General features: G+C 43.5%; 2 protein-coding genes across 6 annotated transcripts in view; one reads left to right on the top strand and one right to left on the bottom strand.

Moving 5' to 3' along the window:
- The window catches only part of ANXA2 (annexin A2), a 17,540-nt gene extending 830 nt beyond the window's left edge, over positions 1-16,710 (top strand). The window contains exons 2-13 of the mRNA XM_069981411.1: positions 3,932-3,990; positions 4,543-4,645; positions 7,173-7,267; positions 8,263-8,376; positions 8,948-9,038; positions 10,822-10,901; positions 11,495-11,554; positions 12,171-12,264; positions 12,575-12,670; positions 14,582-14,640; positions 15,283-15,405; positions 16,493-16,710. Coding sequence (XP_069837512.1) covers positions 3,943-3,990; positions 4,543-4,645; positions 7,173-7,267; positions 8,263-8,376; positions 8,948-9,038; positions 10,822-10,901; positions 11,495-11,554; positions 12,171-12,264; positions 12,575-12,670; positions 14,582-14,640; positions 15,283-15,405; positions 16,493-16,552 — 1,023 coding nt within the window. The 5' untranslated portion in view covers positions 3,932-3,942 and the 3' untranslated portion in view covers positions 16,553-16,710. The remainder of the gene's footprint in view (positions 1-3,931; positions 3,991-4,542; positions 4,646-7,172; positions 7,268-8,262; positions 8,377-8,947; positions 9,039-10,821; positions 10,902-11,494; positions 11,555-12,170; positions 12,265-12,574; positions 12,671-14,581; positions 14,641-15,282; positions 15,406-16,492) is intronic.
- A 7,359-nt stretch (positions 16,711-24,069) lies between these two features.
- SIN3A (SIN3 transcription regulator family member A) lies at positions 24,070-71,195 on the bottom strand. 5 transcript variants are annotated; one of them, XM_069981361.1, is made up of 21 exons: positions 71,075-71,195; positions 56,422-56,633; positions 56,135-56,311; positions 55,891-55,997; positions 50,547-50,826; positions 49,201-49,467; positions 47,511-47,663; positions 47,130-47,288; positions 46,598-46,687; positions 46,183-46,301; positions 45,808-46,018; positions 44,472-44,588; positions 44,048-44,286; positions 43,761-43,944; positions 42,815-43,397; positions 41,721-41,890; positions 38,029-38,202; positions 37,262-37,354; positions 26,498-26,592; positions 25,993-26,191; positions 24,070-24,917 (listed from the first exon to the last, which is right to left on the bottom strand). In XM_069981361.1, the coding sequence occupies exons 2-21, from the start codon at positions 56,599-56,601 to the stop codon at positions 24,687-24,689; spliced, it is 3,828 nt and encodes a 1,275-aa protein (XP_069837462.1). In that variant the 5' UTR covers positions 56,602-56,633; positions 71,075-71,195; the 3' UTR covers positions 24,070-24,686. The 5 variants fall into 5 exon arrangements, with proteins under 5 accessions (XP_069837462.1, XP_069837481.1, XP_069837472.1 ...); XM_069981380.1 differs by having other exon boundaries at positions 46,598-46,684; XM_069981371.1 differs by lacking the exon at positions 71,075-71,195 and adding an exon at positions 69,915-70,019.
- Between the last annotated feature and the right edge of the window lie 894 nt (positions 71,196-72,089).

Here is a 72,089-nt window from a genome sequence, read left to right as displayed (position 1 = left end):
CTGCAGTATACAATGACGCATTAATTGTTACTGGAGACATTTATTGTATCCATTCCTATGAAGATCAGTAAGCTGCAGGATTGTATTAATCATAAGAGTCTTATTTCCATGTATAAAGACACAAGGAAATTTATTGTTTGTCTTGAAAAGTTTTTATTGCCAGTTTTCAAAAGAAAAATTGGTCCAGGGCCAGTACATCCTGGTATGTAACTCATTCTCCTGCATGTAAAACTGTGCACTGGTTCTCTAGACTGGCATACCTTCAGAGGTACCCTGCTGGCAGTGACTATATACATAAATGTATACGTATGCCCTATAGCATATACATCACTCTCTATATGGTAGAATAATAGAAAGTCCTTGTACAGTTCTTCTGTCGATAGTCTTATGTCTATAGGAGATAGCATTGCTCTCCAGATACTTTGTCAGTAGTAGTGAGTGGATACTCTTTTATGTATACATTATATATATATATATATATATACTTTTCTATAATTGTTAGGTTTCCTGCTCCTTTGTCAGAACTGTACAGCGAGCAGAAATTTCCAGGCCCTGCAGAATAGGAGAAGGCACTGTGGATTAGGAAGATAGGTGTGGCAGCGTGATTTATGATTTGGGTGGAGTAAAAACTGGCACAGAGCCTGGTGCAGGCTCTGACTTCTCTGGAGTGGGAGGATTTTACCAAAAGCCAAATAACTCTGCATTACTGAGGCTGTGGGACCCTCCTATGTAGTCTGCTGGGGAGAGAAGCTGTGCAGAATGCAGAGTCATAAGACGCTTCAGTGTCTCGTGGAGACGTCTCAGGATAATGCACAAGGCCCTGGGCAGTTATAGAAGTGCTGAATCTACAGATCACACAAAAATGGAAAAAAGAAAAAAATTCTGAAGAATTTAAGAATATTACAGCTATCCCAAGTCTAAAATGGTGGAAAAAGCTGATGACCTTAGGTGTGGTCTCTCTTTAACAAAAAGTCCCTTTAAGAACATTAGATACATAGCATTAGATACAGATTTTGTTGTTTTTTTTTTACTATCTTGAGCTACTATGAGGGCTCTATGGTGCTAGTATGCATGACTTTTAAAGGGGTATTCTGGCTCCAGAATAAAAATGAGACACTCAGGATAATATAGGATTTATGGTCCTCATCTGCCCCTGTTTTCCCTCAGCTGCCAATCATATGTCTCCGAAACGCTCACCACTGCTTCTTGGTTTATATGACACATTGACCCTTCAGGAATTGCCTTTTCAGACAATCACTGTGACTGGCTAAGCAGGCAATACCTAGGACCTAGGTGGTCAGTGATGCACAGAAACCAGGATGCAGTGGTGAGTAGCAGGGATCAGGGCAAGTGAGTATCATTTCTTTTCTTTCTTTTTTTTTATCAGTCTGATTCAATGTGTAAATATTTTGGGGGGTTCTGGAAAACTCCTTTAGTTATTGGTACCTTTGTTGTTCTTTCAGTTTACAGTTATTGGGTGCTGGGAACCCATTCAATTTTGTTTTAGGGCCCAATGAATTGTCATTATGCCCCAGCTAGTGAAGCGTCCCTGTAGTCATCACTTTATGTAAAGTTCTGGCCTCACATCTGTGCATTTGTTCAGCCAGGATGTGGTAGGGCAGGCTATAGTGATAACTCCTGACCACACCCAAGGTAAGACTTGGCGGTGGCAAATTGCAGCTAGCTGTCTAAAGGCTTGTTCACACACATGATCACACACCATTCACAAACAATAACCTTGCCAGTAACATGCCTGAACACAGCGCAGTTCACACACGCTGGTATTGTGGAAGGATTTGATTTATTTCCGGTACTATTAAGGATCATAAGATGCAAATGACATTATTATGAATAGTGATTCTGTATGTTACTTCATAGATTTATTCTATTAAGATGGAAGTGTGGACCCAGGTTGTGTTTACTCAGCGGAGGGGTGGGGACATATTGCCAGGGGCTTGTATTGTACCTGCAAGATGCTATCCCACAGTTCTATGCTAATGAATCCTCTTGTGTAGAACATCTGTGTTTACTGCAGCCACACAGAATATTCTATCCAGCTTCAGCATTTGGTAGAAAAATCTCAGTTGAAATGCAGCCATTACTTGTGTGTGTGGGAGGAAATGAGGGATCGATAGTGATGCAGGGATAAGATGAACTGATGTCTGCGCTAATGGTAAAGGGGCTGTCCAGGCTTGGAAAAACATGGCTACTTTCTTCCAGCACCACCCTGTCCTGTTTGGGTGTGGTTCTACAAGTTAGCTCCATTGAAGAACATGGAGCTAAACTGTAATATCACTAACAACCCAGGGACTGGGATGGCAAAGAGCATAGCGAGAAAGTAGCTGTGCTTTGTCTAATCCTGAATAACCCCTTTAGGGTAGCTTCACACGTACAGGATCTGCAGTGGACTTTATGCTCCGTGTTCCACAGCGAAACCTGCTGCGATCCTGTGTACTCTCATCTCCTATGGGTATACATGCTTGGGGTGGGTTCATACTGAGGAATTCTCGCGGATAAACTCCGCGGAATTCCGTCGGCTGTCCGCGCGCCTTTCCGCCGGCTCCATAGACACCATTCTATGGGCCATCATATACCGCTATCCGCCGAAAGAAGTGACATGTCACTTCTTTCGGCGGATAGCGGAATATGCCGGCCCATAGAATGGTGTCTATGGAGCCGGCTGAAAGGTGCGCGGACATACTGTGGAATTCCGCGGACATAATCTGCGAGAATTCCTCAGTATGAACCCACCCTTGCAGTGGATTTTTCATTCCGCTGCTAGTATGTAAAGCCCTTTCCCACTAAACCCAGATCTCCTGTGGCTCCCTGACGTTTTGCTCAGCTTATCATTGGCTGCAGCGGGACAGCGCACTGGAAAGGACAGCAGGGAGCTGGGAGCCTGAGAAGCAAGCAGGAGTACGGGAAGGTAATGTATTAGCCGGGCAGAGCCAGGTTGAGTGGGAAGTGGCCTAACGTACTTGAAGTGGAATGATAAATCTGCATATATAGCTAGTTCTAAATGCCTCGTCTGGGACTTATTGGGGGTAAAATTACAATAAAAATGCTAAAATTGGCGCATGGGGTTGCGGAAAGATGTTAGCTGAGAGACAATATGAGGAAATATGAAGAGCCATACCCACATGACATTTTTGTGCTGAACATTTTGGTATTTTTCTGCTCTTTGGCTGTTTTGCAAAATCACAGCCGGCTGTACATTTGACGCCATGCAAACGTTTTCTCTGAGGGAAGCCTTAAAGGGGGTTATCCTGGATTAGAAAAACATAGCTGCATTCCTGTAAAACGGCACCACCCCTGCCCTTAGATTGTATGTGCTAATAAAACTTGGCTCCATTCACATTAATAAAAATATGCTGCAATACCACACACAAACTGAGGACAAAAGCTGCGCTGTTTCTGGAATAAAGAAGCAATTTTTTTTTAGTAGTTTGAGCCGGGTCCTTATGCTGCAGCTGTAACATGTTGAGGGAACCGCGCCCACTGGCTGCACCATTTTGATGGTAATACCAAATCACGTGGCTGTTAGTAACTACATGTGGGGGCATGGTGTTAGTCACAGAATGTATCAACCACAACCTATTGCCATACTGGGCTATTCATACCGTGTGCAGCTCAGCCTATTTATACCTATATATTGATGACAAGTGTTAGCCTGCTTTTATGGTATTTATATTTCACAAAGTAAAAATTAATAGACAAATAGGTGAAACCGCAAACAAAAATTTCTTTGAAAATACTAGACTACATAGCAAGCATGGTGCTTTATAATCCATGACTATAGATTACATCTACAGATTAATGATTTCCAAGTATAGGTTACCTATTTAATGTACTTTGTGGTGTATGAGCTCATTGTACTTTTCTTAAAGGTTTTTTTGCTAACTGTTTGCATGGCTTTGTTTCTGTGTTTTAGAGTCCATAGTGATGGCTTGTATCCATGAAATTCTAGGCAAGCTGAAATTGGAAGGAAATGTAAGTAAAATTATATGGGATGAGCTAATGTGGGACATGGAGTTAGATAAAGCACTGTGAATTCCACTTTAATGAAAATTTAAAGAGAATCTGTTAGTTTTCCAGCTCAGTGTTTATTATAAAATTTACAGTGAATGACATTGCTGTTATGTTATTTTTATTATACATAAGGGGGATTTGGAATTGTTCTACACAAGCCATGCATATATCTCTCACACTTGTTTTGCTCAAAAATATGCAATATTTTGACTTTTACAAAACACACAACCTAGACAGCTGAAAACTTACTTAGGTTTCAGTGTTTGTGGTTCCATATTCTTTACGTCCAATTCATGGCTCTTATTTACGAAGCCACGTTCAACTTCATGATTACTAGGATGCAACTTCTTCGTGGAAAAGTATGGTGTAAATAAAATATAACTTGTGGGAGAAATGCTGCAGATGATAAATCCTCCCCTATAATGTTTATATATACTTACTGTATATTGATTTAAATGGTATTATTTGCAAATCTGCTATCTGTACTTTAAATTTCTACTTTATCTATTACAGCAAACCAGTTCCACTCAGTCAACGTGTGGTACTGTGAGACCTTCCACAAACTTTGATGCAGAGAAAGATGCTGCAGCCCTTGAAACTGCCATTAAAACAAAAGGTTGGTACCTTTACTTAGAGACGCAAAAAAAAAAGATAAAAGCTCTGGTATGAATCTGGTAACAAGAGCCTGTCTACTCCTAGGGGGACATGTATTAAGGTGCGTATCGGCGGAAATTGCCGATTTGCGTATTATTTTATTCGCAAATGGCCGATTTGCGAATAAAATATTCGCGCATCGGCACTTTCCGCCGGGGGGAGGGGCGGGGGAGGGGTGTGGAGGGGGCGGGACGGGGGGGGCGCGGACTCAGAGTCTGCGCGATTTATCTTTTGCTCCGCCAAAAGATACACCGAAAACCTACTCCACCTTTCAGGTGGCGTAGGTTTTCTGCCGTGCGCACAGAAGCGCACGGGATTTATGTAGAGGCAGTACGCCTCTACATAAATCTCCGTAGCGCCGGAGATGCGGGGACATTTTTAAATCCGGCGTAAAAAACGTCGGACTTAATAAATGTTCCCCCTAGTCTTTTCCGTCCTTAATGCAAGATAATAAGAAGGGAGAGTATTTCTGCTGCATCACAGAGACAAGGCATCTAAGCCCTAACAATACTATTACATATACTAGCACTGTGGGGAAGGCTGGATGGTCGACATCTGGGGCATGTGTGTGTGTTTTTTTTTTTTGTTGTTGTTTTTTTTAACATCTTAAAGTGATAAATATCCCCTTTAGCATTGCCACAAGGAAACCTTAGTATCCACAGTCCTCATCGACACCTTGGTGTTACTTTTAGGAAAGCAACAGCTCTGGTAAGATGTAGTATGAAGGAATACTGGCTTTAGAGTGATTGCCTTTGTAGTAATGGGGGTTCTTGTTTGACCTGCGCATATAGGCAAGAGTGTACTAGGCCTGTACAACCGAAAAAGTGGAGTTTAGACTAAAGAGATGGTTTTATAAAACATTGTGTAGCTATACAGCCTAGACTCAGTTGAAGGACAATTTATTTATTGAGAAAAAATAAATTGGTAGAGCACAACTATTCATATTTTAGATAATAGGTTAGGGGTGACCTTATTAAATTGATAACATTGTGTCCTCTCTCCAACCAATTTTTCAACCATTTTAATGATTTATTTTGCCATTTAATGAATGAGAAGAGTGTAACATCCTTATGATGTGATTGCCCTCAGGTTGTATGCTGAGGTTCTCCCTCTGTTTGTCTCCTCAGAATATGCTGGCACTTTATATGGGTTATTATGTCCAATATTCTTCAGTATTACTGATAGATCTTCAGCCTGTGGAATTTCCTTTATACCTTTCCCTCGCTTATTTCCATTCCATTTAGCTGCCACTACATTATTTCCCTTCTTCCTGTGGATACCAGGTGCTCCTGATAATTGGAAAAAATAGCAATTTTTAGAATCCGCAAGAGATTCACACCAAACCAATTGTCTTCCAAATATATTACACCCAAATCTTGTACCTGTGCCAGGAATAACCTTAGCGGTTCCAAACAAGCTTCAGGAATGGAGGAAGCAGGATAGATTTCCTCTTGGCTGGGCTTTTTACTTTTACTATTTTTTTTCATCATGGAACATTCCTGAATAGAAGAGGTGTGTAGCAGTTGTAGGCTATAAAATCCTTTTCTTTCCTCCCCTCCTTGGAGCACTCCTTGCAGACGTCTTCGTCCTTGCCTGGCTTTTAAGACTATGTTAAAGTGGATTAGGAGCAGTTCCTGTATCTGCAGCAATCAATACTCCTTATGCTTCAGGATAATTGTGTTTATTTGCTTTGTTGGAGACATGTGAGCGCAGAGTGCTCTGACTATGCATAATTTACATACACTCTTACCAGCTAAAAATAAAATGCATTATTGTTTGTCCTGTGAGCTCTGTGGGCTGACCTGTTATTTTCATTTCCGTCCTTACAAAAGAATCAGTAATGTCCCGTCTATTTCCAGATGAGGTAATGGCTAGTGCAGATGTTTTGTTTTTCTCAGACACCTACTTTGTATGCATCTTAAAGGGAGCCTGTCGTGACATTCATGCTCCCTAAACCATGAGTCCTATGGTGGATTTGATGTTCCCCACTGGCCTTGATTTATAGCTCTCCCCCAATACCTAAGCAGGGAGAGATCTATTAGTCAAGGCTGGTGTGACGGGGACAAGCTGCTGGGGACCGCCTGATACTATGTGGTTTAGACACCATGAAAATCACAACAGGTTCCTTTTTAAAAGATTAAAGTAACACACAAGTTGACAAAAACCTGTTGCTAAATGCTGATGGTTTTACAAGCAAAGGGAGAAGTAGTTAATGATGCAGAGGGTGTGTGTGAACATACCCTTATTAACTAGTTACCCTAGTCTGGTTTACTTCAGGCTTTTGCAGAATGCCTCTTAGCCTATAAGTGGGAAGATCCTGTCAGCTTAGCGGAGGGGTGGTTATAAAGACACTTTGTACCCCTGTTTTTTTTCTTAGGTGTGGTGAATATTTTAAGAGGTAGTAGGTGGTGATTCAGGTTTTGAATCATGTCTCATCCATATAAATACTGTATGTACTTCATATATTTATCACATTTCATATTTTTTAGGTGTCGATGAACTAACAATCATCAACATTTTAACAAACCGCAGCAATGAACAGAGGCAGGACATAGCATTTGCCTATCAGAGGAGAACCAAAAAGGTAATTGCTGAGCAAATCTTATTGTAAACTTTGGTCATTCAATCCCTAAACTAAAGCCTTTAAAGCGACTCTGTACCCACAATCTGACCCCCCAAACCCCTTGTACCTTCGGATAGCTGCTTTTAATCCAAGCTCTGTCCTGGGGTTCGTTCGGTAGGGAATGCAGTTATTGTTTGAAAAACAACTTTTAATCCTGCAGCGCTGTGTCTAATGGCCGGGGCTTACATTTGTATATGCATTAGGCTGGCACCACCTCTCCATCCTTCCTCCCCACCCTCCTCAGCATTAGGAATGATCCAAGAACATTTACTGCTGTTTGAGCTTTGCACAGGTGTATTAACAATCCAGCCCATGTTCATTATGCACACAGGTGGGGAATAGGAAGCAATCTGCTTGGAGCATTCCTAATCATGAGGAGGGTGGGGAGGAGGGAAGGAGAGGGTGTGCCAGCCTAATGCATATACAAATGTAAGCCCCGGCCGTTAGACACAGCGCTGCAAGTTTAAAAGTTGTTTTTAAAACAATAACTGCATCCCCTGCCGAACGGACCCCAGGGCAGATCTTGGATTAAAAGCAGCTATCCGAAGGTAAAAGTGGTTTGGGGGGGACAGATTGTGGGTACAGAGTCACTTTAAGGTGGTCTTCTATCTGTCTCATTTCAGTCATGAATCTTTCCAGTGTTTAGAGAGGAATCTCCAGATTGTCTTGGGGTCTAACATGAGCGTTATGTGACTGCTGTGTATATTCTTCCACAGCTTGGGGGCGCTGTTAGCAGTAGTCTAACAAATGACTCAGACTAGCTAGCTTAGGTTGTCCACTTTGCCAGCAGGGTTGCAGGCCACTTAATAAATAAGTTGTGATTTAATCCCATTCATTTGATGTCACTCTTAAATGTTATTTTCATTCCAAGTTGGATTTACAATATGAATTAATACAAGAATAACTTGATCTTGTAATTTTCTAGCAGTAATGCCTTTCTTTTTCATTATCTTTAGGATCTCCCATCAGCATTGAAAGGGGCACTTTCTGGTCATCTTGAGACTTTGATGCTTGGTCTTATGAAGACACCACCTCAATATGATGCTTCAGAATTGAAATCAGCAATGAAGGCAAGTCATGTACATGTTATTAGAGCTAGATCCTCCTCCTAAATACTTCCAAACAAGTTTGCCAATATGTATAAGACTTGTTGGAACATGGTAATATATTGGGATACCCCTCTGAGATGTTGGGCTGTGGAGATTTTTGCAATTTATGCAGAAAAGCATTTTTGAGGTCAGATGCAGATGTTGGACAAGAGGACTTGGTTTATAACCCCTGGAAAATAACCTCATAGCATTATCCTTCCTCCACCAAACTCTAGAGTTGGCACAATGAAGTCAGGCATGTAATAGTCTCCTGGTATTCACTAAACTAAGACTTGTTAGACTGCTGGATATAGAGGTGAGATCTGTCACTCGACAGAAAAAAAATGTTTCCACTACTCCAGAGTCCAGTGGCACTGTGCTTTAAACCCTCCAATACTTGGCATTGCGCTTGGTGATGTAAGGATTGCGTGGAGCTAGAAAGCCATGCCATCTGGGATCTTTCCAGAAAAGGGGAAGCTGGCAATAATGTAGTCATTTCATGGTAAAGCAATGGCTACTCTAGCACTTTGGCTAAATTCACGTCTTATTGCAGGGCCTTGGTACAGATGAAGACACGCTTATTGAAATAATTTGTTCTCGAGATAATCAGGAATTACAAGCAATTCAAGCAGCATACAGAGAATGTGAGTACTTGTGGAATCAATGTAAAATCTGTATATATTTTACCCAGCCAGACAAATGAACACAATTCCATTTTACATCTTACAAGCTGCATTCATACAAGCTCTCATTACCACACATGGCTGCTTGATAATACTTTCCTGAAAAGTAGGGTTATTGTAGCCCCCTAGTGGCATGATGGTGTCATTACACACTGCTGGTCCTTTTCTGTATGTTCCATCAAAATATGCCATTTTCTTATCCATAATTCAGTTTAATAATAGATCTTAAAGGGAACCTGTCACCCCCCGTACCGGGGTGACAGGTTCCCGACCCCCCGTTAGAGACCCCTATACTTACCTCATCCCGCCGGGTCCCGCTTCTGGATTCGGTCGGGTCCCGGAGATCTCAGCCGCTGCAGCCCGGCGCGCGCGCTGACAGATGAGTCCAACGCTCATAGAGAATGACGGAGCGCTGGACTCTCCCGTCATTCTCTATGGGTGTTGGACTCATCTCTCAGCGCGCGCGCCGGGCTGCAGCGGCTGAGATCTCCGTGACCCGACCATCTTCAGAAGCGGGACCCGGCGGGATGAGGTAAGTATAGGGGTCTCTAACGGGGGGTCGGGAACCTGTCACCCCGGTACGGGGGGTGACAGGTTCCCTTTAACATTGCACCTGTAATGTTAATTTTAAGTACACACTTGAACTGAAGTTATAAACTCTTCTAAATTAGACTGGAAGTATATTTGTAACTATAGTAAATCATTTACATAATTTAAGAAGTTTCTATAAAAAAAGCAGAAAATGTTTTTTTGCATGTTTGAACCTCATTGTAAGTTGGATTGCATTAAAATGACAATGCAGCAGTTATTTGCACCACTGCTACATGAGCACTCAGAAACATTGCTCCGCAGTCCCTTTAATCAGTTGATCGGTTGGCATGCTAGATATTGGACCCCCGCTAGCCCAATTTTGATGGCCTATTTTGCCTTCAGCTTTAAAAGACTGGATTTAAAGCATAATTCCAGAACTGCTTTCCCCTCCTTTCTGCAATGTTTGCCATGTAGAGATGCTGCACATGATGGATACTCGGGTTGTTGAGGCCACCGTAGGACATCCCACTGGTCCTTTCATAATTGATAGGACTTGTCTCTAGGTATCTGCTTTCTTGGGGTACAGTGTCTGGCGAGGTCGCTGTACCTCAGCTTTGCAATCATCCACAGTATATTAAAGCACAGACAAAGCACTGTTTGTAGCAAAAAATTAATTTTTTTTATATCAAATAAAGTATGCATTACAATTATTTCAAATATTTTGCAGTTTTGTGTAATGCCCATGAACGCTGCAGTTCTCATGGACTCAGTCTTAATGTCCAGCATAGACACTCATAAGTTCACATAGGGTCATGCTACATTTTGGGGGCATGTCCCCTCCCTTTGTCAAGTGCTTGACAAGTTTGTGCTACAAACAGCACTTAGTGTGTCTTTAATATACTGTGGATGACTGATAGGTCTTGTGCATTGAGTTTGCTGGGCATCATTTGGGTGCCTTGGCAACCTGCCCATCCATCTTGTGCAGCATCTCTCCATGCTGAAATTTGAAGAATGGGCAGAAGATTAAAGCTGGGGTTACTTTGCACTGGCTACTGAGACATAGATATAGCCAGTCAGCCCATGAGAATATATGATGAACACTAGTATGGATGGAGACCTATAAACTGTCAGAGGAAATTTGTATCAAATGCTTCTTAAGCTTATGTTACTAAGGAAATTACATAGATTTTTTTTTTCCTTTTTGTTTTTGTAGTGTTCAAGACAGAATTAGAAAAAGACATAGTGTCAGACACATCAGGAGACTTCAGAAAGCTAATGGTCGCTCTTGCTAAGGTAATAATAATTTTATAAGAAAAAAATCAACTTGTGGTCAGTAGTGGATTACATAACTACTAGAGATGAGCGAAGCGGGTTCGGGTTCGAGTCGATCCAAACCCGAACGTTCGCTATTTGATTAGCTGGGGCTGCTGAACTTGGATAAAGCTCTTAGGTTGTCTGGAAAACATGGATACAGCCAATGACTATATCCATGTTTTCCACATAGCTTTAGGGCTTTATTCAAGTTCAGCAGCCACCGCTAATCAAATGCCGAAAGTTCGGGTTCGGATCGACTCAAGCATGCTCGAGGTTCGCTCATCTCTAATAACTACCGAATGTATCAAAAGATATCTCAATCTATTGGTTGTTTTTCACTAAATAAAGTGATCTATTCAGCACTGCTACATCTAATGAGGATTTTCTTTCTAAAAACAGATGTTAGATTAAAAAAAAAAAAAAAACATTGCAAGCTGGTTTCATAGTATTTCACCAATACATCCTTGTTTTTTAGTATTAGATATTGTGTGCTGCTTGTGTAAGAGCGTAGGTAGTTGCTTTACTATTTTCCTGATAAAGTCCCAATTGATCTTCACTTTTTATGTCTGTAGGGGAAAAGACAAGAGGAGAGTTCTGTAGTAGATTATGAAAAGATTGACCAGGACGCTAGAGTAAGTAGATGTATGCCTAACCATCAATGTCTGATTTCACTGTGCTCATTATAGAGTATAGAATAGAGTGAACACAGCCTATACACACTGCGCAGTAATTGTCATAGAGATAACATTGTTTCTGGGGTCAAGTGCCCATTGTGGACATTCTACAGCACTATCACTGGGTATTGATTTCTTCTTACAACTACAAGTATTTTACATCATGACCTGCAGGTTTTACAGTACACGTAAAGATATAACAAGTGTTTGTTGTCATAGGCATGTCATAGCCTTATCCAGTCTGTTGGCAGCTTCTATTATTATTTATTGAGCTTTTTTTTTTTTTTAATTCCTTTGTTTCTTTTTTTCAAACCATGAAAACAACATTTTTATTGTACCGTAATTTCCATTAAAACGTGTGTGTGTGTGTGTATATATATAACACAATTTCCATTGTACACTGTAGTTGCTTCATTTTGCAATTACAATAACATACAAGCTTTTTGAAGGGAAACGATCAGCAGGTTTGTGCAACTGAAATTCTTTTACCACAACCTAATGCATAAATGGCAAAGCAGGCTAGAAACAGTATGTGTATACACTAGAAACGAAAACCACACTTCATGTACCATAGGAACTGTATGAGGCCGGAGTAAAGAGGAAGGGAACAGATATCAGCAAATGGATTTCCATTATGACCGAAAGAAGCATTCCACACCTACAGAAAGGTATGAGCCTCATATTTGGTTATGTGTTACATGGTAATATTATACTCTAGAACAGGAATGGGAAATCTTCAGTCCTCTATTGGCAAAAATTATTAATTGCGATAATGCCTGGGCAGCCAAACCTTTGGCTGTCAAGGCATGATGGGGTTTATAGTTTTGAAACATCTTGGGCGCCAACGTTTGCCCATTGCTTCCCCTAGAAGAACCCTGTTCTTGACAACAAGAGCATTTTGTAAAACTGTCTATAGCAAGGCCCATAACAAGGTCTGAAGTTCAGGTTGCTAAATGGGCATTGTTTTTCATGTTTCAGTCTTTGAAAGGTACAAGAGCTACAGTCCATATGACATGCAGGAGAGCATCAAGAAGGAAGTGAAAGGTGACCTGGAGAATGCTTTCCTGAATCTGGGTAAGTGTATTTCATGGTTTACATGTCTGATGCCTCCCAAGTAAATCTTATGTTTATTTAAAGCACATCTGTGATTTCAAATGATTTCTAAAAAACGGCCTGGATTTGTTAGATCATGGGTCTCCAAACTGCGGCCCTCTAGCTGTTGTAAAACTACATTTCCCATCATGCCTGGACAGCTAATGCTTTGGATTTGGCTGTCCAGGCATGATGGGAAATGTAGTTTAGTAACAGCTGGAGGGCCGCAGTTTGGGGACCCATGTGTTAGGTTAACTTCATAATGGTGGTTTTTGGGTTATGAAACTTGTTATTGAACCCTAGAGAGTCTCCTCAATGGTGCACAGCTATTTGTTAGACTCTCCATTTTGGAGGAAGGGGTGCAGGGCTAAGCTGTTTACCAACAGTACACACACAGGACTTCATCCCTTAGTTGCCTAGCTAATCAAAGCACAGCACAACACTCAGTCCTTATGGCAAAGCACTGGTGAAAGTGCGCTGAACAGGCTGGGGGTAATTTAAGAAGTGTAGCACTGTAGATGGCATGTGGGGGTAAAAGGGGTTACTGAGGTGCCTGGAGTGCAGAATTGCTAGAGACAGCAGAAACAATGAAGGGGCCACACTAGCTGCTGAGAGAGTAAAGGGAAATTACATTTCATCACTGTGGACATACAACAGTAGGCACATGTATTTACATAAGGACAGCTGCCGTCAGCTTAGTGGGTGGTCAGAGATGAGAGGGAAGCTTTGATCTATTGCTTCTGTTGATCATCTTCAGCAGGCCGACACGGCCCAGGCACTCTCAAGCTCTCTTCCCTATCCTGCACCGAAAACTTGATTTTTGGTTAATAAGGTGGTTTACACATATCTAAATATGTAATCACATGGGCTATCTAATGGAGGAAAGTTGTTTGAAACAACAGTAATCATTTAAGGTACAGGCTCTTAGTTTGCCTAACAGAACCATGACATTTATTTTTCCCATTTGCTGTATTGCTGAAGCTTGTTTGAAATTTACATTCATTGATGTTTTTTTTTATTACCTGCTTTATAACAAAGCTATACTTACTTGTATCCAGGCCCAGTCTCCTAAAGGTAGGTTTTTAGTCTTGTTCTAGTTAAAAAAAACAAAAAACAAACAAACTCAGGAAGTCCCGGCCAGTACAGAGAGTCATGGCTCAAAGTGTCGATCAATGAAATGGCTGCCTTCTTTGTGTGCAGATCACTGGGACTTTGTGTTTAGTGTCTTTTTTCCCCCCTAAAACACAGGAAGTAAATTGTAAAATTGCTTTATATCACATCCCCTGCAGATTTCGATTTAGAAAGTTATAAGGACAGTGACACTTTGACAAATCGAGTTTACTTTCTTAATATCTGCTTTCTTTAAGAAACAACACCTCTTCTGTCATCAGTTTGGGTGCATTTCTGCAGCTCAATTTTATTCATGTGAATAGAGGTGAACTGTAATACACGCACACACAACCCGAGGACAGGGGTAGTGCTGTTTTTGCAAGAAAGTAGCCGTGTTTTTCAAGTCCTGGAAAACAGATCCAGGATTAGATCTTCATCAAGAGATGAGCAAATTTACAGTAATAACAAAGCTTAGTTATCTCAGAAATCCACTCATCAGCCTGCTAAACTTCTCCCAGTTCCCCAGGACTAGATCCAGCTTTTCCCAGCACTTGTGGAGGAGCGGCAGTGAGTTATAAGGCAGCAGGCTGATGAGCAGATTGCAGAGATAACTAAGCACTTTGCTCCGTTATTTCTGTAAATTTGCTCATCTTAAATGAAAACTAAAATTTGACTCATTGGTCCTCTGCTTATCCTAACCCCTTCCTGACCGGTCACTGTGTAGCTGTGTGTAAAAGTATTGCATCACAATTTAACATACTCCTTGATGTGTTCCTATTTCAGTGCAGTGCATCCAGAACAAGCCCCTCTACTTTGCGGAGAGGTTGTACGATTCAATGAAGGTAAAATATATCATTTTTCCCATCACAAACATTAAACATTTTAAGATATGTAAAGACTTGCATTTATTTTATTAATGTCAATACTGGAAGCTGTAGAGCATGAGCTTAGAATAATTTATTGCTGGGCACTCAGAGATGGCTAGGTTTCCATATGTCCAAAAGCCAATAAATACCAGATGGGAAGAAGTGATTGTAAAATTTGTTTTATTTGAATGATTAGCAGCCCATAGAGCATTATGTCACTTTTTACAATGCAATAAACAATAGGTGTTACAGACTGCTGTGGTGGCATGCTGGCTATGTAGTCATGCCAGGGTTTCCTGGTGCCATTAGTGTCTCCAGCTACTCCCAGGTTAGTTCCTAAGTTAGGTCTTTGAGCATTTCTGCAAATTCATATATAAATTTTTATTATTGTATATACTGTATATGAAATGCTACAAGGTTTTATCTGAATCTATCATCGTTCACATTGTACATGTTGCACATGTACTTTCTTTTTAACTTCTCATATATATTTTTTTTTTATTTCTGATAACGTTTTCTATTCGGCCACATATTGGGTGGTATTCAGTTTTTATATTTATAGTTTAAAATTTTTCACATTAAATGATTTCTTTTTTTTTTTTTTTTATTTTGTATCAGGGCAAAGGAACAAAGGATAAAGTGTTGATCCGAAATATGGTTTCACGAAGTGAAGTGGACATGCTCAAAATAAGAGCAGAGTTCAAAAAGAAATATGGCAAATCTCTGTCCTACTTCATTAGCGTAAGTATGATGGCACATCTGGAAAGGGGAACGCATTTCTATGTAGTCAGGTTTTGCAATAAAGGGGTTAAGATTAAAAACATATACCTGCTTTCTTCCAAAAACAGCACCGCACCCGTCCTTAGGTTGTGTGTGGTATTACAACTCTAGCTCTATTCACTTCAGTGGAACTAAACTGCAATACCGCACACAATCCGAGAACAAGAGTGGTGCTATTTTCTTTAGGAATCAGGTCTGTATTTTGAATTCTTTATTAATTCCTTTGATGGGATACTCATGAGAAAAACAGTAGCTCACAACCTTGTTCAACGTGCTGCATTTATGCTGCTCTTCATACATATAGATCCTTTGTTGGCACCATACAAGCCCTGTAATTACCACTGCTAATCAAAGAGAGACACACAGGAGAAAGAATAAATGAAGAGGGGGGTGGCAGACATCCTAGTATCCTTAGACGTCTCTTGAAGACTAGGAAATTTACTAATCTGAGTGCAGAGATACACACTCTTTATTACAACTTAAAGGGGTACTCTGGGGATAAAAAAGTGTTGCACATTGGACTAAGAGTTCTTTAAACCTAAAAAGCTACCATTCTGCTACTGCTGCCTCTGACACTTTATCCCTGCAGGAAATGCCCTCTTAGCCAGTCAGTTTCTGAGGCAGGTCAGTGTGGTGACTGGTGATTGACTGAGCAGACATTTCCTGTAGGGAGAACGTTAGGGGAAACAGCTATCAGAATGCAAGCTGCAGCAAGGCAGGTGAGTAAGGGTGCCTTTACACACACCGATTTATCTGGCAGATTTTTAAAGCCAAAGCCAGGAATGGATTTGAAAAGAGGGGAAATCTCAATCTTTCCTTTATGACCTGTTCCTTGTTTATAGTCTGTTCCTGGCTTTGGCTTCAAAAATCTGTCAGATGAATCTCTCTGTGTAAAGGCACCCTATGGCTTTTGTATGTTGAAATAAACCAGGTCCACTGTTTTCCATCCCTGGATTTGTATAGGAGTTACTTTATTAGGAAATGGTCTTTTAAACAAAGAATATATATTCTTGAAACTCAGATTTGTCCCTTTTTTTTAATGTTACAGCAAGACACAAAAGGAGACTATCAGCGTGCCCTGCTAAACCTATGTGGTGGTGATGACTGAGCTCCTAAATATGCATCCTTTTGCCTTAATGCTTGTCCAGAAACAGAAGTCCGCACAGAGCTTCCAATGGTCTGTAATCTCCGAGTCGCTTCCTGTTCCTTTCCAGTGTAATGACCAATACAACTTCTGCCATCCTAAATATATATTTTTTTTCTGTACTTTGTGTCCGGGGTTTTTTATTTCTCTACGGCATACAAATGCCATATCATTACATGGAATGTATGAATGAATGGAGTAAATTGTAGGTAAATGTGTAAAACACAATGGGGGAGATTTATCAAACATGATGTAAAGTAAAACTGGCTCAGTTGAACCAATCAGATTCCACTTTTCATTCCTCACAGACTCTCTGGAAAATGAAAGGTGGAATCTGATTGGTTGCTAGGGGCAACTGAGCCAGTTTCACTTTACACCATGTTTGATAAATCTCCCACAATATGTATTGTTCCCCTAATATTTTTCATTAAAGTGCCCTTCATTCCAGAGCGCTATTAAAATATGGTAGCAGGCCGTGAGACGCAGTTCCCCTTAATTGACAAAGCCGCACATGCGGTAAAACAGCAGGTGCCCCATCTGCCTTGCAACTGCGTCTCCTGACCTGCTATATTTTGTTCAAACAGTAAAGATTGCATTTAACTCCATGAAAGCTAAGCTGTAATTGGGCGCTATTTGTCTGAGACAGATTGAAACGGTCATGGGTGGGGACTGTATGTTGCCATCACACAGAATAGATTGTGTAGTACTGGTTATGATGGAAAGGAGTCAGAGCACATAATGGATCCCAGCACATTGTATATGGAGCTGTATGGCTGTAGAATGGTCAGGGAGCCCTTGTTCAGTAGCGCCTAAAATGGGCAGATGGTTTTCAGATCTGGACCTGAAGCATCAGAAACGAGTAACCTAGCCTGTATGAATCACATTTCTTTTACATCCTATAGGAAGCCAGGTGTGTGTGTGCGCTGCTTACTTAAGAAAGTGACGGTACCAAGATGCACCAAGGTCATGTAATGCTGGGAAGTAGTATTGCAAGAAAAAATAAAACAATTTCACTAATTTATTCCTATTCAGAGGATCCACTGGTCTGATGAATTTCCGCAATATTTTGCTGTTCTGTATTGGCTCTCCAATGAGTTAACATGGCGTGCACAAATCTATTGTAATTATAGATGAAACCTGGGCAACGTACGGCCCGCAGGTCGCATCCAGCCTGCTAACAGCTTCTGCCTGGCCTGTCCCCCTTTCAGGATCCCTAGAAGCTGCAGCCCCACTGCTGTTATAGCCAGAATGCTCAACTGCAGAGTGAGAGTGCTAAACACACAGCTGGACCTGTCAGCGTCGGGCTGCTCTATTCCTCCTCATAGGCTGTGGGCACCTCATGCCCTATAAGCAGCCGGGACGTGATCTCTCTTGCAGGCACGATGATATGACATCATCACGTCTGCTGGAGGATCTGTCAGGCTCATAGACACTGGAGCCAGAGTCCTGCAATATGTGAGTATTCTGTTTGTTGTTTTTCTGTTTGAGCACTACAGGGGGCATTATTACTGTGGGTGGTGAGGGGGTGCATAGCAGGGGCATTATTACTATGGGTGGTGAGTAAAGATAAGCAAACCTTGAGCATGCTCAAGTTCATCCGAACCCGAGTGTTCGGCATTTGATTAGTGGTGGTTGCTGAAGTTGGATAAAGCTCTAAGGTTGTCTGGAAAACATTGATACAGCCAATGACTATATCCATGATTTCCACATAGCCTTAGGGCTTTATCCAACTTCAGCAGCCCTTGCTAATCAAATGCCAAGCGCTCGGGTTCGGGTGAACTTGAGCATGCTGGTTGTTCGCTCATCTCTAGTGATGAGGGGTGCATAGCAGGGTTATTACTATGGGGGGGTACATAGCAACGGGCATTATTACTATATGGAGGATCCTACATACGGGGGCAAACCACATACCTACTCACTTTACTGTGCCATGACACCAAACAGCAGAATTACTACTGTATGGGACCCTATAGGTAGAAAAAAGGGAAGGAAGTTGGAGGAAAAGTGCAAAAGTATGTATTGCCCCCCAGAGGTTATACAAATCACAAATATACACTTACGGGAAATGCACATAAAGTGTTTTTTTTTTTCCCCCTGCACTTACTACTGTATCAAGGCTTCACTTCCTGGATAACATGGTGATGTCACGACCCGACTCCCAGAGCTGTGCAGGCTGTGGCTGCTGGAGAGGATGATGGCAGGGCACTGGATGGACACTGAGCATCCCTCTGCCATCATCCTCTCCAGCAGCCACAGCCCGCACAGCTCTGGTCATGGCATCACCATTTTATCCAGGAAGTGAAGCCTTGATGCAGTAGTAAGTGCAGGGAAGAAAAGCTCTGTGCATTTCCCGTAGTAAGTGTACATTGGTTATTTGTATAACTTTTGGGGGTGATACAATACTTTAGTAAAGTTTTGGCCGGACTTCTTTTTTAACTGTTTTCAGTAAGTTATATAGATTTGTGATTTACATCTTTTTAAATATCTCTCAAGTCTTCCCAATTTGAAAGATAAATATTTTCGCTGCATAACCCCTTTAACTCCCAGCATATCCTGAGGATTGGCAGTAAATGGTGGTAAATGTGTGTGTGTGTGTATTTTTATTATCAATTATGCCCAACTCTGTGCTCCATATTGTATTAAGTCTCCTTTTATGCCCTATTAAGTACTAGGTGCTTCTCTGTGCAGCTCCTATAAAGTATCAGGCTTTTCTGTGCATTTTCCATATAGTATTAGGCCCCCTCAGTGCAGCTTCCGTGTAATATTAGGCCTATCGGTACAGCCCCTATATAGTATTGGCCCCCTGTGTGCAGACCCCATACAGTAGATAGGCCCATCTGTGCAGTCCCCATATAGTAGACACCCCCTCCCCCTGGCATGGCTCTCCTCTTTTACCTTACAGGACAGACTTTGGGTTTGAGAAGCTGCCCGGTGGTGGAAATCACTGGCATCTGCATCTTAAGGATGCGCACACACAATTGAATGATGTGCTTACCCAGGAATCTGGGATAGGTTTCTGCCCACTTGAGTAATATCAGCACTCACACAGGTCCCACCCCTGGGGCCCTGTGCAGTTTTTTTTTTTTTTTTTTAAAGATGAACCCATTTAGCGTGTCTACATTTCGCATTGTTTGTGACACCTGTGTGTGTGTGTGTGTGTGTAATACACACCAAATAAAATTCAGGCCCAGAGCAGGCCCTTTAAACAGACAATCTTCACATGCAGCAGATTTATCAAGTGTATGATGCGGATTGAAAAATGTAGTGTGTCTAAGGTCAGACAATCTATTAGTTGGTTTATGTCAAACCAGAATTGTGTTTTCGGTGCAAGTCACATAAGAGGTTTTTTTTGTGCATACGACACCTGAAATTTTACACATTTGCAATAGTAAATCTGGGTATCTGATCTATGTGTACACAGAATGATTCTCACAATCAGTCAAGTGCTTGCTAAGGCTGGTAGATCTAAGATCACGGCCTGCCACAGGCTATAAGTGGTGGATTGCTGATTTTACAGTTCAGTGCCATAAAGCAGTATTGAACTGAATAAGCAAAAGATTGGGGTGCAAAGATTAAGGTTACATGGCAACTTTATCACACATTGCTCTGCCTACATGACAGCTCATAAAGCTGAAATCAGCCATGTGGTTGTGACCAAAAGTCAACAAAAAACCAGCAAGTTTGGATTTCTAGCAACTGTCAGGCAAATCCCCTGCAGTGGCGGGAGGGAACGCTCGCTTACAGTAGAAGTAATCAGCACATGTTCTCTCCCAATGATAGGACAGACTACAGTACAGCAGAGGGTGGAGCAGCTGGAGTTCCTGGAGTCAGTCAGGTATTATATAATAAAACTAAACCAAATAATATCACTATATCATAAAACAAAAACTATCATCTAGTGTTTAAATAAGTAATACACTGCAACAAAATAATATTTATGTAAATAATACTTTCAACACCATGATCACATATTTCCTCCACAGTATCTTTCTGGCAGCTTGTAGGCTAAAGACTGTGAAAGTACATGGTGGGGCAGAAAGCAAACTGTTAAAATCAGCTGAAAACCCCCATAGTAAACCTCTCCTACTCTGCACAGGTCCTGACACAGACAGAGCTAGCAGAGAGAGGTGTCAGACTTGGGGGGAAGCCACTTTCTGCCAGGCATACAGCAGCTGATAAATACTGGATAACAAGATTTTTAAAAAGTAAACTACAAATCCGTATAATACTCAAACACCACTTGATTTAAAAAAAAATATATTTCTACAGAGTACCCCTTTAAGCAGGGCTGAGTCCTGCGAATACTTGAAAATATTTGCAGACTTTTGCAGAGAGCAGCTTCTCCGCACAAAAATCTTCAATTATTTTAAAGTATACCGCAGGGATGATAAATCTTTTTCCTGCTTTGTATTGTATCCTCTCACCTGGACAAACTATCTCATTATTATAGGATTTGTTTTAAGAGTCTCTGATTAGACTTTGTACTTGCCTTGTTTCCATCCTATGACCCTACGTATTAGAGATGTCAGTCTTGTAGGGGGTACTATGCATCATGTCTAGTGGTCTTACCACATACTCCAACTCTTTTCGCCTTGTACTATAAGATATGCTCAACAACAATCCACCCTTGTATAAAAGTGGTCTTTTGGCTGCTTCAAGGGGTTTTTTTTTCTACGTGCCTCTTCTACCTACCGTTTTTCTTCCCTTTTCACCCTATTTCTTTTTTCTGGTTAACTAGCTTATGTCACTCTGCTATCATGCATTTATTGAATGCTGTAGTTTCCTGTGCACTAAACCTATACCCATTATAGTATCTTTTTTATGTCATGCAATTGTTTACTCTTCATGGTCTCTTTTATACCACATGACATGTATCTTGCTTTTCTTTTAATAAAATTTCATTTAAAAAAAAAAACAAAAAAAAACATATAAAATCTATATTTGTTTTAGGAGGTGTGTGGTCAGACCTGACAGTTTCAAAAGGGAATGATTGTGACTCGAGTTACTAACTAACAGACGCCAGATGCAGAGTGTGTTGAAGTCTGTTTGCCTTGGCCTCTGTGAGCAGTGTATACATTCAGAAGGCAGCTATGATTTACCTTTCAGATACAATGTGGTTCATCCAGAAGTGGCACACAGGCTGTATGCACATATTCCAGGTTCTCTCATTCACATAACAACATTAAAGCGTAACTGTCATTTCAGGGTCATTTTTCTGAAAACATTAAATATCTATAGTACAAGCGATTTTAAGAAACTCTGTAATAGGTTTTATGTACTAAAAGAGTTTCCTTCTGTACTGAAAAAGCAATCTCCCAGCCTCCCCCCTCACATCAAATGAAGCAGGATTTCTGTCTCCATTATGTGGCTATGGAGAGGGGAGGGGCTGTTAGGAGTGACTGAGCACGGAGCAGTCCTGCAAAGCACAACACCCTGCAATCTTCTCTCAGTAAGTTCATAGATCAGCACTGACCTTTCTGACACCTGAATTTAGCGTTTTAGGTGCCCAGAGAGTCTACAGACAGCTGACCTTCATGTCACCTCTTCCTGCTCCCTCATCTCCCTCAGCCCCTCCCCCCTTCATAGGCTTACAATGGAGAGCGCAGAGCCCGTCTTCACTGGCTTCTCTGTAATGAAGACGTGTTTGCCTGATAATGCACAGATAAGAAGTCAGGGGGGAGGCTGGGAGATTGCTTCTTGAGTACAGAAGGAGGCTTTTTTGGCTGATGAAACCTATTACAGAGTTTCTTAAAATCGCTTATACTACTGATTTCTGCAATAAAAAAAACATGACAGTTACGCTTTAAGCCCCAAACCTAGTCCCTGTGTTGCATCCTGGTTTCTCTGTTAGGCTAGGTTCACACTGCGTTTTTGCAATCTGTTTTTTTTCCTTCAAAAAAACGGATGCATTTGTGTGCATCGGTTTTGATCCGTTTTTCCATTGACTTCCATTGTAAAAAAAAAAACAAAAAAAAAAAAAAAACACAGATTGCAAAAACGCAGTGTGAACCCAGCCTTAGGGAAATTGCACCTCTAGCATCAGGAAGTAGACAGTAATTTGCATAGAAGTGAGACACCTAGTGGCCAAGACATGAGCTCTTTTTTTCAGGGCAAGAAGTTTTTGTTGATAAATGAACATACAAATATATTCACTGCATTTCTCCTTCTGTTTCAGTACATTGAATTTTATCATACAGAAAAACGTGGTCAATCACATTTTTGTGTTTGTAAAATAAATTTAAAAAAAAGTAATCTGCAATATTTTTTCCTTTTTAACATTTCCATTAAATGGAATCAAGAAAAAGGGGTAAGAAAAAACACAGCTACCAAGGTGGTGCTGTATCTGAAAGAAAGTGGCTAAGTCTTTCTAAGCATGGATAATCCCTTTAAGATAGCAATACACAACAGATTAGTACCAAATACACCAATTTTGGTGGGATCAGCTGGCCATTAAATGTGTATGGTGGCCCCCTAATGGTCATTAAAAGGGGGAAGTAAGGGTTGGGCAGTTGGAAATGTAACTATCCATTCCTTGTTTTCAGGGAGAGCTGTCTGCGAACCAAAGTTCAACCAGCTTTGGTAGTACCAGTATACAGTGGTCCCTCAACATAAAATATTAATGTTGAGACCAAAATTCTATGCAGTACAGGACATGTAATATACTCAGAGAATTACTACTAGATAGCCAACCAGTGCATGCACCTCACTAATATTGGGTTTTTACCAGGGTTTTTATCTAGTTATTCACATGTGCCGCAGATCCTTCTGTAGCATTGTATGTTGAGTCTGGTCACAAGTTACGATGGTTCAAAAAGGACCATTTTATGTTGAAAATATTGTATCTTGAGGCCATTGTAAGTTGAGGGATCAATGTATTTTACACGACCCAACTTGTGCCTGTAAATAAATGCCAATCAGCCTACATTTGGTTGACCTATACAAGGCTCAATCATGTGGGCCATTTTATCTTCTTTACATAATTGTATAAGCAAATGATTTCAAAGGCTGCACAAAAGATGCTATCAGCTGATGAACTAGCAACTAATTTTTTTTTTTTTTTGCATTGGCAATGAGCATTATTGCCAGCTAATAAATGGCCCTTGTAAAAGATTCTGATATGGCCTTAGGAAGCACAATAGATCTATATATTCTATCTACTATTTAAAATGAGAACACTGCATATGCACATGGTCTGTAAAATTAAATGGCTTTCTTTAGGACTCTTATGTAGTTTCTTATACTGACATCTGCTGGCCAATATAACAAATGCAACATTTTATAATCCATTTTATATAGACAGGAAAGACAAAAATAAAAATTAATGCATAAAAATATTTTTTTTTAAAATATGCAACTTTCTGATGTTTAGTGTTCCTAACAAAACAGTGGTCCACTATATGGATCTTCACCTGTCTCGTAAGTACAAACCAGTAAGAATAGAAAAAACACCTGAATTATTGCATCTTCTTTCATCAAAAACATAGTCATACCAAACCTTTTCTTTATTTACACAGTGTTTAAAAAAAAGGGGGCAGAAGAAAGGACAGAAGAGTAAAAGATAAATTTAACACTCACACGGACGAGATACAGCAGAGAGGGGCTCGGGGCAATTTTTCTGACAGATATACTGTAGTTCTATATATAAACCACACTCTCAATAGACTCCCTTTGGTAGAAACAGTAATAAAGGAGGTTGTGGCTTCCAGATGTTCCCCCCCAATCACTATGTTACAAAGATAGGTAACAGAAAGTTAAACTAAGATGGCGCTTGCTATAAAATAATTGATGGGACAGGAAATGAATGGGAAAACCTTGGTTAACAGTATTTACACACTTGTATTTACATACCACTGGTGAGCGTAGGTCTGCTAAGACTAACTGGTAGGGAAATTGGCAGGAGATTCTCGGTAACACTAAACCCCATTTTCTACCAGAGGGGCTTGCGGCAACTCTTCTGGCAACAGGAGAGCTTAACTAACCCTCCAAGTGAGGGCAAAAGGTCCACCCATGCTTTTGTAAAGGATCCTGCTGGTATAGACAAAAGATCTTAAGCTTCGAACAAGTCACTCCAAAAAGGAATGGCTGCATGTCCCATCTTTTAAGGGGTTTTAAAGGCTGGTCCATATTTTACTCGGTATTTGTTTATATCCACAAAATGGAGAATCTCAGAGTCCCGGGTGGTGGCACAGGGCACCATACCATCTACACCCTCTCCCATCAGCCACTTTCTGGTATCTGCTGCCATCTCCCGGCTCACATGTTCCAGATTCCACTTGCTCAGCCATGTTTGGAAGCGCTGGTGCAGTCGTTTGCTGACTCGCTCATGGGACTAAAAGAAACATGATGCAACAGATTAAATTGGTTAAATCTTAAGATGTTCAAATGAGAACTAAGTACAGACAATACACAAAGCTTTGTGTTTCATTTTCCTCTGCTACTTTCAATCCTGCCTCCCTACAAGACAGTTATCTGGAGCTGGAGTCTGCAATAGGACACAAAAACATTAGGCTCTACCGTCATCCCTAGTGAAAAGTAGGAGTAGGGTAACCCATGGTTAGGATGTCTAACACTTTCAGGAACAGTGGGGGGCAAGGTTACCTCAGCTTTACTTGTATCACTGATTTTTAATGTAGCGTTTCTTTAAAGCGACTCTGTACCCACAATCTGTCCCCCCCAAACCACTTGTACCTTCAGATAGCTGCTTTTAATCAAAGATCTGTCCTGGGGTCCGTTCGGCAGGGGATGCAGTTATTGTCCTAAAAACAACTTTTAATCCTACAGTGCTGTGTCTAACGGCCGGGGCTTACATTTGTATATGCATTAGGCTGGCACCACCTCTATGTCCTTCCTCCCCACCCTCCTCATCATTAGGAATGATCCAGGAACATTTACTGCTGTTTGAGCTTTGCACAGGTGTATTAACGATCCAGCCCATGTTCATTATACACACAGCTGGGGAATAGGAAGCAATCTGCCTGGAGCATTCCTAATGATGAGGAGGGTGGGGAGGAGGGACGGAGAGGTGGTGCCAGCCTAATGCATATACAAATGTAAGCCCCGGCTGTTAGACACATCGCTGCCGGATTAAAAATTGTTTTTATGACAATAACTGCATCCCCTGCCGAACGGACCCCAGGACAGATCTTGGAATAAAAGCAGCTATCCGAAGGTACAAGTAGTTTTGGGGGGGGGGGGGGGGGGGGTACAAAGTCGCCCTAAGTCTGCGCTCTTAATTTGCACGTGCTTTTAAATGGAACATGATGATTATTACATGTTTCCAATGCTATGCCAGAGTCATAAGTGTCAATTTCAAAGTGATACAGTCCAACTGATAAGAACTTTCCTTTCATCATGTCAGGACATATTCCTAAAAACTCCTGTTCTGGTTACACCTACATACATACCTGCTGTGCCCTCAATAAGGCGGTGCGACGGTACATGTAGTCCTCAGATTTGATGACGTATACCATCTTGTAAGAGTTCAGCTTGAATTTGCACTGCAGCTTGTCCAGACTTTCTAGATTCTCCAGCGTCCTCTTTCCATTCCCTTCCTTCTCCTGTTGTTCGCGGCCTCGTTGGCACTTCCGGATTCTGCGCAGGTTCCTGTGTAACAATAAAGGACTGGTAACATTGACATTACATGTTCGGGTTTAACACTTATAAATCCCCTTTTGATCTGTGGAGAAAAAAAACATCCTTAAAAGTTATGTAAAAATAACACATTCAAAATGCAGCTCAAGAGTGGAGCGGTCAGACTAAATGTGAAGATAAGAATACTGGAATAGCTTCCCAACAGAGGTGGTAGAGACTAAAAACAAGGAAAAAACCCTACAGGAATAAAGGCAGATGTGGTTACGGAGTAAAACCAGGTATAGTGTCGTTGGCACAGGAATCAGATGATGAGCTCACCTGGGTAAGAAAACAGGTTTCTGTGCGAGATGCTCTCTCAGCTCTGGGGAAGTAGAGTCACAGTTCATGTATCTTTCCACATAGTCCGACCAGCGCTTAAAGAAAGAAGACAATTTGTGCAGAATTAGTCCCAGAGCCCAGAATGCCAAGATCCACAACAGGAAAGCAGACAACAAGAGAAGGACTGCACAGCGAGGCAGCAGCAGGAAGGCTACGATGCTTACAATTAGGCCCAGTTCAGAGGTTGCTGACTATTTCAAAAGGTGTTTTTGTGCAGCTTGGAAAAACAAACTAAAACACCATTTTTTGCGGTTTAACAAAAAAACTGTGTACGGTATTACAGTTAGGCTCCATTCACTTCAATGGAAATGAGCTGCAAAACCACACACAAACTAAGGACATGAGTTGTGCTGTTTCTGGAAAAAGGTGGTCATGTTTTTCTAAGTATGGATAACACCTTAAGGGTATAAACCCACACACCATATACGCAGCAGATTAGATCTTAATAACTGAACACAGCAACAAATCTAAACCATCAAATCTGCTGCGTATTTGTTACGTATCTGCTGCGTATACGGTGTGTGGGTTTGTACCCTAAATGGGTTATCCATCGCTACAAAAACATGGTCACTTTCTTCCAGAGACAGCTCCACTCTTGTCTCCAGCTTGGGCAGGGTTTTGCTGCTCAGTTACATTTAAGTGAATGGAGCTTAATTGCAAACCACACCTAACCGGGAGACAAGCGTCATGTTGTCTCTGAAAGAAAGTGGCCATGTTTTTGGAGCACTGGATAACCCCTTTAAGAACCTGTCACCACTTCTGGACTATTTTTTTTTTGACCAAATACATGCAGATGAAATTATTTGGGATCACATATTATAGCTCTTTGATGTGCTGTTCCTCTTATTCCATATGCAACCATAAGGGTGTTTCCAATTAGTTACAAGCCTCCGATTGGTAGTAGTGCACATCAATCTTTGGTGAATGTCTGCACACTTCAGCCATATTCAGAACAGCACATCACAGAAGAATTTCTTCATGGGCAATACAAGTATATACTAAAACAGAGAGGCCAAAAGTGGTGTCAGCTTACTTTTAGGACAAAAAAAAAAAAAATATGTGTCAAAAGGTGACAATTTTTATTGAGTGTTGCATTCTGTGGTTTTTTTTTTCACTTTCCACTAAGCTATTCCCCTTGTTGATTGTGGTCTATTCTTTTTGTCTGGTTTGCTGAAAACTGCACCAAAATTCTGGCACACACTTTTATTTCTCTCCCAGTGTTTAAACTTGGCCTGAAAGACACTGTACAGTAAGGGCGGTACATGACAGAATCAAAAGGTGGCTAAGACGTACAGCTCTTCACTGTGTCATTACATCCACAGTATGCCATGGTACAAGTATGTTTCTATTACATTTGTATGAAACCAACCTAAGGATCACTACAATAACAAGAATTACACCTAAATAATCTACCCACTAGCTGCCATTCCAATGATATCTTAAGCCTATGTTACACCATATAAAATCTTATATGGTTATTTACTTGACAAGCACGGTATTCACAAAGACAGAAATATTTGGTCAGCACCCTAAATCAAACAATGGTCCATGCCTCGGGTTGGTAACTTTTAGAAAGACAAGAGATTCTTTTCAGCTCTAAAACAATTCCAATGATTTATTCAACCCAACTGGGTCCTTAGTCATGGTTTCTCTCTAAGGGGTAAACGCTTCACAGGGTAGGCTGCCGTGTGCAGTGTCCTCAGTATACACCCCCACAATATGGCAGATTGGATGCAACATTGTTGATATACTGAGCCATCTATATGGAATAACAAGTGGATACACTTGGAGGGAAACCATGACTATGAAATGAAATGTGTTGCTTTAAATATGAATAAAGCATTGGAAAAGTTTTAGATCTGAAGAGAATCTCATTTGTCTTTCTCTACTTCACAAGTAGCCTTTGATAAAAGCTTAAAGGGGTTGTCCAGCGTAAATCTTTTTCTTTCAAATCAACTGGTGTCAGAAAATTATATAGATTTGTAATTTACTTCTATTAAAAATCTCAACTCTTTCCATATTTATTAGCTACTGTATGTCATGCAGGAAATGTTGTTTTATTTTCAGTCTGACACAGTGCTCTCTGCTGACACCTCTGGCCGAGACAGGAACTCTGTCTGTTTTCTATGAATCCCCATAGAAAGCCTCTCCTGCTCTGGACAGTTCCTGTCTCGGCCAGAGATGTCAGCAGAGAGCCCTGTGTCAGGCTGAAAATAAACACTTCCTACAGGACATATAGAAGCTAATAATTATGGGAAGACTTGAGATTTTTTTAATAGAAGTAAATTACAAATCTATATAACTTTCTGACACCAGCTGATCTGAAAGAAAAAGATTTTCGCTGGACAACCCCTTTAAAAGTCATATTACACGGGACAATTGTCTAGCGGAAAATTGATCGTTGATTTAGATCTGATCCTAAAATCATTGTTAATTGTTCACTGTAATTCCAAATTCGTTCGCAGTAGCTCAGCATTCGTTAACTAATCTTTCAGCGTAATTACGCATCGTTCATTCTTTTGCTGAGATCAGATGGAGTAAACAATCGTAGTAACGATCTATATAATAATCGTAACTAACGACTGTTGTTCTGTCTAATATGATTTCAGGTTAACGATAAACAATCTAGTTTGTGATCGTTTATCAGTAAAAATTGCTTCATCTAATAGGACCCTAAGGGTTCGCGTACAGTGCCGTATATTTGATACAGGTTTCAATAATTTCGTTACATTGCATCAATGCTGGATCTGAATGCTGGGGTCCAATGTCCCTTGTTAAATGGAGCAGCAGTTAAGCACACCGATACTTCATTCAAAGCATTTGGACCATCACTTGATAACGGGTCAACACCTTCAAAATGTTTTAGCTTTGTTAGTAATAAAATTGGTACGTTGCAAATCGCATTGTGATTTTTAACTTGTTTACTCTGCAGCCACGTTTGGTGTTATAGGAGTAATCCAGCAGAAAAAAAAGATTCTTTCAAATCAACTAGTGTCAGAAAGTGCCCAGGATTTGTAATTTATTTCTATTAAAATAATCTCCAGTCTTCCAGTACTTATTAGCTGCTGAAGGAAGTGGTGTATTCTCTCCAGTCTGACACACTGTTCTCTGCTGTCATCTCTGTCCGTGACAGGAACTGTCCAGAGCAGTAGCAAATCCCTATAGAAAGCCTCTCCTTCTCTCCAGACTGGGGAAAAAAAATCTGCATCAGCAGCTGATAAGAACTAGAAGACTGGAAATTTTTTTCATAGCAGTAAATTACAAATCTCTGGCACCAGTTGATTTGAAAGATTTTTTTTTTTTTTGCTTGAGTACCCCCTTTAAGGACTGAGGCCTATTTTTCTAATCTCACTGGTTCCATTTTATGAGCTCATAACTTTGTGAAACCTAAATTTATCAAAGTGATTCTGAGATTTTCTCATGACTAGAGATGATTGAACAGGGCCAAAGTTCAGGTTCGTATGAACTAGAACCATCAGCATTTGACTTCCACTGCCTTCCCGTTCCGTGGGGAAGGTGGAGACAGCTTGAATACCGCCTGGAAAACAGGGATACAGCCTATTACCTAGGCTGCCCTGTTTGATCATCTCTACTCATGACAAAATAGACTTCATGTTAGTAGTAAATCTTTGTCGATAAATTAACCCTTTGCTAGAAACTCTAAAGTGTCATAAAAAATAAAATGTGCATTCTTCTCGATTTAAAAAGTCTGTGTGTGTAACAAAGGTCACATTTACAATATGTCAACAATATGTTCCTTTAAATTTCTAAGAGGTTATAGGGCTTAGAAGATTATTTCATGTGCAGTAAAGGGAACAAAAGAATCACACACACCAACAGCGCTGACAATCAGGTACACTAACAGAAGCAACGATTAGGTACAGCAACAGGGGAAAGGGACAACTATCAGGTACAGTAACCGGGGTGACTATAGGGACAGTAATAGAGACTACATGTGACAGCAACAGGGGACAGGGTAGATTATAAGGAATGGGAACAGGGGAATCATTAGGTACAGCAACAGGGGACAGTCAGTAAAGGAAGGAGTTAGTGTGTGTTTGTGGTTAATTTTATTATGCTGGTTCTCTCTTGGATCCAAACACAGAGAAGGAGATCAGGGCCGGGAGAGCTGTCAGTAGCTTGCACCTCTTGTCATGCTTCCTGTGATTGGTTCAGACAAACCAATCACAGCAGTCCCCAGCTGGGGCTAGTGATTGATCCCTGGCTGAATGCCAGGACCTGTCACCACTTAACAATAAGCTGTTTAACGTATTCACTTGTATGTAAGTGGGATTGCGCTAATAGGCGTAACATGAATATGCATCAAGGGGTTGACAAGGAAAAAGATGGATATAATTGTCATTCAAAGTAGCTGAATAGTAGTATAAAATCCACCAAACACTTGCATTACTACCACCAATGGTGGGTTTATTAACCCAACAAAAAACCAAAGGAGTGGACAGATGTATTCCTTAATTTCTACATCTTCTTAGTAGGGGGAGAGAGCAGTGATAACAGAAAACGATATGGTACTTATAAACATAACTAAATAGATGTGTGGTTACAACCGCCGCAGCCTGTGATTGGCTGAGCAGCATGTTAACGACTGGCCGCTAAGACACTGCAGCCGCCAGGCCCAGGAAGCTGCAGAGCACAGGAGAGAAAACCGGGAGCAGGGAGAGGTATTGTGTTTGGGCAATCGTGGCAATCGTGAACCGTGCATCGATATTTCACGTAGTGATGTGTGGTTGGCACCCAATGATTTTAGGTCCAAACCTAAACAACCAATCAGCCGATGATAGTTTCATCAGCTGATCGTTGTCTCTATTACAGAGCCATAATCGGACAATTATCGTTCTGTGTAATAGGGCCCTTAGGGCTTGCACACAAGATTTTTGTTTTTAGAAAATATATAGAATTTTTGGAAGTCAGTCAATTTTTAAAGGTTAACAATCTCTGTGTCACAATACACTATTAAAATATCTAGAACATTCCATTCAGGTCTATGGAAAGTAGCTGCATTTACAGCAGTAGAAATACAATTTTTTTCTATCTTTGCAGCTTTTCACTGTAAAGGTTCCATTGCTGATCATGAGATATGGTTTTGCGTTGGCCAGCAATGTAAAACAGCAGATTTACCCAATCTTGCTGTGGAGAACATCTATAAAATCTTCAACGTAAATATCAGCTTTTGTATGGGGATTTCATGATAGCTTGTAGAATGTAAGAGTTGTTCATGTGATTCTCTACTGAAAGTGAATTAGTAAGTACCACCTTTTCTTACGTTTCTGCAGGTCACACCTCTGTCTGCTTTGTCAAACACGGACCACATATGTAGACAGTAGTTGATCCATCTGGGGACACACATGGAGTTCTTCGTGTATTTTAAAAGGTTAGAATCTCCCCAATAATAAAAGTGATGTCATATGCTAGCAATAGGGTATCACTTTATAAGAAGTGAATCGGACACATTTGCAAGCTTCCTTAAATATGAGCAAACTCCCACTTTGTACAAAATTGCCAACTATGTCGACGGGCACCTACTGACGTGTCTCCTTGGCCATTTTATAGTAATATTTGTCCAGTGAACAGCATTAGTAAGTGTACTCACTGCACTTACAGCTCCCTGTGTACCTCAGAGCTAAAATCAGACTCCCCTCCTCAAGGCTGTGCTGTCCTGCCCTGTGGTCAGTCTGTCCATAAGATAGCCGACAAGGAGGAGCATGTGACCATGCCCTCACTGTGTCCTCCTTAGGCATACAAAGTCTCAGTGGTAGACACTGGGGTTGGGGCATGGTGACCTGCTCTTTCATCTTATAGACAAAATCACCAGAGAGCAGGGCAGCCTAGACTGGAGGAGGGAAGTCTGATTTTAGCTCTAAGAGGTACACAGGGAGCTGCTGTCAGTAAGTGCTGCGAGTACACTTGCTAATACTGTACACCACAAATAGTTGGGCAGCGCTTCATTTCTATCACTGTCAGCAACACAACCCCCGATCACAAGGGAAGACGTGCTACCAACTTTGCAAACCAAGCAATCAGCCTGGATCTTTTACTTAGGGCAATAATCAGCCTGGACCACAAGGGCCTTTAGCCAGCATGTAGTTGTATCACAAATCAATGAAGCTGCAAAGCTTGCTGAGATTTACTTGAGAGGAGCTGTCTACTCGAGGAATATTCACAGCAAAAAACTTCACCAGTTTGAGGTTGTCAGTGAGAGCACTAGATACGGCTTAAGATAAAAGTTAGCTGTGTACTGCTGTTCAATGAATGGTGCAATCTACTCAGCCAGTTCTTTCTGTAGTGTTCTTCTCAATGATCACAGCTTTTTCTAACCAAATGTTACCAAATCTAAGGACATCCAGAAATATGTATGTGTGTATGATATAAAATGCCTCAATATGGTTTAAATAGCTCTATAAGCTAAGAAATCAATCGAACAAGACAGTATGAAGCAGGGCAGCTCTTGTGGGGGCTGTGCCATTCTATTTGTATTCAAGGAAGAATCTAAGAAAACATTATACATTATTTTAGGGTATGTGCACACTGAGGAAAAGGCGAGGAATTAGGTGAGAAATTGAAGAGGAATTTCAGCTTGAAATTCCTCCCGTAAAATATGTACAGAGCAAAGTCCCATTGTGTTCAATGGGTTTTCTGCTCTGTTGTTCACACTGCAGAATTTCCAGCTGTAGATCTGCTAAAGGAATCCTATAGAAGTCAATGAGGGGCTTAAATTCTGCCTGAAAACTTTCCTCTACAATTCCTTGAGAATTCCTCAGTGTGCACATACCCTAACACAGAGCGATTATCTGGCAGATATCTCCTTGTGTAAAGACCCTGTTACACACACAGATTTAATATATGACAGATCACTGAAGCCAAAGAAAGGAATAGACTATACACAGAACAGGTCACAGAGGAAAGATTGAGTTTTATCCTGTTTTCAAATCCATTCCTGGCTTTGGCTTCAAAACAGGGCTATTGATCAGCCAGAATTGCTCAATCATCAGCTGATCTGAATGAGAATGTCCCAGATTGCAGATCACAGTGTAATGTGTCTGTGTGACACCATAGAATAGTCTGCGCTGTAGAAGTACCATCTGACTGCATCAATACACACCTTATGCTATGAAACAGATAGTGCCCTCCTGTAGAAAACTGAAGGCTAGGGAAGGCACGTAATGTTTCCGATGATCCGATCTCAACATTCAGACTATTATGGAATATAATTCATATGCCATAACGTTTTTGGGTGGGAAAAAAAGGGGAACTACCAGAGTGTTAGCAGGAGAAGCATTGTGTCAGGCACCACCTCCCCGTGGCCTCCACAAAGTGTAACATGGTATCAGTTTTGTGCAGAGTGTAAGCAGTTTACTTCAGTGCTTGTAGCAGCAGGAGAATCCCTATAGCTTCCCTGCTCTGTATGCTTTCATAATAAAAAATGACACAGACCGGATAGGCTCAGTTGACACTTAAAGCGTAACTGTCATTTCAGGGTCATTTTTCTGAAAACATTAAATATCGACAGTACAAGCGATTTTAAGAAACTCTGTAATAGGTTTTATGTACTAAAAGAGTTTCCTTCTGTACTGAAAAAGCAATCTCCAAGCCTCCCCCCTCACATCAGATGAAGCAGGATTTCTGTCTCCATTATGTGGCTATGGAGAGGGGAGGGGCTGTTAGGAGTGACTGAGCACCGAGGATTTCTGCAAAGCACAACACCCTGCAATCTTCTCTCAGTAAGTTCATAGATAAGCACTGACCTTTCTGACCCCAGAATCCTGCGGTTTAGGTGCCCAGAGAGTCTACAAACAGCTGACCTTCATGTCACCTCTTCCTGCTCCCTCATCTCCCTCAGCCCCTCCCCCCTTCATAGGCTTACAATGTAGAGAGCAGAACCCATCTTCACTGGCTTCTCTGTAATGAAGACGTGTTTGCCTGATAATGCACAGATAAGAAGTCAGGGGGGGAGGCTGGGAGATTGCTTCTTGAGTACAGAAGGAGGCTTTTTTGGCTGATGAAACCTATTAACAGTTTCTTAAAATCGCTTATACTACTGATTTCTGCAATAAAAAAAACATGAAAATTACGCTTTAAATGGAAATCCTGCAATTATCCAAGCATCAAAGAACCCATGCCCAAATTGTGGTACTAATGGGAAAGCCAATAACTTGTACTGCAGATTTAAATTTTTCCTATGTTTGGATACAATAACTTCTTTTTCTTCATTTCAAGGGATACAATATAGACTTGGAGATTTTCCAAGCAAAAGTGAAAAGTTTAGGCAATAAATAGCAGACTGGCAGGATGCAGACACCCAAAACTCTTGCCAATCAACTGTTGCAGCTGCAAAACCCACCCTATACAGTGAACGGGGCTGCTAGCTCTGTTCAATGTTTAGCAGCTGAACCCTGCAGCTCAGCTTCCATCCTATTTAGGGTGCGTTCACACGTAACTGATCCGCTGCGGATCCCTGCCCTGTACACTCTTGCAGCAGGATGGACATCACGCTGTGAGTATGTCAGCAGCCCGCCCCGTATACATCACCTGGACCCCCGCTCCGGCTTGCTTTCCAGCACGTCTCGCTTGGCCAATCAGTGTGCGCTGCCCCGCCGCAGCGCACTGATTGGCTGAGCGGGACGTAAAGACGTCGGGAGCCCTGAAGCAAGCCGGAGTGGGGAGCAGGTGAAGTGAACGCTCCAATGGCAGGGGGGATTAACGGAGCGTTCTGCTGACATACTCACAGCGGGATGTGCATCCCACTGAGTTTGTCTGCCCATAAGTTTACAGGGCAGGGATCCGCAGCGGATTTCTCGTTGTGAATTTGCAGCGAGATCGGTTGCGGATCCATTACGTGTGAAAGCACCCTTAAAGTGACTCTGTACCCACAATCTGACCCCCCAAACCGCTTGTACCTTCAGATAGCTGCTTTTAATCCAAGATCTGTCCTAGGGTCTGTTTGGCAGGTGATGCAGTTATTGTTGGGGTCAGATTGTGGGTACAGAGTTGCTTTAAGTTGCCTGAAGATTGGCTAACGATCATTTTTTGCCAGGAAAACTTCTAAGTTCAGTACTAGTTAAAGACTACATAAATATGAATATAAACAAATATTCCTACTTACTGTCAGTCATTTGTCAGAGACCCTTGCATTATTTCAGCATATAATCTTGGCTTAATATTGTTAAGTCTTATTACTAGGATTTTATAGGTTCACATTAGAAGTCAGAACCACGTCTGAGTCCTGGGCTTCCTAGAGCCATAATACATAGCAAGGCTGTAAGCACTGTGATAATAAAACCTTGCTGTGAATAGAGGGTCTGAGAAGCCATGTGCATCTTTTAGTTTGATCCAATAAAATCCTCTTTACAGAGACCATGTGTGGAGAATCATTTTCCTCTTAGAAGTAAATATGTTGCTTCAATTGTTGAATCTTGTGCTGATCCTGCATCACATCTTGTCATTGCTATATGCATTCACAGGTGGGAAAACTCCAATCTCCAATAACTTCTGGTGCAATTGAAATGTGCCTTCTTAGGAAGTTCAGTGTTATAATCAAGAAATGGACAAAAACTAATATAGAGAAAAAAAAAAAAAAAAGATTTCCAAAAATGCAGTGCAGGAAACACCTGTCTGCAATCTTTTTGACAGTTCCCAATGACCTCAGATCAGTACAAGACAACTAAAGCTACCTATTTACAAAGTTATTCAACATGTCTATCAATAAACTGGAATATGATACTTAAAGGGGTATTTCACCAAAACAAATTTTCTTTTAAAATCAATTGTGCCAGAGATTTGTAATGTACTTACATCAGCTGTGGGACGTGGTGTATTCTTTCCAGTCTGACACAGTGCTCTCTGCTGCCCCCTCTGTCCATGTTGGGATCCGCCCAGAGCAGTAGCAAATCACCATAGAAAATCTCTCCTGCTCTCCACACTGGAAAGAATACACCACTTCCTGCAGCATACACAGCAACTGATAGGTACTTGAAGACTTGGGATTTTTTAATAGAAGTAGATTACAAATCTCAGGCACTTTCTGGCCCTTTTTTTTTTTTTTTTTTTTTGCTGAACTGCCCCTTTAAAGCTAAATACTAGGAACATCTAAAGATTACTAATTAAGGCCACTGAGCTTTGGGATCTGGGGAAAACTCAGTATCAGAACCAGAACAGGCCTTTTCTATAAAACAGATCTTCTTTACACAGCTTCTTCATTGCCACATAAATAGTATAGGAGGAAACAAGGAGAGTGGCGGCATAGAGGTTAGTGACTCAGGAAGAAAGTGAAGATGAAGAATGGCATCATTATGGAAAGATTCAATGGGAGAAGAAGAGCGGAAATAAAACAAAAACAGAACAAATCACTAAGTCACCCTGGATCGATAAAACAAGTTTATTATATTACAATTGGATTCTGAGTCCAAAATGTTTTAAATATTTTGGAATTTAAGTATTCTCTGGATTCTGTAACAAACCACAGATTGGTAACATTCTGTACAGGTATATAAAAATCAGATAGTCAGCTAGTACACACACTGCAGGTTTTGTTTGACCGGGGTGGGCTGTGATTTGATCTCAGAAGGCGATTTTCTAGGTGTTTTCACACATATCCCCCCGTGACCCTTTCCCCAATAGGTCCTGGAGGTCGGGGTCCTGCCTATGGTGGCGGTAACCGAGAGCCCCTCAGGAACGAGTAGGGCTTACCTCGGTCTCCGCTGGGTCATCTGAGTTTTCTTCCTCAGTGTCCAGCAGTTCAATTGTTATTTGGACCTGTCCACAACTCTGGAAAAACATCAACTGTACCAAGAAACAAGAAAGAAAAAATGAAAGGATCAAACATATTCGGATTTAGCGTCTAGTTGTATCCTGAACTTCCTATGTATATTACACAAAAATAACTACTCTCCATAGTGCATTATTTCAATTCATATGTCTACATCTATGTTCACAAGTACAGCAGCATATTTAATGGCCCAGATTTGATTTGCTGAGAATCCTGTATGTGTGAATGCACCGTTAAAAGGGGTTACCTAGCATGGCCACTTTCTTCCAGAGACAGCATGACTCTTGTCCTCAGTTTGGGTGAGGGTTCGCCACTTAGTTGCAAAGAATTGAATGGGGCCTAATAGCAAACCACGTCTGAACAGGAGACAAGAGTCGTGTTGTGGCCATGTTTTTCTAACTCTGGATTAACACTCTTAAGGTTTTACCGATAAGGTATTTCTCAATACTGATGACTTTTAAACTTTGTAACTTCATCTTGAGTGTTTTCTAGTCTTTTCAGCATATTTTAACATACTTCCCTAATAAACAAGTTTTACTCTTTCGGTAGATGTTACTAAAAACAGAATACTCGGCATTCATAGAAGAGATCCGATTTATTCTTATATAAAATCTTCAAGTTTTTATAATAAAGCCAATTCAAGAGAGCAGTCAAGAGCCCTCCAACAGCAGGGTAACACATTACTCACCTTGAAACAATTCTCATCTGCCATCAGCTGTTCAGCTTTTCGCTGGTAGTTGGCCTCCCCCAGGGTGCGAGATGTTTGGGTAGCAAGGAGACCCCCTGTAGCATTGCAGGCACTCTCAGAGAGGTAGAGATCAGTAACTTGTACACAGATTTCATCACTGACTATGTGCTGCAGCTACAGAAGTAAAAGGCAAAAAAGAAAAAAAAAATACAAGTCACATAAGAGCAACAATCTCTATGCACATCTCATGTTGGCAGTTCTGTCTAATGCAGCAATGACAATGACCTGACTGAACATATGTTTCTCTTAAATGACAATTTTTAATCTAAATACTTGAATTCTTTTTCACACAAACATAAATCCTGTCATTAATGTTGAGGTATTAGTAAGCGTCGTAAGGATAAAGTTTCTTCCAGAAACCGCATCACTCTTGTACTCCGTTTGTGCATGGTATTGCAACTTAGTTCCCTTGAAGTGAATGGAGTCTATCTGTATTACCAAACAACCTGAGAACTTTTGAGCAGCTTTCCTCCAAAAAAAAAAACAAAAAAAAACACTAGTTCTTACACACTTTTTCAAGCAGAATGTAATGTGTCTACCTACTCCTCTATACATATTTCACACTTGCACCTTCTTCTTGTTGCGGAATGCCTTAAAAGGGAACACCGTATAAGGAAAACTTGTTTTCTATGAAAAGTACATTAAAAGTTATATAGATGTGTCTATACAATGTATTACCGCATCTATGCGGTTTTGCCACACTGGTAGCTGATAGAAATCCAGGAAGTGAAGAAAAATGGCCTCCGTGCCAATCCACATTGTCTCCTGCTCCTTCTGCTATCCCCCCTTAGGAGACAAATCTTCCATGCCTCTGTCTCACATTGTGTGTGTTTGCCGAGATCAGGCTGATGATGAAGACAGGGGGCAGGGTGTGATGTCACAGGAGGCTTGGCTGGCTGAGTGATTCACCATCTCTGACCGGCCAGAAAAAGGTGTTACACTGATTTCTCCGATTGTGCAGAAGTGTGCAGTGAAATAAGGGCTATGTTCACACATGTTGGAGTGTCATTGCAAAAATGATGCAGTAACACAAGTAAATGATGCTAAACAGCAGAGAGGATCAGAGCCTTATTGTGGGGCTCAACTTCAAAGATAAAAGATGCTTGATCATAATATGTGCGTGGAAATGAAAAGAAAAAAAAAAATTCAAAAAGTTCTTTACTTTTTTCCAATATCAGCGTTACAGGTAGAGAATACAGCGTGCTGTGTGGTGTTACAGGTAGTAACTGTGTGCTGTGTGGTGTTACAGGTAGAGAATACAGTGTGCTGTGTGGTGTTACAGGTAGAGAATACAGCGTGCTGTGTGGTGTTACAGGTAGAGAATACAGCGTTCTGTGTGGTGTTACAGGTAGAGAATAAAGTGTTGTGTGGTGTTACAGGTAGAGAATAGAGCGTGCCGTGTGGTATTACAGGTAGAGAATACAGCGCGCTGTGTGGTGTTACAGGTAGAGAATACAGCGGGCTGTGTGGTGTTACAGGTACAGAATACAGCGTGCTGTGTGGTGTTACAGGTAGAGAATACAACGTGCTGTGTGGTGTTACAGGTAGAGAATACAGTGCTGTGTGGTGTTACAGGTAGAGAATACGGCGTGCTGTGTGGGTGGGACTACAATGAAATCATAAATTACTGCAAATAATTCAGTAACACAATAAAACTGCAATGTGTGAACACAGCCTAGATGTTCTGCAACAGATTTGGACTGGGACTGGGCAGGGTGGGGGACTGTGATGAACAGCTGAGGAAGCATTGCATTCTGGAACCTGTAGTACTGTGTACAACTGCTCAGCCAGGAAGTACAGAAACACAAAACAGAACAAAACCCCCCAAAACAAATGGATTTTTGGTTGTTTTAAAACTTGAATAGACAGGTAAGTAATGCTATATGCTTCTGCAGCAGTTTCATTTTTTTAACCTCTACCTCGAGTTCCCCTTTAATATATACATATACTTATGTAATTGAGATTTAATAATGTATGGCAAATAGCTCTGAAAAATATTGTCACATATAGGACCACCATATGCGTAGTCTCATAAAATGTTTTATTTCCCTAAATTTCATGATTTTATATATTTTTCATGATTGTTACAGCTGTGATGTTTGAATTTTCATTTCTGATTTTGCGTATAAATCATCTGTTTTTTACAAGTCTTCCTTCTTCATTCTCCTTCTCAATTAAAACTGTTTTTTCTTCCATTTTCAGGGTCTCGTCCTCATACTGTGAGTGTACCATCCCTATTTACCTGTTGCATCCCTTTGACATAATTCACTTCCACTTTCTTGGTATTATGTTGGGGTGTTAATATTCACACTCGCACTTATACGTTCATATTGGAGTGTAAAAATTATGATGGCAGTAACTCTAGCAGAAAATGTGTGAAACTTATCTTCCCTTTATTTAATCATCTTTTATTATTCACTTTTATTTAATTGTCATGTTCCCTTTAAGTACTCAGCATAGGTCTTGCACTACCAGTGTCAACAGTACTATGCTTAGGCAAAGCATGCTTATACAAGCATAAATTGTGTGTGGTGTGTACTGATGAAACTCCCCCACTGTTCTATCTAGTGGCAGATGACAGCTGTTCCCTACCATTTACCCCACTGATGTAAATAGAAGCTAAAATGCACTAACTTAGCACGGCTGCTTGGTGAAACATAATGGCTGAAGTTCTTCACACTAAGCTATTTAGATCAGCACATTAAAGGGCAACTCCAGGGTCTGCTAAAAAAAACAATTATTTAAACCAGGGATCATATATACCTTATGTATAGGAACAGTTTTAGCCCAAAATCGCTGCTCTGTGACCCCCACATCACCTGTTCTCATCATCATGTCTTCTCTTCCTAAGCTGCAGCTCTTCTACTACATTTCCCAGCATCCTCTTCCCTGTTTCAGTCATCATCCCTGCATAATTCCACCCATGTAATGAAGGGGGTGGCTCCGAACCGCAGTGACGTTGCGAATCAAGATGGCGGACACAATTCGTGGCGTAGGCAAAATCTACAGGACTACACTACTTCCGGCAGGAATCAAGGCCCAGAAAAGTGCGGTAAGATCGCAAAATCGGTAAATAGAGTATATTAGGCACTGATGTAACTTTTGATTTGGGGATGATATGCAAAAATTGTGTTTGCCCGGACTTCTCCTTTAAACCATTGGAAAAAGTAAAGCTTTGCAAACTCTGGTTAGGGTGTAGGGACTATAGAATAGGTGTTCTATCAGCATATTACTTATACTCTGTAAAGTTTCTTGTAGATATATGATTAAAAGTGTACCTGTCTTATGAGGCATTTTAGTGGATCGGTACTCCCAAATAAAGTGATTGTGTGATGTGTCTCCATGCCATTAATGGCTATATTTTATGTCCTTTTAAGCCTATACAGCACGTGTCATCAAATACTGCAGTTTCATACATGCCACTAGGTGTCAGAATATCAGAAATAGACTACCAACAGGTTACATAGGGACATCCTGGCCATTGATTTTAACTGTTAATTCTTTAAATCGCAGTAATCAGCAGTTCTTGTACTCAGAGCTTGGATAAGAAGGTACTAATTTAGCCAATTTCCTTAAAAATGAGTTTACATTACAAGTGAAGCAATAACCTTCTTCTTCGTGTTACAACTCACCTGCCTGACTATGCTCTGTATCAGCTTGTCCATAGTAAAAGCAATAAAGGCATGGATGGTGAACATCTCCCGCAGGGAGTCTTCATACTGGTTCGAATCCATATTCCCGTCCAGCAGGTTACGAACCATGTCTAGGAATGCAGGATAATAATCCACAGCCTCTATATCCACTGTGACATAGAAAGGGCAGACAAGTAAAAGTATGTGAGAGCAAGTTTAAAAACAACAACAACAACAACAACAACAATTAAAACATAGAAACATTTAAACAATGTAATGTAATTACAATATATACTCTCTTTTTCTGGTAAGCTTTGATAATAGACCTACTTAGCATTAAGGTCACATGGAAACTTTTTACATATTAAAATCTTAATACTGATGAGAAATCTTCACTAAACCCACTGAATAAAGTTCCAAAGAAAATGTTAAAGCGCTACAAAAACATGGCTACTTTCTTCCAGAGACAACACGACTACTGTCTCCAGTTCCTGTGTGGTTTGCAATTAAGCTCCATTCACTTCAATGGAACTGAGTTACAAAACCTGCACCCAAACTAGAGACAAGAATGATGCTGTCTCTTGAAGAAAGTGGCCATGTTTTTGTTTTGCTGGATAACCCCTTTAATGGGGTTTATCCAGGCTTAGGAAAGTATGGCTACTTTCATCCAGAAACAACATCTCTCTCAGTTTGGGTGTGGGTCTGCAGCTCAGCTGTATTAAAGTGAATGGAGCTGAATTGCAATACCACAAACAACCTGAGGACAGGGGTGGCACTGTTTTAGCAAAAAAGCAGCTGTGATTTTGCGAATACTGGATGAGACTTAACTCATGAAAGCGGTCTCTACACCTACACAAAACACCACAGCATTGAGAGCGCTATTACAAATGAATGCTGTGCCGTGATTGGTACAAGGGTAACAATGTTTTTTTATTGGACACTTTCAGAAATGTCCTCCAATGCTTTCATGTTATGTTCAGGTATCTTTTGCTTCAAATGAAAGCCCAATAAAGAAAGTTATGATGTGGAACAGACAAACAGAACAAGTGATGCTTTCATTCTGCTGCCCTTAAAAGATATTAAGGTACACTTACTTGGCTCTTTGAGCCGCAGCTGGATGGCTGGACTGTCATTCTTGTCCCTCTTTAGGCCCAGCACCTCTCTTTCCCAATCCCTTTCCCTCACTTCTTCTTCTACTTGTTTTTCTGCTTGGTTGTAAATGCGCAAGAGGCGAGAGCAGAGTATCTGGTGCAATCTCAGGAAAATGTACCAGTTATTGTTAACGTAGAACAAGTTGTAGGCGTCCTCCATGCTCCTGAATTTCTGTGCTGCAGTGTTTGCAAACATCAACTTAGTTTTTGGTGGGCTACTGGCCCCACTTCCCCCCACCCCATTGTGTTTCTTGCTAACTCCATCTTCTGTTTCGACACTCTCCTCCTCCTCTTCCTCCTCCACATCAGACAACTCTCCTCGCTGGGAGAAAAGCAGATCTGGGATGAAATGGTAAATAATTTGTTTAATTTTGTACTTGTCCTCCTTTTGTATACCAGTCTGTCTCTTCACATGGTGGATAATGAGTGAGGCAGCATCCTCTAGAATCTGTTTGTCCTCATAGGTCAGCGTGAGATGAGGTCCTGTGGGGACGCCAGAATTGTCTTCTGATGCTTGCTCTTGTCGCTGTGAAACATACATACGTCTATGAAGTTTCTAAAAGATTTTCAGAACCACTTAACAACTGCAGAATACAATAAGGGTCACACAATGGCATAGAATATGGCTTTGATACTTTTAGCTAGCCCAGTCTATACCTCTGATCCCAACAGATGCAGGTAAGTATCAGCTATGTATTTCACATGCCATCTTCATAACATAAGGCAGACTCACTTTCTGAGTCTATACCATGACATCCGCAATACCTTAACGGGTTAAATAACCTGTAACACTACAGATACTTAACCCATAAAAAGGAAAGGGTGTAAAAGAGAGGTTCCTGCTCATTTATTATCTGTGCATATTGCAAAAGGATTTAGTGATACTAACCTCATCATAGATGCTCTCAATTTCATTAAGAAGGCTTTTCGAGCGAAGGACTTTTGTGTCTATTTGCTTATAGTTTATACCCTGGTGGTCTAGTGATTTTAGGTAGTACTTTTCATTCTGCTCTCTCCATATCTTGTTGAAGCCTCGCTGGGCTTCCCTCCATTCCTCTTCCTTCATTTTCAACCTGGATAAGATAGAAAGAAGAAAACTTAAAAACAATAAAAAAAAAAAAAAAATAGTCAAATGTAATATGAATTCTGTTATATAACACCTGAGACAACACACACCTTTTCAATACAATTGGAACAGCAACAGCTGGGTTTTTCTTCAGGCCATCAATAATATCAGCAGCCTTGTCAGCATATATCCTTTGCAGTGCCTTGCGGTGGATGACTTCTGATGTTCCCCCTAAAGTGTTGTCCAAACGAAACTTGGCCTGGTCCTCTGCAGATAATCGCGAGAGCTTCTTCTGAATTGCCTCCAATACACGGATAGTAGCCAGATTGGTCTCCAGTACAACATCCAGCTGTAGCAAAAAAAACCACAAATATCACTAAGACCAAGTCTATGAGATTATGCACAATGAGCGTCAGTTTTTCGATCAGAAAACGCTGACCATTTCCAGAAGCCTGAAAGGTTTCCTGATCAGTATTTCTTGACCGTAATAACGTCCATGGATGTCTTCAGGAAATTGTGCAAACAATGCCTTACCTCAAATCTCTCATCTTCACAACGATAAATGTGTTCCTCATACTGAGTCTTTTTAGAACTGACAAACGTAGAATCTTCTGACCAGGAGGGAAAGGAAACCCAGGTATCATTTAGGACCTGTGGGGTAAGGCAGGTGCAGATGATATATTAACATTCATTACAAACAGATAAGGACATGTGCATATGGGTTGTGTTGCATCATGGTTCTCTTATTATTTAACTCCCACTAATTTCACTTTGGCTTCCTAACCATAATGAATCAAAAGCTGGGGATGCGAGTCCTGATTTCCGCTCCTGATAAGTCAAAGGTCAAGCTGTATTATAGCCCTATTTCACGGAACGCTTATCGTTTATAGAATCTCTCCAACGACCGCTCGTTAACGAGCACTTAATGATTTTTTTAAGCGAACGATAACACATAATACGAGCGGGAACGTGAACGATATCTGTAGTGTAACGATTTTTTTGCGGTCGTTACATCGTCGTTTAAAACGTGGGGAAATGTAGGTAGACATTTCAAGAACGACTGAAAGATTTTTTATTCAACGAAAAGATTAGCGAATTATTGTTGAAAGACCAACGATTTTTTTTCCCGACATGTTGAAAAAAAATATAGTGAACGACTCAACGACGATTTCGCTGTTGTCGTTCGCACGTTTACAGCTATTCTACAGAACGAATATCGTTAACGAGCGATCATTTGAACGATTTTATGACATAATCGTGGAATAGGGCCTTTATGGTCCATTTACACAGAAAGATTATATGACCGATTATCTGCCAAAGATTTGAAGCCAAAGCTAGAAACAGACTATAAACAAAGATCAGGTCATAAAGAAAAGCCTGAGATTTTTCCTTTTTTCACATCCATTCCTGGCTTTGGCTTCAAATCTTTAGCAGATAATCTTTTGGCAGTCTAAATGGACCTTTACACTACCACATCAGGTGAAAGATGTGCTAGTGGTCTAGTTTACCCTCTCCTCAGCTGATTGCTTACATGGGCTGATTCGGCCGAGAAAGCATTTCTAGCAACGCTCCTTATCGATAATTGGCCCATGTGAAAAGGGGCTTAAGCAGCTTTGTTGATAACACAAAATTAAAGGGAACCTGTCATCATTTCAAGCTGCCCAAACAAGTAGACATCGGAGCAGTCCCTAGTGGTTTTCCCACACCAGCTTTGATAGAGTTTGTCCTGTTTAAGTATAGGGAGAGATCTATAAATCAAGGCCCATGGTTTAAGGAAAGGCCACAGGGGACCACTCCAAGAAAACTTGGTTTGGGCAGCGTAACAGTGAAGACAGGTTCACTTTAACTTTCTATTAGTGTAACCATTTACCTCTTTGCAAAGTGGGGTCCGTCCTGTGCATTTGGGCTGCTGAAAGCTTTTAGGCAGTGCTCTGTAACTGGATCCCAAACGTTTGCATGAAGCATAATCAATTTCCATGGCAATGCCTTCTGTATTCCTTTCTTTTGGGAAGCTTTCCAGGTGTGAAGATTCCTTGTAACCCAAAAAGTTCTTGAACCAGGTGAACAACTCTGGAAACTTGCTGTTTATAAAATTAATAAACAGTTAGCAGGATTTAAAAAACAAGTCAAGTCAATAAATATTTTTCAGTATAAAAACAATAGCTAACATATAAGCTTTAATTCCAATTAAAACTGAAAACTATCTGAGCAATTTCTTGGAACACCATGTAAGTAAGAGACTCACGCAAGAAAGGGGGACACCAACTGCACTAGTTCTGACCGAGAGATGACCTCCTGATTGAAGATGACCAGACATCGTAAAAAGTTATCATACGCCTCCGCACTCCTCAGGGCTTTACGGACCTACAAAAGGAGGGAGATTAACAATGAAACTTACAGGTTTTTATAGGTTTTCAATAACGCTTTACAAATGTTATTTGAATACTGTATTGAAAAACCACAACCAAAGTTCTTTGCTTAATACTTTGTGTAGAACACGTAACTACTGAAAAAAAAATAAAATGGATGGCTCTGTGTTACAAATAACCTTGTTTAGCTGCCACATATTTTATGGACGTATCTGCTATAGCTTGCATAATCTCAAATAAGTATACATGTCTACCATAAAATACCTCACACTTGTAACAGCCATAAGTTACCTTATCGAAGAATTGAGACTCTGCCCCTGCTCCATGTTTGTTTGCGTCTGCCAAGGATTGATCCTTTGGGATAAGTATTTTCGGTTTCTTCTATTAAAAGAGAATAAAGTCAACTAGGAACAACCACAACACAAATGACCTACTGCTCTACAGCATCTTCAAGCTATGCGATCAGTTTTTATGTTAAACTTTTGTGACTGACATTTTTTCCCCAACTTATTTATATACTGGGAAGTCCTATCTGAGAATATCTTTAAGTGGTATTATGGGACTAGTTTTAAAAAGTAACTATGCACATTCCCAATCCACAGCACAGTGTTTGATGTTGGTACATAGAATTGGCCGCATAGTGATTGACTTAGTGGCCCCGTCCTTGTGCCAACACCAGTAAGTACTAGACAGCAAAAAAAAAAAAAAAAAAAAAAAAAATTCTATATCTACCACTAAAAGAAACCATAGCATCCTTATATTTGGGCTGGTACCCAAATTACAATGAAAACCATTTCCTCTGAATATGTCCCTTCTGACATACCTTTACAGGTGGAGTGGCTCCGGGGCCTGAATGTCGCCGTATCTGACAACCATTTTGGCTGGGTCTCTGCTGCTTATTGTTCATCTGAGGTTTTTTCACAGTGCCCCCATGGTCATTCCTCACCGACTCTACTTTTTCTGCTGTGGTTTTGCTCAAAAGCTTTGCAAACAAAAAACCCAAAAAATACATTTTATATATTAAAAAATATTTTACGGGTAAAGGCATTAAAGGCTTCTGAAATAGATGATTCTGTGTGACGAGAAGCCATATGTTATCACCACTTTGTTGAGATTTTCAGATAAAGCATGCAACCTGAGAATATTACACTTGCAGAACTTGATCTTAACTCCAATCCCAAACAGTGATCAGAAAACAACTTACCACTGAGCTATTGGCATCTGGGAGGAACTGCCCAAATTCTGACAAAAGATCTTCCTGGTTCTTGAAGAGCCGAGCAACCTGGGCATAAACCTCTTGCTCTGTCAGGGCAGGAGTGTAGTTTCCCCCTGCTTCCTTGGCATTACGTTGTTCCTTCTATAACGAGAGACACATTTATACATTGCAGTAAAACTGTAGCCACCAAAAATCTAAAACTATTTGTATTTTAAAAGGTGTATTCCCATCCGAGCTTGTTATAACTAGCAGATCGCTGAGGTCCGACTGCCGGGTACCCCACCAATCCTATGGATTAAGTAACAACATGCTGGGGTGGGAGTACCCCTTTAAGACAGCCTGTCTATGTCAAACTAAACTAATGAACTTTTATAATAAGTCCTTGTTTAAAAATGTCCTAACGCTTTATTTCTAAGGCTCACATGCAGACCTACGCTTAAAGCGTATTTTCCAGGATTAGAAGAACATAACTGTTTTCTTCCAAGAACTGCACCACACTTGTCCTCAAGGCTGTGTGTTGTATTAGGCCACATTCACACGTCAGTGTCAGTTTTTACTGTCAGAAAATCCTGATCAGGAGACCTCAAATGTCATCAGGAAAGTATCAGGATTTCCTGACAGTAATCCGTTTTTACCATCAGGAAACCATCAGGAAAAACCTTCAGGATTTCCTGATGAGATGGTCTAGTATGCCAACATAAATCACAGGTACCCACACAGCCCCTAGTGTACCTGGATGGCCACAGACTGCAGAACTACAACTCCCATCATGGCCTGTCAGCAGAGCCATGATGGGAGTTGTACTTCTGCAACCTGGATGGCCACAGGCTGCAGAACTACAACTCCCATCATGGCCGGTCAGCAGAGGGGGGGGGGCGGATGGAGAGGGGCGGACAGGCGAGCGTAGCAGGCGGGCGGGCTGCACCGCACTCTGGCCGGCCAGCCCTGTAGTACCGGGCACAGTGTGCGGTCCGGGTGGTCGGCCCCGGTGATCGGCCCCGTGGTGAGGTCCTGGCTCTCTACCATTCCGGAATCACGGCCACTTTCTTGATATACATCAGGAAAATGCCCGTGATTCCGGCACTCCCATAGGCTTCTATGGGGGCGTCCGTGCCGGATTTCCGGACGAAAATAGGACAGGATCTAAAAAACCCGGTCCTATTTTCCGGAACGGACACCCTTCCGGAAAAATCGGGAAGGGTGTCCGTATCTAATGTTAGCCTATGAGTCCGGAAATCCGGACAGATTTTCCGGACGTGTGAAGGGGGCCTTACAACTCCGCTCTATTAACTTTAATGTAACTGATCTGCAATATCACGCACAAACTGAAGACAAGAGTGGAACTGTTTCTAGAACAAAACAGCTAGTTTTTCTAATTGTGCATAACCCCTTTAATAACTATAATGGATATTTTGTCTTCTGCACCCATTATGGTTTTAGTTAGCAAATGCTCATTAAAAATTCTGACCAAATGTGGGAAATTAACCAACAATACACATTTCTTACATATCTTCCATGAGATCATTGCGTTGCCGAAATGAGTAAGGACTAAAACTTATTTTTCTGCATTGCACTGCTGTGCCATCGATGTTGTACATCCAGCTTCGTCTTCATGTGATAATGTAAAAAAACTTGCAACTTAATTTTGAGAAGAGAAAATCAAACATCACATTTTTACCTGGTAGGTGTGCAGGATCTCGAGGAAGGCTTTATAAATGTCAGGTTGGCCCTGGAAGCGATTCTTTATTTTGTTCACATAATTAATGGCATGGTTGAACTCCACTGGCTGGTTATTTTGCATGGCTGGAGTAGCTGCAGTGGCCGTTGGGGTGGCATGTGCCAATGGTCCTGGGGTGTGTGGCTGTGCTGGTGGAGACCGAGGAGATGGGTACTGAATTGGTGTGCTCTGCTGACTTGTTGGTGTATGTGCCTGTGATGGCACCGGCTGCAAATAGAAAGAAAATCACCATCAAATGTTATATGTGTAAAATTAGATAAATTATGCAACGTCAAGCATGATATAACAAGCTGCAGTATTATGTATGCGTGAACTTCATTTGCAGAAATGTTTGTCAAAAACATGGCAAAAGGTTTGATCAGTTGATGGGAGTCTGGGTGTTCAGACCTGCACCGATCTCTAGAACAAGCCAGGTACTTCACTCCATGTCTCTCTCCTCAATGCCTTTCCAATCTTTCTTCAGAAGACAGGCTCCTTAGACTTATAATGGAGCCCATCTCCTGTAGCAAGATGAGAAGCGCAGCAAGCCAGGAAGTGAAGTGCTAGGCCATACAATTTCCCTGGTTCATTCTACAGATCAAAACTTCTGACATGTCAATTTTGTTGTATGTGGGGGTCAAACAACCTCTACAGAATACTTAAGTGACTGTGGTGATGTGCAGGACGTGACAGATGTTAGCAGGTGAAGAGCCTGTACTCACAACTGTATCACTTGAAAGAACTATGTTACAGAACACGGATCAGGACTGAGAAAGGGAATCTGTCAATAGGCTTATACTGCTTTAAATGAGGGTAGCATAAACTAGCGACAGAAATGATGAACAGATCTGTGTATTAATTACAACATTCTGTTCATCCGGTCTCTTAATATGCAGGAGAATAGGATTCTTGCCCAACCCCTCGCCCCGCTGATTGACAGTTGACTGACTATACACAGCATGGATAGATAACTGCCAATCAGCAGCTGGTGGGCAGAGCTTTATTCTGCTCATGAACATCCAGGACAACTGGGCTCATGCACATAATGGAGAGGACTACTTATTGTCCATGGTATTCAGTAGAATCTCTCTAAATCAGCTGCACACAACAATGTAAGTGATACATCATTTTATTTAGCTTCTATGTCACTAGTTTATGCTTCCCTTAGATCGGACAGCATAAACCTGACAGAGTCTCTTTAATGTTGTGTACTTTTCAAACACTAACTCCCCTTACTCATTACCTGTCTATTTATGCATTTTCAATATGAATTGGACTGGTGTTAAAGAAAAAAAAAATGCACTTACCTTACTAATTTTTGCTGGGGCTGGTGGAGGAGTTGGGTGCACTGGAGGAGGTGCAGTCTGAGTGGACGGTTGAGAAGGTGGAGGAACCTGTGGGATGGGGGGCTGAAGACCATGGGTTGTGATCTGGTGGACCTGCCCAGGTGTTGTGACATTTACCAAGTCATTTGTCTGTACTTCTATTTTATACCCAGGTGGCAAAAATGTATTAAAACCCATGATAAGGTCCGGATGGCCTTTGAAAAGCTGTGAAACCCGACTGATGACCCCTGGAGTGTCAATACTAGGAAGCACATAAAAGAAAAATAATTACATACACATAGTTAACTGTTTAAAGGTGAAATTATAAGTGAGCACACAACGGTCAATTCCTTTTTTCTTTATAGATTTTCTAGAGACATATTGTTAAATATGGTATTTCTGAAGCAAGCTTATAATACCATTTATAGCACATGGTTTGTAAAGTTATATATTTTATTGGTCAACTGGAAGGATTAAGACAGATTAAGGCAAATCTAAATCTCAACATCAGACAACAAACCTTTCGTTTTCAGTAATAGCCAACAAAGCAGTGCACTGCAATAACATTTCTACACTTAAGGTGTCTTAAAGCGACTCTGTACCCACAATCTGTCCCCCCAAACCACTTGTACCTTTGGATAGCTGCTTTTAATCCAAGATCTGTCCTGCGGTCAGTTCGGCAGGTGATGCAGTTATTGTCCTAAAAACAACTTTTAATCCCGCTGTGTCTAACGGTCGGGGCTTACATTTGTATATGCATTAGGCTGGCACCACCTCTCCGTCCTTCCTCCCCACCCTCCTCATCATTAGGAATGATCCAGGAACACTTACTGCTGTTTGAGCTTTGCACAGGTGTATTAACGATCCAGCCCATGTTCATTATGCACACAGGTGGGGAATAGGAAGCAATCTGCCTGGAGCATTCCTAATGATGAGGAGGGTGGGGAGGAAGGACAGAGAGGTTGTGCCAACCTAATGCATATACAAATGTAAGCCCCGGCCGTTAGACACAGCGCTGCAGGATTAAAAGTTGTTTTTATGACAATAACTGCATCCCCTGCCGAACGGACTCCAGGACAGATCTTGGATTAAAAGCAGCTATCCGAAGGTACAAGTGGTTTGGGGGGTCAGATCATGGGTACAAAGTCGCTTTAAATATAAAACCGCTTATGAAAAGTGCAGCTATTTTGCAAAAAAACAGCACCACCCCTTTCATCAGGCTGTGTGTATTATTACAATGAAGCTCCATCCACTTTAATGGAACTGGTTTGCAAAACCACAGCCAAGCCAGAGTGGTGTTATTTCTATAAGAAAGTGGCTATGTGATTTTTTAAGCCTGGCTAATCCCTTTTTAAGGACTAAATAGCAATATGAGAAAATAATATTTTATTGAAAGAGTAGATGTTTGGAACAAACTTCTAGCAGATGTAGTCTGTAAATGAATGTAAAGATTTCTGGGATGAACATATGTATATCCTGAGATAATAAAAGATAATAAAATACTAATGGGGCAGCCTAGATGGCTCAGGTTAGGGCTGGGCGGTATACCGTGAAAATACCGATACCGTCACTGGCGTCGGTTAACCGACCTCAACTTTGCCCGACGGTATCTGCGGTATTTTCACCCCTCCCCCTTCCCCGTCAGACGAACACTTACAGCCGCTCCGGCCACTCACACACAGAGCTCCTCAGTGTCTGAAGGAGCAGGTGGCATAGACAGCAGAGACCGGGGGGATCCATATCGTGCAGGAATCCCTAACTCCCAGCATCATCTATGGGACAGCATGAAGTGCTGAGGGTCCCGGGCTGCGCTCCCTTCCCTCCATCCTGTCACAGGGGAGGCAGCTGGCGGTGACTTGGGCAGGTTATCCTCCTACCCGACTCAGCCCGCGCAAACACACTCCCCTCCCGGCGGCTTGCATGTGGATTTCCTCGGTCACTGAAGAAGCAGGGGCCGCGGGAGTGGGTGATAGAGTCGCTACGCCCCCGATCCCACTGTACAGCTGCAGCACTTGCAGCGACGCTATCACGCACTCCCGCGGCCCCTGCTTCTTCAGTGACCGAGGAAATCCACATGCAAGCCGCCGGGAGGGGAGTGTGTTTGCGCGGGCTGAGTCGGGTAGGAGGATAACCTGCCCAAGTCACCGCCAGCTGCCTCCCCTGTGACAGGATGGAGGGAAGGGAGCGCAGCCCGGGACCCTCAGCACTTCATGCTGTCCCATAGATGATGCTGGGAGTTAGGGATTCCTGCACGATATGGATCCCCCCGAGCTCCACGTGAAAGCGGGCAAGAGGTGTCAGGTGGGGGAATGCTCTGCGGGGCCTGGCGGCATCAGGGGGCCCGGGTGACCCAGCCCCCCTGACATCACATCATTTGCAGCATCTGGCGGCCTCCCGAACCTGCCGGGTGCTGCAAATGGCGTTCCGGACCTGTCACTTTAACTGCATGCGCTCCTGATGAACGCTCGCAGTTAAATTCTGGGCTTTGATTGACAAGGTCAGGAGCCATTGGCTCTTGACCCTGCCAATCACCCTTGTGTCCGGAGACAGCATTCTGCCTCCAGTCACAAGAGGCCGCTCTCCCTCCCCAGCGCTTCGGAGCATGAGTGACGTCACTCATACTCTGAGAGCAGGATGAAGGAGACGCTGCAGTTGGGTGAGTAAAAGTTTTTTATTTTGTTTTAACATGAGGATGCAGACATGGAGAAAGAGAGGAGGATAGCTTCATTGGGGAGGGGGTTAATTACAACTGATTGCCTACATATGGGGGGGGGGATTGCCTACATTGGGTGTTAACTAATGGGACTGCCTACATGGAGGAGAGGGGGTTAATTTGCATGGGATTACCTACACTGGGGGTTAAATAACAGGCTTGCCTACATGGGGGAGAGGGGGTTAATTTACATGGGATTGCCCGAAGGGTGGGGGATTAACTTGCATGCAATTGATTGCCCACATGGGGGGAGGGGGGTTACTTACATGGGGTTGCTTACACAGGGGGGGGGGGATTTACAAATCTACATGGGATTGCCTGCACTGGGGGTTAATTTACATGGGATTGCCTACATTGGGGGGGGGGGGGGGATGTTAAAGGGAACCTGTCACCCTGTGGCCCCAAGCAGGAACAGACATACCCTGCAATAAAGCTCAATATACTTACCACATCGCTGTCCGTTGCTGCCTGGGGCCACAGGGTGGCAGGTTCCCTTTAATTTAAATGGGATTGCCTACACGGGGGGGGGGGGGGGGGGTTAACTAACAGGATTGCCTACATGGGGGGGGGGGGAGAGGTAATTTGCAGGTGGAAGCCTGTATTAAGGAAGGGGTTAACCAAGGGAGATGCCTACATGGGAAGTATGGAGGATAACTACCAGGGGAGATAACTGTAGGGGGAAACTACCATGAAAGGTATCTATATGGAGGAGATACCTACAGAAGGGGGGCTAACTACCCAAGGAATTGACTACATAGGGGGAAATTAACTTCCAGGGGGGTAAATCACAGGGGGATGCCTACCAGGGACACTACCAATGGGAGAAATAGCTACATGGGGGATACTACCTACTAGGGGGTCTACCTGCACAGGGAGACCTAACTAATATACAGATGCACAGCGGGGTATGACTACTATATAGGGGCACAGAGGGGCCTAACTACTATATGGGGGCGGGCACAGAAGGGTCTAACTCATGGGCCTCCAAACTGCGGCCCTCCAGCTGTTGCGAAACCACAACTCCCATAATGCCTGGACAACTAAAGCTTTGGATTTGGTTGTCCAGGCATGATGGGAAATGTAGTTTTGCAACAGCTGGAGGGCCGCAGTTTGGAAACCCAGGGTCTAACTACTTAATGAGGGACACAGCGGTCTAACTACTATATGGATACAGAGGGGGGGGCTAACTAGTATATGAGTTAATAGATGGAGCAAATAGATGTGTAGGATGATGGGGCATGAGTGAGGAGCCTAAACTGTTTGTCTGGCAGATCCTACTGAGAGAAGTCCTCATGGGGGCCCAGGCTGGATGGAGAAGAAGGGAAAAAGTGAGCAACTCCGATTGGAGAAGACATCTCCTGTGAGTTATTGGCTGTAACTGCACTGTAATCACTTATGGTGTGTAGAGCTTATTTATGCCACTATGTGGCCACTGTTGATATTGGACTGTGGATTTTATTCCGTAGCAGTGGTAGCATTATTCAGTATGTAGTGATAATAGTGAGAGGTGGTAATATTTGTCCCATGTAAAACCTGCAGAGAGGTGTCGTAGGGGGAATCTTCTGCAGAGAGGTGTCGTAGGGGGAATCTTCTGCAGAGAGGTGTCGTGGGGGGAATCTTCTGCAGAGAGGTGTCATGGGGGGAATGTTATGCCAGGAGGTGCTGTGAAGGGTACAGTGCTCTACAGAGAGGTGTTGTGGGGGATTTCTCCAAAGTAGTAAATACTCTGCAGGGAGTTGTACTGGGGGGGGTTAAGGATATTCTGCAGAGATGTGCTGCATAGGTATGCTCTGCAGGGTGCCCTTGTAGGGGGGAAATGTTCTGCAAAGATCTGTCATGTGGGAGGATATAAGACAGTGATGTGGGACAATGGTCTGCAATGAAGGAGAGTAGCAAAAAGTTCTGCAGACTATTATCTTTTGTGAGAATGCTCTGTACAGTTGTTCTGTACAGTTATAGGATTATTACTATCGGTCTAGAGAGCAGACATCCTGTGCAGTAACAGGGTTTATTACTTTCCAAGTCAGCACTGCTCCTACAGCTGTAGTATGTACATAGCTGTATACCTGTGTATACACAATCTGTAGTGTGAACATAACTTTATACCTTTGTATACATGTCCAGGTCTCTGCTGAGATAATAATGACTAAATAGACTAAATGGCACAGTCTTGTGTTGCTGCTCAGTGAGTTCCTTATTTATTTTTTGATTTATTGAATCAAAATATTGCCAGTTTGGCACGGCCAAGTGGGTGTGGCTTGCAAAAAGGGGAGTGTCATAATTATCGTTCAATTATCGTTACTGTGGATATATGTACGATTAACCGCGATATTGATTTAGGCCAATATCGCCCAGCCCTAGCTCAGGTGGTCTTTTTCTGCCAACAATCTTTTGTTTGCATCTATGTTATGTCGAATGTCATTGTCCTAATAGGAAAACCCCTTTAAAAATAACAGATCCCTACTGCTCTGCCTTCCTAATGCCAGGTGGTTATATTTCAGCTTTAAATGTCAAGCAGCCTTTGTAATTATCACAAGACAATTATACTTAGCTGTTATGAAGTAAAGAAGCATAAAATGTATATACATAAAAGGGACGTCTTAGTCTATTTACCTCTGAGATTTGAACTCCTTCATGATGTCAAGGAAATCATTGTAAACCTGGGGCTGGCTGCCAAACTGCAGTTTAACCTGATCCAGGTAAGAAAGTGCATCTTCCACCTGAAACAAAATAAAAAAGGTTTTCTTTCTTTTTTAAGTTCCATTGTGGGTGCAAATACATCTTACATTACATCTTAATGTAATGTAATTCAGAGAACGATGCCGTGTACTGCCATATATGTTATATTTTATTGTACCTTTAGTCTCTGGAACTGCTGACCCTGGGCAGGTGCAGCTGGTGGGGTTGAATGTGCGTGACTTTGCACCCCAGGACCCCCATGGCCTGGCACGGGATTGTTGTGATGATGAGCTCCATGTACTGCTGCCAGAGCTGCTGGTCCATGGCTGACAGAACTTTGAGGCACCGTGGAAACCTGAGGAAAAAGAAAAAAAAAAGTCAGGCTGTCTCAGTATGCAATAGGTTAAATGTGTACAAATAGTAAAAGCTTTTAGCTGTAAGCACAAAACCTAACTAAATTTTTACCTGATATCCAGGTGTCACAGAGTACTGGATGCCCGCTGCGGGCTGCATGGCATCAGACTGAGATTCATAAGCAGGAGGGGCTGGAGCAAGGACACGGTGTTGATGAGCAAATGGTTCAGTGATACGCCGTGCCTGGGGTGGGTAGGGTGCTGGCTCTGGGTCATCCAGTCTCCGCTTCATCCTGAAAACATAGTCGGGTGCCAGTGATGTTCCTGTGAAAGTGTAAGAAACATCTAAAAGCTCAAAGTCCAGCTTAGCTAGAAAACTGAAAGATGTGACTGCTGTTCAACACAATAAACACAACTGTGTCAGTACAGTTGCGCAGCGCTTTAACTGTTTCAGAGCTCGCTGCATCATAATGAATTATTATGCAAAAGGTTGTGATTTAGTCCAGTCTGTAGCATACATGGACCGTAAATACAGAACGTGGGAACACGGCCTAACAATTATTAGGCCTGAAAAAAATTCCTTAGGTGATCACTTAGGGCATTTTACATGGGCAATATTGGCTGATAATAGCCCCGTGTAAGGCTAGGTTTACATTGCACTGCAGCTCTGTTCAGAGAGCTCCATTGTGGATTTCACCTATTTTGCAGGATCTTACTAGATAAACACTGCAAACAAACCCTGCTAACTTAAACAGACGCCAGATCAAACTAGACATACCCTAGGTAAGTCAATGAAACTTCTCTGGATCCACTGAAATCTGTTTGTATCCATTGTGCAAGAATAACTAAATCTGCGATCGAACCCCAGAACTGAGCTCCCATGCAAGTGTAATCCCATACTAATATAGTCTTTACTTACAGTTGTGAAGCTGACAATCATGCAGCAGCTGTGGGGGAACAGCTACATGCCGTAGGCACATACTACAGACAGCTCCTAAAGGTGTATGACCACTTAAGGACGTATTACTGGGCTCCAGTCTCCCCCAGCCTTCTACCACCGACAGAAACAGTACCACTGACTATGCACAGTAGTCATCAGGAGTGGCAGTCTATCACCCAGGAATACAACACACCCAGTTAAAGGGGTATTCAGCTCAGAATTAACCTTTAATATGTTGCTGTCCAGACGCAGAACATAACTATTCTTCCCTTTCAGCGCTCCCCTGGTGTCCTCCTACATCATCTTCGGGCCATAGCTGAACGATCTTACCTCTGCTTCCAAAATGGACCCATCTGGCAGTGACAGCTTGCTCAGCCAATCACTGACTGGGACAGGACAGTGTCGCAGCCAAGGAGATGGGTCCGTCTCGGAAGTGGCGGGTGGTTTGTTTAGCCATGACCCGAAGATGATGTAAGAGGACACCAGTGGAACGCAGAAAGGGAAGAACAGCATGTTTGTTATGTTCTTACCAAGGCCAGCAACATATTAAAATTAAATTTTAAGTAGAAGGGGAACTATCAGCAGGTTAAACGAATCTATTGCACACAGGGTGCCGAGGAGAAAGGCAAGTCTCTTACCTACATCCTTAGCGATGTTCCCGTGCTGTTAGCAGTGTAATCCTTGGTACGAAGCACTGCCCAGTCCCCATATCGCTAATCTGGACCGTCTACTCCATTGATTATTATGAGAAGAAGCAGGCCACCTTGGCGCTATGGATTGAGGATTACACTGCTAAAAGCACGGGAACAGTGCTGAGGAGAAAGATATAAGACATACCTTCCTCCTCGGAGCCCCGTGCACAATAGAGGGGTATGAGCAGGTTATATTTCTCTAACCTGCTTATAGTTCCCCTTCAAAGGAAACAGCTTTATCTGCTGCTAAGAGCTGCTAGGGTATTAAACCAAACTATACCTTTCTTGGGGCTGATGGCGGTTGCCAAACCTATAAAACAGCCTTTTTATTTTCTCAGCCAAGTGTCAGGTAGGAGGAGCAGAGTTGTGTGCAACCACCAATGGTAAAGATTTGCTATTATGCCCTAACAGCAATCCATTAGTGTCTACAGGTCCTAGTAGAAAATATGGCTGACAGATTTTGTTTAACAGCTAAAATTCATTATAGTTCAACACTTAGCAAACCAGGCTAAAACTACCATCATTAACACACTGGTAGGCTCCATGTAATTTAACAGAGACTGAGGTGTACATCTCATAGCTGAAGGCACAGGAAAAGTAAGCAAAATGCACTAGAAATTGTCGCTCAAAAAACAGTGTGATGAAAAACACCAGGTTTTTTTCTGTGTTTTAGACACACTGCACCTCATTAGACAGCTCTAAAACATGTCTAGAGAAGGGGATGTGGCTCTTCTATCTGTGTAAAGATCTAAGGGCCAAACTATAAGGGCCAAACTATAAGTGAAGAAAGCATTTATACTAGACTGTATTGTCCTGCCTGCAGCTGCCACTAGAGGGAGCACGGCTGCATATTACATACTGGTTTACATTGACCGGAGTGCTTTTAAAGGGGTAGTGCGGCGTTTAACTTTTACTTACTAAATAACACACATTACAAAGTTATACAACTTTGTAATGTGTGTTATTTAAGTGAATGGCCCCCTTCCCCATGTTCCCCCCACCCCGGAAATGTGGCGCATTATGCTTACGTATTCTCTGCCGACCCGGGCCCGCTCCAGCCGTCCCTCGTGCTGGCCCCCCTCTGTCGCGTCATCAGCTGTTCAGCCGCGATTGGCTGAGCATAACTTTCGAGGTGGTGGGGAACACGGGGAAGGGGGCCATTCACTTGAATAACACACATTACAAAGTTGTATAACTTTGTAATGTGTGTTATTTAGGGAATAGAAGTTAAACGCCGCACTAGCCCTTTAATTTCTAACTTCAACCATTTAGGAGCCAAATTATACTATTTGGTACAATGACAACCAGAGCCCTGTTGGTATTTTATTACATGCTATGTGAAGGAATGATCATAAACCTGAACTTAAATGCACAGAGTAACATCTAATGTCTTCCTACTACTCACTCCATTATCGGTATTTTTTTTTTACCTATTTATATCATTCTGTAGCCTACAATGCCCTGATTCCAACAGGGTTATTTTATTTTACCTATGCTCCGAACATAGGTGTAAACTCTATTTAGAAAAGGGATGAGAATGCCCTGGTTAGGGCAGCTGTGTTGGTGCGTTGAGGGGTGCAGTACAGATGCACCAAATAGCCTAATTTACATATTAAGAAAACAGTTCATTAATAAAAACAGCACACTAGAATGTAGGGCTGGGCGGTATACCGTGAAAATACCGATACCGTCTCTGGCGTCGGTTAACCGACCTCAACATTGCCAGGACGGTATGTGCGGTATTTTCACGCTTTCCCCGCCTGAGCCGTGAGCAGTGAATTAGTGTGCTCTCTGTGCAGGGAGGCCGACATGACAGAGCGCCCCCCTCTGCACCCAGCACGACAGAGCGCGACCCCCCACCCCGTGTGCCGTCTGTGCAGGGATGCCCATACTTCAGAGCCCGGCATGACAGCGCGCCTCCCCCCCATCTCCGTGCGCGGCATGACAGAGCGCACCCCCTCCTGCCCGACAGAGCGCGTCATGCTTCCCCACTCGGCCTGTCCCATCAGAACGCGCTATGCCCTTCTCCATGCATCCGTCCCTGCCTGTCCAATCAGAGCCCCTCCCCACCCAGCACCTGTCCCATCAGAGCGCGGAGAGCGGGAGTAGCCCAAGGGAGAGAACCTGTAGAAGATGGTACTGCGATCTAGAGCTGTCACTACCCCGCAGGAAGGAAGCAGCTGCCAGCCCCTGCAGATCCTCTTCTCCTTGTATGTGCCCAGTGCCCAGGTGCTGGAGCTGCTGTTTGCCCTCAGCCTGTCCCTGGTGTCTGCAGGAGCTGTAAGTGCCCAAATACTGTGCTGTGCCCCTATACTGTGCATATACTGCGCTGTGCCCCTATACTGTGCATATACTGCGCTGTGCCCCTATACTGTGCATATACTGTGCGCCGTGCCCCTATACTGTGCATATACTGTGCGCCGTGCCCCTATACTGTGCATATACTGTGCTGTGCCCCTATACTGTGCCCAAATACTTTGCTGTGCCCCAATACTGTGCATATACTGTGCGCCATGCCTCAATACTGTGCATATACTGTGCGCCGTGCCCCTATACTGTGCCCAAATACTGTGCTGTGCCCCTATACTGTGCATATACTGCGCTGTGCCCCTATACTGAGCATATACTGCGCTGTGCCCCTATACTGAGCATATACTGTGCGCCGTGCCCCTATACTGTGCCCAAATACTTTGCTGTGCCCCTATACTGTGCATATACTGTGCGCCGTGCCCCTATACTGTGCATATACTGTGCTGTGCCCCTATACTGTGCCCAAATACTTTGCTGTGCCCCAATACTGTGCATATACTGTGCGCCATGCCTCAATACTGTGCATATACTGTGCGCCGTGCCCCTATACTGTGCCCAAATACTGTGCTGTGCCCCTATACTGTGCATATACTGCGCTGTGCCCCTATACTGAGCATATACTGCGCTGTGCCCCTATACTGAGCATATACTGTGCGCCGTGCCCCTATACTGTGCCCAAATACTGTGCTGTGCCCCTATACTGTGCCCAAATACTTTGCTGTGCCCCTATACTGTGCATATACTGTGCGCCGTGCCCCAATACTGTGCATATACTGTGCGCCTTGCCCCTATACTGTGCATATACTGTGCCCAAATACTGTGCCCAAATACTGTGCGCCGTGCCCCTATACTGTGCATATACTGTGCGCCGTGCCCCTATACTGTGCATATACTGTGCGACGTGCCCCTATACTGTGCATATACTGTGCGCCGTGCCCCTATACTGTGCATATACTGTGCGCTGTGCCCCTATACTGTGCATATACTGTGCGCCGTGCCCCTATACTGTGCATATACTGTGCGCCGTGCCCCTATACTGTGCACCGTGCCCCTATACTGTGCGCCGTGCCCCTATACTGTGCCTATGCTGTGCGCCATGCCCCAATACTGTGCGCCGTGCCCCTATACTGTGCATATACTGTGCGCCATGCCCCTATACTGTGCGCCGTGCCCCTATACTGTGCGCTGTGCCCCTATACTGTGCCTATGCTGTGTGCCATGCCCCAATACTGTGCGCCGTGCCCCTATACTGTGCATATACTGTGCGCCATGCCCCTATACTGTGCATACAGTATACTGTGCGCCGTGCCCCTATACTGTGCATATACTGTGCGCCGTGCCCCTATACTGTGCCTATACTGTGCGCCGTGCCCCTATACTGTGCCCCTATACTGTAATAACTAGTATGCACTAAATGGCTCTGCCTTGTGTTGCTGCTAAGTGAGTTATTATTTTTTTCACTTTTGTGAATCAAAATATTGCCACTTTGGCATGGCAAGTAGGTGTGGCTTGCAAAAGGGGTGTGGCTTACAAAAGGGGCGTGTCAGAATTATCGTTCAATTATCGTTACCGCGGCTACGTGTGCGATAAACCGCGATATTGATTTTGGCCAATATCGCCCAGCCCTACTAGAATGCCATATTACACATTAAAGGCACCATATGCCTTTGTAGAAGATGTGATATAAGGGTGCCCTTAGCTGATTTCCTGAGAGTCTTACCCCCTGAAGCCCCATGTTCACACCCCCTGAGCCCGATTCACCCGAACCCCCCCCCCTCGAGTCATCTTCATATCCCTTTAGCCCCATACCAACACCACCCTTTGGCCTAATTCATGTCCCCTCAGTTCATATTGACACCACAGCTGGATTCATGCCCCCTAAGCCTCATATTCCCACCCACAGGGTAATTCAAACACTTTCTTATATTAACACCAGAGTTCAATTCATGCCCCCTCAACCTCATATCAACAGCCCCCTGATGATTATACATAATGGTGCTCTGCAGTGAGTGACATCACTGATGTATTTTCATATGGAGGTGCCCTGCAAGTGTAGGCAGGTGGAGAGTTGGGCTTAGGGCTACAAGACCACCCCAAGGGTAGAAAGCCACCGTATTTACAACCTCCACCCTGCTAACCTTCCCCTGGGTTCAATTTAAGTATATGTGAACATAACACAAGACTGCGCCTTCCTCATGTTGCTAATGGCAAGTGAGCAGAGAGAAGTAACTACAGTAAATGTATGAAAACCGCCTGCTCAGCCATTGATTGTTTAGTCTGCATAAATTAGTGCAGTTTCCAAAGTGCTTCAGCTGCCTGGGAAAGATGGATAAGAGAGCTCAGACTGTCCCCCATTTCTGGGCAGTTAGACTGTGGGAGCAGCACTAATCTATGTAACCAAGCTGTCATACTCTGTATTGGTCACATTTACTATAGTTTCACTCATCTCTACAAGAAAGTTACAATGTATACAAACAAGGTGCCTATGCAACCAGTTACATCATCATCATATGCAACCAGTTACATGTATTTTAATAAAGATGTGCGAACGTACCGCTACAAGGTTCAGTTCTGTATTGTGCTAAAGATACCCAAGGACTAAATAAAGTTCAGCAGGGAAGTGTCTTTGACAAAAAATAAATAAATAAACACAAGAACAAGGGGCCACAATCTGTTAGGGGGAAGATCAGAAGCAACATGCGAAAACATTACTGAACTGAAAGAGTAGTAGATACTTGGAACAAGCTTCCAGCAGATGTGGTAGGTAAATCTACAATAACTGGATGTAAACATGCCTGGGATAAACATATCTATCTTAAGAGAATAATAAAGAAAATAATAAGTGGCAGACTAGACAGACCAGAGGTCTTTTTCTGCTGACAATCCTCTATGTTTCTATACTAGGGATAAGCCTTCAGACAACTGCGCTGAGGGGTCTGGATGTCTGACAGCACATCCACCGTAACCAGATTGTCATGGTTGAGCTGATCAGCTGAAAACTGGCTCCACAGTTCATTGAAGATGGAAAGGCAGCCATGTAGTAGAATCAGATCTTTCTAGAAATATAGGTAGAAAATATTCAATGACAACATGGCTCAATACTACAGGTAGGGTTTCTTCATTTGTACAGCAGCTAGCCTAATCTAAACCAGTCAATGATGCTTAGTAATGTCATTCTAAGTGACAGGAGATCCTCAGTGTAGCCTGAGCGATCCCCAATCAGCATTAAGAAGGCAGCCCCCAGCATCTTCAGCACACATGAACTGAGTGACTACTGGAGGACGGGGAAGAGTCCAAATACTGGGACCCAATAAACCTCCAAGTGAGAATTCCTAGTGATGTCAGTGTGTAATAAGAGACACTTCTGAGGGGAAATACACTATAAAAATAAAAGTCAAATGCTTAAAGGTTACCTATCATATTACTAAACTTCTGACATGTCAGAGATTTATACTGGTTGGGTCTGGGTACTAAAACCCTGTGCATCTGTGCGCGCTCTGCCTCCACATTGCTGTCTCTCTGCTAAAGCAGCAGTGGACTGAACTATAATGGGAGCCCATGGACCTTCCGGTAGACATGCTTATCGGAAGTTCCACATGGCTCCATTATGACTCTGTCCACCACTGCATTAGCAATGAGAGGGAAACGAGGAGGCACAGCGCGCACAGATGCGAGGGGGTTCTCAGCACCCAGACCTGGACCAATACTAACCTCTGACATGTGGGTAGTGACTGCAACTCCACTATTCCATTTAGTGGGAAGAGACAAAGCTCCAATAGCTGTCACCTGACTTGCTACTGAGATCTGAATAAGCAGATCACTACATTACCTAAACAGAAGTCATAGGAGATTTGTATTGTTTATTGGGTTAGTCAGATTAGATAAGCATTTATATACTGTGTATCTGCAAAAAGTCAGGACCCACCAAGGTTCCAAGCATATAGATTTGTATATATGTAGATATGTGTGTGTGTGTGGGGGGGGGGGGGGGGGGCTGGGCAATTAATCTAATTATTTATTTATTTGCCCAGTTACTGACACAAGATTTGATTTTTTGCCAAAAATCACAAATTCTACTTTTTGTCCGCCCTTTTGGAGAGGCTCTACCTCTCATATAGGAGCTGACAGTGCAGCCTGTGTACAGAAAAACAAAAAAACATGTCACCCATGTGGCCCAATGCAGTTTAAAGGGGTTATCCTGCGCTACAAAAACATGGCTACTTTCCCCCCTACTGTTGTCTCCAGTTGAGGTGTGGTTTGCAATTAAGCTCCATTTACTTCAATGGAACTGGAGTTTCAAAACCCCACCCAAACTGGAGACAACAGTAGGGGGAAAGTGGCCATATTTTTGTAGCGCTGAATAACCCCTTAAGAGCCTTTAAAAAAAAAAAAAAAAAAAAGCAGCCGACAGGGGCACCCTCCACATACCTGTGAAGCAACACAGGTTTTGGAACCCCCACTGGAAAGCATATAGACATTAACACACGGACAGGTGAGTAATGATAGTTTATTAGGTCCCTCCCCTGCTCCTGCCTTTTAAAAAATTGTTACCAGTGCCGGACTTTTCCTTTAAGCTCAAGGGGAAGGGAGCTCTTAGTCACAGGTCACCGCTGCTGATGGGGAAGCAGGTAACACTGCGGTCCCCCCGACAGCCTGTTGGACTGTGTGCTGGAAAGTTTATAAAATAAATAAATGTGTGGGGCAGCAGAGGTGTTATCTGCAAGGCAAGGTCCACATTTTATTTCCAGCTAGATGCCGGAAACCTTTAAAAAAAGGATGCTGAAGTAAGCCCAAGACTTAGCTTTTAAATCCTGTACAAAAAAGTGCATGTCCGGGAAACGGACAGAACAAAGCCTCGAAATGACTATGTCCTGCTCTTACACGTCAACTGGGCCATCGGCCCCAAGCCGGGCTGCACGTCAGGCTTCCTTCAGCATCCCTTTTTCATAGATTCCAGTCATCTAGCCTGGCGTAGGGCTGAAAGTGAAATTTGGACCTCACCTTACACAGGCCTCTCCTCCAACTCAACCCTGCATGCAGCGTCCAGGGTCCTCTGCCTCCCTCCATGCCTAAGATCCTGCTGGTTTCTAAATAACTAAGGGCCCTATTCCACAGTATCGATAATCGGCCCCATTTGGCCCGATTCGGCCGATTATCACTCTGTGAAAGAGAGAACGATCAGCTGATGATCGTGTCATCGGCTGATCGTTCATTTAGGGCCAGACCTAAAATCATTGTTCCCCCACCACGCATCGCTACGATTGAATAGCGGTGCACGGCGGGCGACCGACGATTTGAAAAGCAGCATCATCATACATTACCTGTCAGGTCTTCTCCTCCGCTCTGTCTTCCTTCCCGGGTCCCGCGCGCTCTGGCTTCAGAATGGCCTGTCAGCTGACGGAGCGCTCAGCCAATCACAGGCCGGGACCCCGTGGCCTGTGATTGGCTGAGCGGCCTGTCAACTGACAGGCCATTCTGAAGCCAGAGCGCGCGGGACCCGGGAAGGAAGACAGAGCGGAGGAGAAGACCTGACAGGTAATGTATGCTGCAAGGACATCGGTAACGATGTCCCTGGAGCCCTCGCTCAACGATCATCGGGCCGCGGAATAGGCCCATTAAAGAGCGGCAATCTAGCAGATCGGCGCTCGTTTACATCGTTGATCGGGCCCTCCTCGGCCTGTGAAATAGGACCCTAAGTCTGTGTACTTCTGCTCCCTCCTATTACCAGATTTTGAAACAATTGTAAAAACGAATAATTCAAACGATGTAACTCTTCGTCAAACGCTGATCAGCATAAAAACTAAACAGTCGCTTCAAAATCGTTAAATGATGGACTTGCGCTGTGTAAAGGGACCAATAGCAGGACTGTGGAGTCAGTCGTGGAGTTGGAGCTAGTTTTGGCTGGAGTCGGAAAAAATGTAGAGACTCAAGCTTTAAAAAAAAAAAAAAATCTTTAAAAAATTTAGAATTGAGTTTCTATATGAATTTTACAAGTTTTGCTCATCAATATATTTTATGAGCAACATTCTGATAGGACACTGGCCCTATTAGAAAGGGGGTGGTCGGGGAAAAGTTGTTGGTCACTATTTGGCAGTTTGTTTCTTGATCAGACGCTGACCGAGAGCTGATAAATCTTGGCCTAAGACTGAGCTCTATATCACAGGGATCTGGCGTTGTTAGCAGTGTGTCTTTGTGTATGGTGAATATTTAGTTAGAAACATAGAAGGTTGTCAATCTAGTCTAGCTGTGAGTAGGTCAGGACATAGAGACTGGAGACTGGCTGCATCCACTGCACACACAGGGGAAGCTGCTTTATATACAGTATTCCTTTATTCCCTCAGAAGTCGCCCCAGGATCATGTAGGACATTAGGGAGAAGCTGCTGAGCCAGTGTGATAAATAACTCCCCTGGTATATGACTGGCCATTTATGAAGGAACAGGAGTCGGTCCTGATAAAATTTAGGAGTCGGAGCTGCAGCTTACAGACTCCACCGCCCTGACCAATAGTCCCCCATAGTATGAGTCTGCAAAAAATCTTATACAGTAATACCTAGGTTTTCGAACGCTTTGGAACTCGAACTGCTTGGTATTCGAACGAAAATTTACCCAGAAGTAGTTTTTGGAATTCGAACTTTGCTTAGTTTTTGAACATTTTTGCGAGCGTGGATGGTGGGTTGTCCCTGGCGATTTAAGCAGTGGTGAAGCTTCACATACAGTACAGTGCTGTATGAGACTGCTGGAGGGCATATACAGTGCAGTAGTAGTACAGGCAGTGCACCACCATCTCCCATACATTACAGTGCTTGGATGGGGGGGACGCTATACAGTAAAGGATGGGTGAGGAGTTGGTGACTACAGTACTATAATTGCTGGTTCTGATGAACATTTCTTATGTTTAATGTCCTGTGCAGTATAGTGCTGTTCTGTACTGTAGTGATTATACTGAGCACTTAGTGTAATAAATGACTATTGTAGGTGATTATTGGGGGCTTCTGGAACCAATTAATCACATTTACATTATTTCCTATTGGAAGACACTGCTCGGTTTTCCAACTGCTTGGTTCTCAAACTGCCTTCCGGACCCAATTAAGTTCGAGAACCGAGGTACCACTGTATTATGTATTCATAATGCTTGAAAAGCTGAGTTTTAGCTCACTTGCGCTTGTTGTTCTGGTGGATAACATAGTGGACACGACAGACCCCATTACAATTCAATAAGCCAGATGTATCAATCTGCCTGAAACCTTAACAGTCTGGTTTTGTCCACAGAAACCAATCACAGCTTTCACTCTGCCAGAGCTTGTCAAGAGATTAAAGAGAAGCTGCGACTGGTTGCTATGGGCAACACCAGACAGTTCAATAAATCTAGGCCATTGCGTCTGTCAGGGAACATATCCATCACAGTGTGGAGGCTTCCATTATACATACAATGGGAGATTTACCAAACATTGGGTAAAGAAATAATGGAGCAGTTGCCTATAGCAACCAATCAGAGTCCAGCTTTCATTTCACACAGACCTTTGATAAACCCTGCACATTGTGAACAGAGCCTTCAATAATTCAATGGTCCAATTGGGGCACATGGATCTAACAGTGGGGGTTCCACCATAATCCCTAAGAATTGTGAAGACAGGCCACAGCTATAGGAGACACGTACACTAACCTAGTAGTCTAGAACAGAGGAGCCTGTAGGGAGCAGATGCTGGCAGTGGGTCAGGCACTATAAGGGAGGCCACTTATATACAATAGGACATTCTGCATTAATAGAGGATGCCCACTGATATGGGGGCACTATGAAATTCCAATACTTATCGGGCCAAAGAGCGCTCCTAAAAATGCTCATTCCTACGGTGTCTGTGTAAAAAGGCTGGTGATCATGTGATGAATAAGTGTCAGCTGATTGGCCCCTCTGTGCTGACGGTGCAATCATCCTGATCAGTCACATGTAGCCCTGTGTAAACAGGTGATGGAGCCGTATAGGCAGGCCCAGCATCAGATGTAACGAGACCCTCACTCTGCCTGGGAGGGGGGGGGGCACTACAATGGGGGGTGTCTAAAGTAAAGATCCCCTTTCCCAACATGAAAGAGGACAAATCAAGGACTTTTCTCTACTAATCCAACATGTGTGGAGAGTGGTTACTGCGGAGGGCTCCTGGCCAGTCCCCCTCACACTGCACGGTGGTCCCCAACAGTAGTATGTACACCGGGAGTGCTCCTGGCCGGACCCCCCTCACACTGCACGGTGGTCCCCAACAGTAGTATGTACACTGGAGAGCTCCTGTCCGAGCCCCCCTTACACTGCACGGTGCCCCCCAGCAGTAGTATGTACACTGGAGAGCTCCTGGCCGGGCCCCCCTCACACTGCACAGTGCCCCCCCAGCAGTAGTATGTACACTGGAGAGCTCCTGGCCGGGCCCCCCTCACACTGCACGGTGCCCCCCCAGCAGTAGTATGTACACTGGAGAGCTCCTGGCTGGGCCCCCCTCACACTGCACGGTGCCCCCCCAGCAGTAGTATGTACACTGGAGAGCTCCTGGCCGGGCCCCCCTCACACTGCACGGTGCCCCCCCAGCAATATGTACACTGGAGAGCTCCTGGCCGGGCCCCCCTCACACTGCACGGTGGTCCCCAACAGTAGTATGTACACTGGAGATCTCCTGGCCGGGCCCCCCTCACACTGCACGGTGGTCCCCAACAGTAGTATGTACACTGGAGATCTCCTGGCCGGGCCCCCCTCACACTGCACGGTGGTCCCCAACAGTAGTATGTACACTGGAGATCTCCTGGCCGGGCCCCCCTCACACTGCACGGTGCCCCCCCAGCAGTAGCATGTACACTGGAGATCTCCTGGCCGGGCCCCCCTCACACTGCACGGTGCCCCCCCAGCAGTAGTATGTACACTGGAGAGCTCCTGGCCGGGCCCCCCTCACACTGCCCCCCCCCCCCCGCAGTAGTAATATGTACACTGGAGATCTCCTGGCCGGGCCCCCCGCAGTAGTAGTATGTACACTGGGGAGCTCCTGGCCGGGCCCCCCTCACACTGCACAGTGCCCCCCCCGCAGTAGTAGTATGTACACTGAAGAGCTCCTGGCCGGGCCCCCCTTACACTGCACAGTGCCCCCCAGCAGTAGTATGTACACTGGAGATCTCCTGGCCGGGCCCCCCTCACACTGCACGGTGCCCCCCAGCAGTAGTAGTATGTACACTGGAGATCTCCTGGCCGGGCCCCCCCCCCCCCCCCCCGCAGTAGTAATATGTACACTGGAGATCTCCTGGCCGGGCCCCCCGCAGTAGTAGTATGTACACTGGCACTATGTGCTGCAGCAGTCTCTCCCACCAGCACATGGGATAGAGGGGCCGGGATACAAGCAGTCCCCGGGGGAGAAGAGCCCTGCGCCCCCCCTGCTCCTCCTCACACAGCGGGACCTGCCAGCACCTCTCCGGGGGCAGCACCCTAGTCACCCCATCACACCGCCCCCGGAATACAATGCCCTCTGCCTCCAGAACCGTCCGCTCTGCCCGGACATCACCGCGAGCGCCGCGATCTCAGCCCGTCGCCGATCCTCAGCAAGGAGCAGATGAGAGCCGAGCCGCTTCCCTCCCCCCAGACCCCGCCAAACCCCTGAGGGCGCCCGTCCAGCACCGCCTCCCAGTCTATTGTACCTAACACCAGGATTATCCGCTCTGTTCCGGTCTCCGGTAAACGTCCACCCGTCCTCCTCTGTCACAGGGGGAAATCCCGCCTCCGACACCTCTGACTGGACGCGACAGCTTATTGGACAGCCACATACGTCCATCACACGGGCCACCCAATAAACTACATGGCCAAAACCACAAGGGAGGTAATAAGGGCGGAGCCATAGACCACGCCCCCCGTATCGAAGCTCTACAAGGCAAGCGCGAACGGAAAATGGCCGTCAATGGAATGAAAAGGAATGTCCCGCCCCTAATCCTACGTCAATCACATGAATAACCCCGCCCCTTCCTTGGACTATTGGATGCGATGCCCTGAGTTGGGCGTGGCCTTAAACTGGGTAGAGCGAACCACTGAGATCCACGCCCCCCCCCGGCATTGGACACACCCCTTCATGTCGTGTTTACATGGTAAAAAAGGGAGCCCAGGCCGGAGAGCAGCAGTGGGTGGTGATGGTGGCGGCTGCAGGGTCTCACTGTCCGCACAACAGCCTACGGGGGCCGGGGTGACCCGGGGAGAGGCGTGTATATAACAGCTGCTGCGCTTATTAGAGGCGGCTGAGGAGCAGGGTGACTCCAGGGTCACCGGCTCCTGTATATATATATATATATGTATGTATATAGAGCCGTGTAAGGCCGGGGCCGCTCGCCATCACAGCTCCCATAGCGGGCAGTACAGCCCCGGGTATACAGGCGGACGTCCGCGATCACACAATGCCCGGCACGCTGCGGAAGCTGAGGGGGAGGGTGTACGGGAGCTGACGGGCACCACATGCGGGGCCCCTGGAGGACGCCCGGACCCGGTTGTGCGGCAGCATATGGCCGGCTCCCCATGTGCTGGAGCCCGGAACACCGGGGCTGCCCCCAGCACGGTGTAGTGGAGCAGCCTCGGTCACCCTCCTCCGCCCGCCTCCTCTGTACGTTACACATGAGCCGCCGTGCAGCCCCCAGCACAGCCCGGACATGTCTCTGCCCGCACAGCACCGCCGCCGCCGCCGCCACCACCACCACCACCCGGACATCTGCCACCTTGCAGACCCCACGAGTGTGCCCACCAGGTCTCCACGCGTACCGGACCCGCCCATCACCTACTCTAGCCTCCACACCCCGTCGCGCACACTACGCCTTACCTCACTCAACGATTAACCGCTCGGTTCCGGTCTCCGGTAAACGTCCACCCGTTTCTCTCTGTCACGGGGAAATCCCGCCTCCGACACCCAGCACAGGGCGCCACCGTGCGCGACAGCGTATTGGCTATCTACAAACGCCCATCAAACCTGCGGACCAATAAGTTATCGAGACAAAGCGCTCAGCGACTGGGGACGTAGGCGGGGCTTTAGACTCCGCCCCCCAAGCCTGGGCTGTAGTGAGCAAGCGCAAGCGGAAAATGGCCGTCAATGGAATGAAAAGAGAAGCCCCGCCCATTAGTGTACGTCAATCAGACATAGTGGCCCGCCTCCTTCCATGGTTAGTGGTTGCTATCCAGATTGAGGGGCGTGGCATGGGAGGCTGCGACTAATAGGACACGCCCCCGGGTGGTGTTTACTTGCTATAAGAAAGGAGCGCAGGCTGGTGAGAGCTCAGAGGCTCGGGCGGGAGGGATGAGCGCAGGACGGTGACCGAAGGGGGGGGGGGGGGGTCTAATAGGAACATGGAGAACTTTTGTTCAAACTGGGGTCACTGGGTCGCAGTAGGGGACGGCGACACTAGAGAGGCCGCGTCGGGGGAGGGTTCACCTCATAGGCAGAGCAGTGAGCCTGGCATAGTAGTGTGTGAGAGACGTGTATACTATGTGCTGCCCTCTGTATACCGTGCATAGGAAATATCTGTAAAACCTGTGGTGGAATTCTGTCTGGCAGCTGGGGCGCGCACTGGTGGATGGGGAGAACTGCCAGGAGCCCCACAACGATGGGGAGAGAAGCTGTGTATTAGGCTTAGTGCTGCCCCAGCACGGTATGGGAATGGCTGGAGTACCCCTTTAATATCTCCTCATGGCATAAGAGAATTGTTGGATTTGTAGTAAAAAACGTGAGCTTCTCCAGAAGATGCGGTATCAGGTGCTAAGCATGTGTACACAATGGTTTTATTAGCCAAGGCTGAAATATAACCTAGTCTTTGGCCAGTGGGCAGGGTACCTGCTGCTGT

The sequence above is a fragment of the Dendropsophus ebraccatus genome, chromosome 1 (genome assembly GCF_027789765.1).
Source record: "Dendropsophus ebraccatus isolate aDenEbr1 chromosome 1, aDenEbr1.pat, whole genome shotgun sequence".
Taxonomy (NCBI): Eukaryota; Metazoa; Chordata; class Amphibia; order Anura; family Hylidae; genus Dendropsophus; species Dendropsophus ebraccatus.
The sequence above is the reverse complement of the archived record's forward strand: the minus strand, read 5'-3'. Positions and strand labels throughout refer to the sequence as shown.

What these genes read in the sequence shown, in the direction of transcription:
- SIN3A (XM_069981361.1), bottom strand. Translation starts at nt 56,601, where the DNA reads ATGAAGCGGAGACTGGATGACCCAGAGCCAGCACCCTACCCACCCCAG. An exon ending in TACAGAGCATAGTCAGGCAG is followed by an intron (nt 38,203 to 41,720) that starts GTGAGTTGTAAC and finishes TTACTTCTGTAG; the next exon opens with CTGCAGCACATAGTCAGTGA. An exon ending in AAACCTGTTTTCTTACCCAG is followed by an intron (nt 26,192 to 26,497) that starts GTGAGCTCATCA and finishes ATTGTTACACAG; the next exon opens with GAACCTGCGCAGAATCCGGA.